This window comes from Hetaerina americana, unplaced genomic scaffold (genome assembly GCF_022747635.1).
Source record: "Hetaerina americana unplaced genomic scaffold, ioHetAmer1.1.p SCAF_9, whole genome shotgun sequence".
Taxonomy (NCBI): domain Eukaryota; kingdom Metazoa; phylum Arthropoda; class Insecta; order Odonata; family Calopterygidae; genus Hetaerina; species Hetaerina americana.
This window is the reverse complement of record NW_027287538.1, coordinates 27,967,989-28,040,077: the sequence shown is the minus strand read 5'-3', so window position 1 is coordinate 28,040,077 and position 72,089 is coordinate 27,967,989. Positions and strand designations below refer to the sequence as shown.

At 38.4% G+C, this 72,089-nt stretch overlaps 5 non-coding genes across 5 annotated transcripts; 3 read left to right on the top strand and 2 right to left on the bottom strand.

Moving 5' to 3' along the window:
* The first annotated feature begins 24,889 nt into the window (after positions 1-24,889).
* On the top strand, positions 24,890-24,971 carry TRNAL-AAG (transfer RNA leucine (anticodon AAG)). Its single transcript has one exon. It is a non-coding gene; the product is annotated as a tRNA-Leu (tRNA).
* Positions 24,972-25,680: 709 nt separating this feature from the next.
* TRNAL-AAG (transfer RNA leucine (anticodon AAG)) lies at positions 25,681-25,762 on the top strand. Its single transcript has one exon. It is a non-coding gene; the product is annotated as a tRNA-Leu (tRNA).
* Positions 25,763-27,098: 1,336 nt separating this feature from the next.
* Positions 27,099-27,180, bottom strand: TRNAL-AAG (transfer RNA leucine (anticodon AAG)). The gene has a single exon. It is a non-coding gene; the product is annotated as a tRNA-Leu (tRNA).
* Positions 27,181-28,013: 833 nt separating this feature from the next.
* TRNAL-AAG (transfer RNA leucine (anticodon AAG)) lies at positions 28,014-28,095 on the bottom strand. Its single transcript has one exon. It is a non-coding gene; the product is annotated as a tRNA-Leu (tRNA).
* A 2,204-nt stretch (positions 28,096-30,299) lies between these two features.
* On the top strand, positions 30,300-30,381 carry TRNAL-AAG (transfer RNA leucine (anticodon AAG)). Its single transcript has one exon. It is a non-coding gene; the product is annotated as a tRNA-Leu (tRNA).
* The last annotated feature ends 41,708 nt before the right edge of the window (positions 30,382-72,089 follow it).

The following is a 72,089-nucleotide window of genomic DNA, read 5'->3' as shown; positions in this document are numbered from 1 at the left end:
GTTGAATCTACAAATATAATTTGGTGCCATAATAAATCTGTCAGTGTCTCAAGAAAATCGAGGTGCCCAGTACCTATCTAAAAGCCTACGTCTTAACTGCTCTCTTCAAGAACCAAGGCCCTCGTAATCTAAATTCTCCAACGTACTCCATCGCGCTTATTGCCTTCTTCTAGTAATGTTTAACAAAGCTAGTGGATTTTCTTATTCCTTGAATAATTGCCTCCCATGGATCACAGTTATTTTCCACGTGTTCCAAATGTAGCCCAACTGAAGCGGAGTAATACCTCTCTCTCTCGCTTCTCTTCATTATTTTTCCTTCCTGATAAAAACTAGTTTCTTTAAACCTGGCACAAATATCCTTCGGATTTAAATATAAAGTCAGTATGATAGTATTTAGAATCATTTTCCACCTTTGTCCTGTTTTTTGAACTTTAGAATATATATATATATATATATATATATATATATATATATATATATATATTTATTTATTTATTTATTTATTTATTTATTTATTTATTTATTTATTTATTTGCATGGTTCACGGCAGTTCAGGGGTAGAGTGTTGGATTACTGACCGAAGGACCTGGGTTCGATTCCCGGGCAATCCTCTCTGGGCACCTTCAGCTCCACCCAAGCTATTTGATTTTTCGGGTACCAGATCTTCCGGGGAAACAATAACTGGCACAGGGAAAGGAACTGGCCCCCCTACCCTGATGTGTGAATTTCACATGCCGTCGGGATTAGTACTGAGTGAACTCGATCATCACCTACTAAACCTACCTTCAGGGTGATTATCGTGCTGTGTTTATACAAAAATGTATACATATATTTTCAACTGCAAGTGCTCTAACACCACACGCCCATTTGATGGCTTTCGGGGTATTATGTAGATGCATCTAATATAGAGTTTGATCTCCAAAATCCATCGTATTTTAGTTCCGACCATGATAGGCAGGTAGAAGTGTAGTAGTGCAGTGGGTGAGGTGTTTAGCTACTGACCGGGAAGCCTGGATACGATTTCTATAGATGCCTTTGAGCACCTCAGCTTCAGCCAAGTTGTAGGTGTATCTTGCTTGGGTACCAGCTTTTTCTGAGAAACCGCAGCCAAAAAAATAAAATCATGGGCCTTATCACCTTTGTCATTTTGATTAAATAGCCGCACCTTATCCGAGTGCACGGTGGAAAAACGTTTTGAGCCCATAGAGCAGATGCGTTTATCACCCGTATAAATTAAGAAGCAGTACTTTGATACTTATTATAACATTTATGGCACATCGCTGTTTGCATGTTCTTCTTCTGGATATTTTTAAAAATCTAATTACTATTTATTGTGTAAAATTCTCTTTCGGCTGAATAAAAAATACAAATATTTAATCTTGCCTCGAGAAATACATTAAAAAATCATTCAACAAGAGTTTTCCAAGTTTTAAAAACAATGAACATTCCATGGTATTTTACGATGGTGATCACTACGATATTCTGATTCTTGCTTGAAATAAAACCCTCCAAAATGGGTAGGTTTTTTTTATACTGTCATAATTTTGCCACATTGATGATAATCTTGCATTGGCAAAAACAATGACAGTAAAACTTAACGATGACTGAAGTAATTGGAATGGACATGCCACGAGATAACGTTGAAGGCAAGCAGACAGACGGCATAATTAGCGAAGTGAATGTGAAAATGCAGGAAGAAGAAGAAATGCCGCACTGAGAAAGAGAAGGTAATTTAATTGAGCATGTTATGAAATAAAATGACTTAATTGGACAGAAGCAGAACGTGAGACGGAAGGGAATATTTGGGTGTAGGCAGATATGAAAGAGCACGTAAATAGAAGAACTATTAACAATTACTGGAAGACATAAATGCGAGGAACCAGAAGATAGGGGGCGATGTGGAAAGTAGAAACGGTGCTAAGTGAACACGAATGAAGACAAGGAATTTTTACTTAAAATGATGATTATTGAGTCTGTTTCTTGAGCTCCAAAGAGAGCATTAACTCCGATGAAAATGAAAGAAATGCATCGGTAGACTTAATTAAAAATTCTTATTCCGGGCTTCTTTTGTGAAGTACTGAAAGTTAAATGAATCCTAATGCTTCCGCAACGTCTATCTGATGAAGGTTCCATGCTGCTTCCGGGAATTACCTTCAGGCGGGTTGATTGTTAGACAACTGTTTCGCCCCCAGTCCTGGAGGCATCTTCAGGTCGAAGTGGTCTGCGTCAACCCGAACTCATTGACACTCTTTGATGTTTAAGGGCACATATTGAACCGTTTCGGTGAATAAGACTCACCCTTACCGGTCAATTTACAAAACATGGATAAAAACAATGGCATTCCTGTGGCATGGCTGGTGTTTATTATTATTATTATTTGGGATACATTGCTGTTAGGCGATAAGCCGGGTGGCAATGACATGATATAACAAACAGTAGTCATTCTTAAAACATATCACAGTGTCATTAAATAGTCGTATAGTAGACTTACAAAATAAAAAAATGAGAAAAAACAATATATTTTGATACAGCCATACACCTTCTGCCGTATTGCATTTAACAATCCCATCATGTATACCTTTTGCATTCACGCCTAAATGATTTAATGCTTTTGGGTAAGGGCTTAAAGAGTTCATCAGGCAGCTGGTTCCACTCTTTGATTCCCATATTTAGGAACGAAAACTTGGCGGTGTTTGTCCTTTGGGGCATGTATTTGATTTTAAGCGGGTGATCATTCCTGCCGAGATAACATGGCTTATTTACACTCTCGTTCAGTTCTTTCCAGCCTCCGTCAGCTTTCAATATTTTAAAAATGGCACACAGTCTATTCAGCTTCCGTCTGTTCTTTAGGGACCCCCATCCTAGTGAGCCTAGCATGTCGCTTACACTGTCAGTCTGCCTATGTCGCCCTAAAACGTACCTGGCAGCCTTCCTTTGCACTGCTTCTAATTTTTTCACATGCCCTATTTCAAAGGGATCCCATACTGTGGTCGCATATTCGACAATAGGCCTTACAATTGTTTTGAAGGCCAATTCTTTAGTTGATTTAGTGCTTCCTTTGAGGCTCCGCATGACCCAGTGGAGCGATTTAAAGGCCTTGCCTACCACATAATCTGTGTGAAGTCCCCACCCTAAGTCTTTACTTAGGTGTACCCCTAGATATTTACAATTATCTTTTGTTACAATCGTTTCTCCCATTATTTTATATACCCTTCCCTCACCTGCCTTCCTTTTGGAGAATGAGATGTGGATAGTTTTTGCAATGTTTATCTCCATTTTGTTGATTTTGATCCAATTAGCCACGTTATCTATGTCACCCTGCAGAACGTCGCGATCACTGCTGCTGCTGATTTCCCTATAGAGTATACAGTCATCAGCGAACAATCGTATTTTGGAATTGACACATTCAGCAAGGTCATTCACGTAACAAAGAACCAGAGGAGGACCAAGCACGCTACCCTGAGGTACTCCGGATGTGACGCGGGTTTCTTCTGAGATTTTGTGCCCAACACGAACCTGCTGGGTTCTATCTTGTAGGAAGGCCTTCGTCCATAGTAGTACTCTTTTATCAATATTTAGTTTTCCAATTTTATCTAACAATCTGTCATGGGGAACCCTGTCGAAGGCTTTTGAGAAGTCGAGTATAACTGCATCTATTTCTTTACCTTTGTCTAAGCAGTCTGATATTTCCTGGCAGAGTCCAAGTAGTTGGGTTTCGCATGAGTACCCTTTGCGAAAGCCATGTTGGTATTTAAATAGCCAGTCCTTATCCTCCCAGTGGTCACGTAGATATTTTGCGACCTTCTTCTCCATTAGTTTACAGGTTACAGACGTTAGGCTAATGGGGCGATAGTTCACTACACTGCTATTGGTCCCTCCCTTAAAAATTGGTATTACATAAGCCTTCCTCCAATCATCGGGGATTTGATGATTATTTAACGTGATGTTAAAAATGGTGCGCAGATACGGTATCATTGCCTCTGACCCTAATTTGAGTGCGTCTCCAGAGATGTTGTCAGGGCCAATCGATTTGTTGACTTTAAGCTTTTTTACTTTGTCCATGACTTCACGGTCACAGATTTTCATATACTTAGGAATAACAATATTACCCTTTGAAGGTGTGATGACTAGTTCACCCGGACATAATACGTTCTCCCCTTCACAAACATGAAAAACACGTGGGGGGAGGTTTCCACTGACATCCTTGCTAAAAACACTTCCATACCACTTGTTGAGCTCATTTGCTTTTCCTTCATCGTCTGTTATAATGTCCCCCCTTTCGGTTTGGATCACGCCTACCTTCACCTGGCTGTTTTTTCGTCTTCTTAAGTATTTGTAAAATTTATTTGTATCGTTTTTAGTGAGAATGTTCACTAAGTATTCTTCTTTTGCTACCCTCTTTTCCCTATTCAGTTCTTTTACTATCGATTTATATTTGCACAGATATGGGTTCCCATACTTGATCATAGAGTGACTCCTCCTAGCCTTTCTCTTTAGTTTTTTTTATTGCGCAGTTATAGTACTCGGGGTCGGTGTTACTTTTGAGAGTAATTTTTGGAACGAATTTTTCCAGCCCTTCGTTGACAATGTCTTTGAAACTGTTCCAGATGTCGTTTACAGTTCCCCCTGTACAAGCCCAGTCCTGAAAACGTTCCTTCAACAAGGTATGGAACCCATTGCTATCTCCTTTGCTGTATCTCCACACCGAATTTCTTACTACCCTATTCTCGGGTACCCGGAATTCCCATTGAATATTGATACATACCGCTGAGTGGTCGCTTATACCAGGAATTACCTCTCCTTCCGAGAACATATTGTATGGTCTAGCTAGAAACACATCAAGGATGTTCCCCTCCCTTGTGGGCTTGTTTACAACTTGGGTAAAACCCTCTCTTTGAATGAGACGATTACCGAGCTCTTGGGCTTTGCCACCTCTTGCCGTGGGGCCACTCCAATGAACGTTGGGGAGGTTAAGGTCCCCCGCTATTAGGGTTCGACTACCTGGGTTTTCCGCGCACGACGCGGCAAGGGCCTCTATTACCTGGAGGCCATCGGTGGGTTTTCTATAAACGGCAATGATGTTTAAGAAGTTTTTGTTATTCTCGCTTAATAATTTTACGCAGATCATTTCATGGTCCTTATCGGACCATTCTAGTACATTACGAAGGCCTTCCTTAACGCAGATAAAAACACCCCCTCCTCTCGTATCTCGGTCTCGGCGGTATATTGTAAAGCCTTTCGGAAAGATTTCATTCGAGAAGACGTCACTACTCAACCAAGATTCCGTTCCTATTACAATGTCAGCCTCGCTGACCTCAACCAAGGTCTGAAATTCATCCCGCTTATTGATTATGCTGCGACAGTTGACCTGAAGAACTTTCAAGCCCTTACCTTGCATGAACCCATTACTGGCTGGTATGTCACTTCCTGGATCGGCATTTGGCTCAACTCCGCTCTCTTTGCAGGTCCGGTGAACATCTCTGGTTTCCTTTAGTAGTTTCCCCGTTTGGTGATCTTCTCTACAACTTCGTTTAACAATTCCGTTTATGTACTATGTGTACTCTTTTTCGGTCCAATGTTCCAAAAATACCCCAAGAAAGAAAAGGAGCTGCCGGAAAACAGGATTCTGACAAAGAAACAGAGCGAGGAGAGGCCTGAAAAGGAAAACCCGGCTACATACAGGTGTATGTCGTATTATTATCATTATTAACATTTACATGTGCAGATAGACAGTGTCAGGTAACACACAAGTCCCTAGTAATCATGAGAGATAATAGATAAAATCAGTCAGTAAAACAAAAGTACACCTAAAGGAAACTTCCAAACACAAATCTCTTTCACAAAACAAGAAAATACCCATCTCAGTATGCCACCATCCTGTACGTCACCGGAACGGCTGAAAAGATAAGTAAGCTCCCGCGGAAGCATTATGTACGTAATAAGTAGATTCTCTACCGCGAGAAAAATCAGCGACATTGTCTCTAAGCCAAAGGACCGAATCCCAGATCTCACGAACGAGTATATGAGATCAAGTTTACATGTGGGAAGTCCTATATCGGCCAAAAAGGAAGGTCCATTAGATGGAGAATCAAGGAGCACCAAAGGGCTACAGACAAAAAACAGTTCCGACTCTCGGCAATTGCCAAACATGCGTGGTTGAAACCTGGATACACGATTGATTTCGATCAAGCAAAAGTGCTGGCAAGAAGAAATATTATTTTCCGAGACTCATAAGAGAAGCGGTAGAAATAATTAAAAATCCTTATGATTTCAACCGCGAGGACGGCTGCACCCTGACCTCCACGAGGAAAAGGGTGATTCCTATTCGCAACCAAGAAAGAGCCAATCAGAGCACTCCGAGCCTGTCAGTGTCTCCTATATATAGCGGCCAAAGCTCCCGTCGAAAAGAGAACAAAGGTTTTTTCCATAACCGTTACCATATATCTTTGCCTTCCTTCTGTTATTTTCCACCCCGAAGAGGAGTCAATCCTAAAACGGGGTTTCCGTATTGTCTCGTTAAGTTTCTTATTATATGCTACACATTTCTTGTATTCTATGCCTTTACGGAAATAAAAACCTTTTAAATGCAAACGAAACGACCCAGATCACTTCGATCTGAAGACGTCCCCAGGACGGGGGGCGAAACAGTTGTCAAACTTTCAACCTACGCGACGGTAATCCCCGGAAGCAGCATGGATCCTTTACTGAAAAGTGTTTGGGAACTTTTCATTTTCACCATGCAATTCACTGTTAGGACGTGTTGCAAGATCATCATTTATCAGGGCAATCGTGATTTCAATAAATGAACAGGTAAATATATGTTTCCTTCTTCTGTAATTGCGAATTACATGTATCTGAGAGGAAGATGGTTCCATATATGTGCTTGTTTTGATGTCAATTTTTGCCGTCAGTTGGCTTCGCGATGCGGTGGGAGAAAGGTACGACGCCGGTATTAAAAAGGTCCTTACAAGGATGCAAAAAGTGGTTGATCGTCAAGACAACTATGTAGAAAAATAGCTAAATCCTCAGCCTTTACAACGATGTACGCAAAGTTGAGAATAAATTTGATTTTTAATGAAAAAAATAGGAGACCTTACTTTTCGAATCGCCCTCGTATCATACTTATAGTGGCTTAAAAATCAGGATTTTTGATTACTCTTTATGCAACAATTTCTATTGTTTACAAGGTTTTTCTAAGAAACTGGTTGTATTCCTCGGCATTCTTCAATTTTAAATTTAGATCCTCCTCAGGACGCCGACTGTTTCCGAAGAGTAGCGTAGCCAAAGCGGAATAATAACTCTTCCTAACGTTTTAACTCGAATGTTTCCACATTATTCATTTGATGAACACAAGCTATAATAGAATTAAAATTTTAGTAACAATAATTTTTTTCGAATTTTGTTGATATCATCTGGAATGAATTACACCACTCCGTACCATAGTAATGAAATTGGGTGTTGTCAGATGAGGGTGAATCTCACTTCGCTTAAATCACCACGGCGTTTGAAATTCACACATGAAGGTGGGCATACCATTTCTTCCCATGTCGCAATCCCAATCTCAATCCCAAATGCTCCCTTATCCAGAAAATTGCACCACTTGGGTATTGCACCACCAGATGCCCACGGGCATCACACGTATGTGGACCCGCTGTTGGATAGGCGAACTACCTACCCACTGACCACTCTCGTTCACGAAATAAACCCCAAGGAACGGGATTGCAAAACTTTTTCCGGCTCTTAGACCCGAATTATCAATCCAAACCCAGTTCTACCGTACACTAGCGATGATTACGAACGATATCAACGAACGAAACCGAAAAAAGTTTTCCGACCCTCGGAATCGAGTCGTGATTACGGCGAGAAGTTTCACCAAAGTTAAAGTGATGGAATTTTCGGGCCTTAGTGTGGCCGACCTTTGACCAAAACCCGATTTCGGAGTGGCGATCGAATATCGAGAGCTCCGCCGGACAAAGGGAAACGAATCCCGACAAATCTCGTTTTAATGCCCGAAAGGAAATTTCCTTAATGCCGTTAGCCCGTTTCGGCGTCGGCGGCACCATTAACTCTCAGTGACTTCTCTCCTCCCCCTCCTTCGACAACGACGGCAGTTAAATGGGCACTTAATCGAGACACCCAATCCCGAGACTCTGACGTAACCGTCTCTACCGGTCGCCTTGAGGGTGGCGCCGGGCACGCGCTCGCCCTTACTCCCTCGCTCACCACTCTCTCCATTTCTTCTCACCCTCTCTCCTCCATTTTCTTCTTGCTTCTCGCCATTAGTCCTCCTCTCTTCGCGTCTCCTCCTAGCGACATGATATCGACAAATACAAAAAAACCCATTAGGACTACTAAAAGTATTTGATGACTTTTGTATGTGTTCATATGTGCCCATATTACTTCTCATCTTTCATCCTAACAGTCATTTACTTCGGTTTTTATTATTGTCCAAATTTACCGGAATTCAATTTTGGATCTGAAGATTTTCCTGTTTTGTATCTCTTCTTGCGATATAATTGCCAGCCAGTTACATTTAATTTGCAATTATTTCATTTATTTTGCTTTTTATTATGTATATTTTTTCCTTTTATAATGCCTTATTTTATGATCAGCTCTTTAAATGTTTTTCTTTAAAGTAGGGTCGAATTTCCCATCAAGCACTGTAGGCGCAGTGACTAGGGTCTAGGAAGGAGGTAAGCAAAGAAAAAACAGAAGAAATAAATAAAAAAGAAAATAGTGCGAAGTAGGAATGGCATGTATCAAATTGAAAATTATATCGTAAAAGTAGCTATTCAAGATTACTAGGCATCTCTTTTCAACACTTCTTTACAGAAAAGTTTTTGAAGATTTTCTCATGTCCGTATTACGAGTAATATCACTTTCACTAGGCAGAGGATTCAGAAAATGATAGGTGGATCTAAGTAATAGTTGAGCTCATACAGATATTTAACTGCTTGAGTTTAAAAAAATTTCTTTTATTCCCATTTCACCCAACTATTGAACTCTACATCGAAAACATGCCCTCCAAGCCACCTCAAGGGCGCGTGGTGGGGTTAATTAGTGCTTGAGCCATACTTGCCAAAGCATTAGCACATTCATGCATTTAAACGTATATTTGCTTATATACATATAAATAATCGTACACATACATACATGCCCATATACATTATGTGACAATTGGAGTGTCTGACTGAATCATAAAACTTTGGTCTTCAAGTGTCTTCGTGTGTCTTACATTAGAGTGCTTGGTTTGATTTTCTTGTGATTGCCTATCGATCGAGGGACAAATGAATATTTGAATCTAATTATGATGGTGTCTACCTCTCTTACTTTTAACGGTAATCGATTCAATCAGTATAATTCTGGAGCACAATAATTCCATCGGTGCCGCCAGAAAGCCTGTCTGCACCCGCACTGTCGAAAGAAAACTATCCTAATAGCCTATCTTGCCTGCTCTATTCAGGAATCAAGGGATTTCTAACCTAATTCCGCCAAAATATACGAGCAAGGGATATGTTGCTTTATGTCAGAATAAAAATATTATTTTTATGCAAATCTTATCATATAATCTCACGCATTGATTCAATTCGCCCAAAAACCCGTCAATGGAGCAAGGATGTAGTGTAGTTATCTGTTGGCTGTGAAAGCCAGAGGTATCAAAGTTTCCGCCTGATGATCGGAGACTGTCGGGTTCAGTAAACCGTATCGGGATAAGTAAGGATTTGAATCTAAGTGGCCTACTTTGTACAGTTTGGTCTAAAAATCTGAGTGGTGCAATTCTATATTATCTAGAACTTCTTGTGGAACAGAATGGTAGAACGGGGTAAGGAACTGTTCTCTTCATTGCCCCGAATGTGCTGACTAGAAGGACTAGAGGGCTTTAGTTTAAATTGTGCTATTTTAACCAACCTTATGTTGTATTACTGTGACATTGCTGTCTGTCATGATAATCCGGATCAATTGGCAAAAATTATTTCAATGGAAATGGTTTAATGATTTCCCCTTTCGCGTCACACATGCAATGACAAATCAACAGAAACATTTAGTACAACGAAATGCAAACGTGGCTCAATGGTCATTGGAGATTTTGCGGATCATAAAAAAATTACGGCTTCGGTCACATTTTAATGAAGTTACAAATTTGACTTTTTATTTATGTAATCTGGTAAATTGAATTACATTGATGAAATTAATGCGGTTCAATTATGATCATTAACGCATTACAACTTAAGCGTTACGATCAGAATCCTTTTCAATTATTTTGAACTTAACAAATTAATACGTAATCAGCTCACCCACATACAGGTAACATCATATTTACACCATCCATGCATTAAGTGTTTAAGTTCAAGTAGCTTTCAATTCAGACAATACGTTTCGAGTGGGAATAGTTTCTGTTTTGAGGAAGAATAAAAGGATATGACTAGACGCAGTGGAGAAATGTTGAAATAAACACACTTTGTAGCATTGTCACTCGCATTTGTGGTGTCTGTCTGTGGGAATTGGTCGGAGGAAACAATGATTGTAAGGAAAACAGAGAGTTAGTGAATTAATTTGAATCCTGTGAAAGGAAACAGTATTTCCTGTGGAACAGTATTCTCGGAGAAGTCGTTATATGTTGTTTTGTGTTGCCCGCCAAGTTAGAAACTTTGTTACCCAATCACTATTCGCCGGTGAAGATTTTTTCTGTTTCATGGTTGATGAAAACATGATGCTACCAGTTAGTGGATGAACTGATAACGTATCAATTTGCTAAGTTCAAAATCATTGAAAAGGATAAAAAACTTCAATTTAGTGACTGCATATGTGAATTGAAAATGTACAAACTACGTGTATACGCGATGGCATATGGAGTTGGATATAGAATTTAGGTTTTCATTTAATTGATTTTCCAATGATGAAATTAAATGATGGAAGCTTTCCCCTCACTCTTTGTGAGGCAAAATGGTCCATCGTTATCTTCTCTGCATATGGCAGTTTCCAATGATAAGGATATTAGTGCCATTATTTTAGCTGAATAGTTAATATAACCTGGGAACGGAACCATAATCCTTATAACTTATATTAAAATATGAAACTACTTGGGTATTATCTACCTTTTACTTTTAATATCACTTGGCTCCTTATTAAACATGTCTATCCTATTAATTGTCTGATTGTATTCGTTTTTCTTGCAAAAAATATTCCAATTATTATGGCATATTCATAATCTTACTGGTGAAATTAAGCGAATATCAATACCACTGTGTGAGGAAGCATTTTCGACTTTCGATTGCAGACTTCGAGATGTGGGGTATGGAGAAGGGTGGCATGGAGGTGGAAGAAAGAAAACAGTTGCGATAAATACAAAGGAGGTGGACCAAGAGCATTTTGATTGGTAAGTGGAATGCGAAAGCCTGCGATGTAGAGGGGAGAACGTTAGACAAGTGCGGTAGGAATAGAAATAGGATAGGCATGTTTGACGGAATGAAGTGAAGAAGGAAGTATGTGATTTTGAAGAATGGCTTTCTTTTAATTTTGTGTCAGGGATTGCCTTGCTAGAGTAAGATAGGACGTTTTTAGTCTGTATCTATCCAAACCCTACCTCAAACGATACCATATTAATTAATTAATATCATACACAACCAAAAACAGAAATCAACCCGAGAGTTGGTGTGATATGTAAGGGTAGAGCTCAGCTATTACTAAATACAATGCCGTATGAACTTAACCCTTCATATTTGATGGGCCAGTTGCTTTTATTTAGCCATCTGTGGTTTCCCAGGAAGATCTGCTGCCTGAAAAACCACACACTTTGGTGGAGTTGAAGGTGTCCAGAGGCATTCCCGGGAATCGAACCAGGGGTCTCTGGTCAGTAGCTCAGCACTCTATCAACTGGACTACGACGTTCCTCATGATTACTCTACCTCTGAAAATGGGAAGTTTTGTTTTTCCATTTCATCCTGTTCTCCTTATCGAATTCATCCTTCAAGTTCACTCCTGCGCTCAATATCCGCTTGTTCGTCTTACGTTTCAAATCAAGGCCAACTCTTTCCCATTACTTGTCGCCATTCTTTCCTCGACCTCAGTAAGTCAACTATTCCTCGCCGTCTCGCCCAACCTCTCTGTTCCCATCCCCGCACACGCACCCTCCTCACTTGCCCTCTCCGCGCGTCACCTCCCCGGCATCGTTCGCGAGGACCCGCCGTCGCCACAACCGTTAGGAGCCAATGAGGACGTTAGGGTGGAGAGAAAGGTCCATTGTTGACAGCGCGAACTCGTAAAAACCCGCACTCTCCGACAAATCTAATATAAGGCCGCACGCTGGCCAAAGTTCAACCCTTCGCCTTTGCGGAGTGTGGTTATATTGCTCCGAACCAATAAAATTTTAGGGCGCCGTCTCGCTCTCGGGTGTATGTGATTAATTTACTGAAAAATTTTTTGGTGTCTCGTGTAGAAGGGTTTTTGAGAGCATGTTAAAGCACTTGTTGGTCCTTTCCATTTGTATGAAATTTGGTCGAATGTGAAGTTTAGTAATATATTATGAAAGCCAACAGTACAGTAAACGATCTTCCGGGTTAGTGCCTCCAGGCACGTCGTTGAGCAGTATTATACTATAATTGGGACAGCGTGTTAATTAGCAAAAGGGTTAAATATAATTAATCCCTCATGGGAATTTCAATGACTCTGTAATTCGTTCATTTTTCTATTATTTTCTACTTATTCCAATTTCTCCTTCATTGACTTTTATATCTATTTTCTATAATGCGTGACTTGCAAGGTCATTTTTTAACATTTTTAACTCAAATAAATGTCATCACAATTTCCATCCGAAGGCTTTTTCGACTAAACAAGTTTCTCTTTCGAGTGCATAACTCCCTGCCTCTCGTCTATTTATTTAGGCAAAAGATTCGTGCGATATTCACAGATATTTTATCCTTAGCAAAGTCGTTTTGCCTCCAGGTGGTCCATCTGGTTCCTCTCCTTATCGTGCTCTATAAAATCGTTCTCTTCTTCACTTTTCTGCAAATTTTTTCTTCATATCTTATTTTTAATAATGAATAAAATAATTCTTTCATGTTAAGTCTGATTTGATAGCGATATTTTCAACAACATTTCGACATATTATGGGAGAGGAATATGTTTTTTACGTGTACAAGTATGAATATTACAAGACAAAATGGATGCATAATTGGTACAATTATTTATAAAAAATGTTCAAGTACTGAATTTAGTCGTCATTTAATTTCATACTAAGTCCATTCGGAAAAAGAGTTCAGATTTAGATGAATCCTACAACTTGCAACTCTAAAAGTGGAAATATCGCTTCCAATAACAACTTTTGAGGCCAATTTCTGAAACTGGCTCTGCTCAATTCCAATAAAAAACTAACCCATTCATCATGCACATTTTATTTACGTTAAACAAGTTATACCAAGGCAAAATAGTTTAGAATTATGTTGTTTCTTCTTCGAGATATTTGGGAAACCTCATTCCTCAAAGCACAATAGTTGCTAAACTTGTCACGTTTGTACTCCCACTCTTATGGACTAATTTTGATTGATCTAAAACTTCAATATTCCAGAGACCTTACTTTTTTGGATTGTTACATGGCTTCAGGAACAATGCCAATTATTTTGTTTTATTTTGAAGTTATCACTGCAAAATAATATAATAACTTAGCGAAACAAATATTTTGTAGGTATTATAATGCAATATCGTCCTTGCTGGCAATCAATGTCTTAGGGTCCCTTCTTTAAGCCAGAGAAATAAGCTAGGTGAGGTGCGATTGTTTCTCAGAAATTAGTGGACGTAATTTGCTCCGGGGAAAGAACTATTATACTATGCCATTTAATATTAACGAGTTAGCCAGCAATGGCCGAATAGTGGTGAAGAAATACTTTTGATGTGTTTTAATCCTATTGAAAAATGAGAGATATTCAATCTGTGGTATACATTTGTATATATATTTATTTAGTTATTACTTTCCTTGAAACAATCGGACGATAATGTAAAATTTCAGACCATAAAGCCAACCGGGTGAGAAAACTGCTATTGATGACACAAAGAAGGTTTGACACAGGGGCTGCTCATTTATTGAAATTATTTTTATTGTTAAGTGTATTATGATAGTTGCGTAGCGTCTAATTGAAGGTTACCTAGCAGCTTTCCTCGGTTCGCATCCCAAAGGAATACCTTAGGATGAGCCCATCTGAAATGTAGTTTACGATTTTCTGGTCATTGAGACTTGTAGGAAACTAAATGGTGTCAACGGGGAAGGAGCCGGCCTTAACTATGAATGTGGGAACTTCATACGCTTCAAAGCTACTCTAGGGGATAACTGTACCCTTATCTATCAAAATCGACCAGCAGGTTGCTTACCGAGATGATGACTTTGAATGATGGTCGAATGCTGAAGAACCCATATAAGACATCATGAGAAGGACTGAATCATTTACGTTGTATCCGAACTCATATAAATTTAGAGTGGGTGGGTGATATTTATATTTATTATTTAAAAAAATGTTCCTGATACCGGAAATTTACCAAGTTACAGTGGCACACATATAAAGTATAGAGTCAGAGACGCCATTGAAAACATAAGGAAGAATAATTAATATTTGCTGTTTTACTGATGCAAGATTGCGGTGACATCTTCGCGGGTTTTTCACCGGGTCAGATGCTTCAGCTGCCAATGTGTTGATGACTAATCAATTCTGTCACCGAGGGTGTTGATAGTGGTCATCATTTTTGCAAGTATTAATAAAGCGGTGAAGTAAAGGGCTCTAATCACTTTTTGTAGAGACTAGGGTTGGGAAGTAAACGTGTTTGAGTCTAGGGAAAACGATTCAATGCGGTCAGGAATTGGATTTGGGAGAGAAGAGAAGCGGAAGTTTAGCGAGCCTTTAGTGGGTGACAATCTAGGGACGAGCGTGAGGATTAAGACGTGATTACGGGTAGGTCCGAATAGTATTATCAAAAAGATCAGAAAAAGAAATTAGGGTTATTAATGACTTGAGTTAATAATGTTATACATGAATTTTAAATCTGATTCAAACCTTTGTTTTAGAAAATTACAGATGTTGAGTGAAAATATAATGGCATGGTTGGTAATATTGCAAAAATAGGGAACTCTGTGTTTAACTATATTTTTAAAAAATGAGTCACACTGTAAATAATTGTGAGATTAAATGGAGATGTGCATTGACCGTAAGAGAGAGCAGTTTAAATAGTTGGAAGAGCAACAGCGGAAAAGTATGTTTGCAGTAAATGGACTCTTATTTTCGATAAGTAATCAGTATTTGAGACCTAAGAGAAATATGGCCTCATTTATATTTCCCATTAATCGGTACAGTGTGACATGGAATTAATAATGTAGTTCAGGTTTAGAGAGAATTTTTGATATGATGTGGAATCAATGTTAGTCAAATTTATTTCCATGGCAAACGAATAATTTTAATAATTTTATAAAAATAGAATTCAAAACTAAAACATTTAATGTTTTATTTCTCCGGTTAAACATAAAAATAAAGCTACAGCTTAAAATCCACCTACGCTAAATCCATTCATTGACATTTTCAAAATTTCCCTGTACATTGGCGCTTGTATTTCCGGCATTAACCCACACTTTCCCTGAGAGAAAGTTAATATGGATTCATAAAATTTTAAAAATATACTATTTTTTATCATTGTTTCACAGAAGGGATGGATGCGAAGTGTTGGAGATTAGGAAGAGAGGGTTATAATTTTAGAAGCCATGGCCCATTAGAGGAAGTAGTGCAACGAAAAGAGAGAAGATTTACTATGTACGTGTTTATACATATATATATATATATATATATATATATATATATATATTTAAGGAAAGTCTCCCGTACGTTAATAATAATTTAAAGGGGAAGGGAGTTAGCGCTAGCGGGCGAAAACCCAGAGAACACACACACAAATGAAACTCATGTGTATTTCGTATTTTTGCCAACCTAACCACCTTTCTCTGAGGAAAAAAGGAATTGAAGAGCTAATAAATAGGTATATTATGTATATATAATATATATATTATATATATATTTATATTATATATGTATGTATGTATATATATGTATATATATATATATATATATATATATATATATATATATATATATATATATATATATATATATAACGATTGTACGGAAAAACTCACACGAGCGGCACAATAATGGGCTGACACAATATAACACAAATAGAAAAGAATAGACACATTTAAAAGAACACTCACACGGTAAATTGTTCGAGCTTTCGGCCCGTGAGCTTACCGTGTGAGTGTTCTTTTAAATGTGTCTATTCTTTTCTATTTGTGTTATATTGTGTCAGCCCATTATATATCTATATATATATATATATATATATATATATATATATATATATATATATATATATATATATAATATAAATAGGTGGTTCGGTCGGAAAAAATAAATTCAAATTTTAATATTTATAGTGACGAAAAATCATGAAGGCCTGTTTAATGCAATTTCGATGTTGAATATTCCCTTTCCGCGGCACATCCAGTGGATCTAAAACCGTCATGTCTTCCAGTTCGTACTGTGCTTAATTTCGCTCCCGGGTTCCGGATAGACGTCATGAAAGGACAACAGTCTCTCCCCTCCCGTACCCATTTGCCCGCATTACTCCCGCTCCCATTGCTTTTGCAGTCCCTTTCTCTCCGAACAATGTGGGTACCGACTGCTACGTTCCGACCCACATTTTGATTCAAATACCAGTGGAGAGGAGGGAGAGGGTAGTTTCATTTTTGGAACGTTTAATCACTTGATGCCGCGTCAGGCCTCTTCTTCCTGTTCCTCTGACCGATGGAATGTGGCACAGCAGTCGCCTATCCTTTTGTGTCGACGCAGTCTGATTGGTGCTGGATCCGACTTCCTTTTGCTACCCCGAATCTGCATAACAATGGTTGGTGCAGTGTAACGGACAAGACTTACCAAGGTGAAGCCTTTCCGAATACACCCGAAGCATGGAACTTGCTCTGAACTCGTAACCCCGATTGTAATCGGCCACAACCTCGGGAATATGAACTCATCAAAGTGATCTTATGTGATGACGAACGTAAAGTTGGTAGGGGTTTGGGAAATATCGCAAACACGTTCCTTGCAAGGTCGCGAAAATTGCTGCTCAGAGAGTGATCTAATCGTTAACCAAAGTCAGAGAGGCTTCCCGACAAAATTGATTTCATTGGCATTTCGGTGCAGGGATTAAAAAATATCCATGGATGTTTTCGATTTTTTCCGCGAAAAAATCTCCTGTAATTGAAAAAAAAACAATTCTGTGTTTTCCCCTCATTTATCATAAATGCGCGTTCTCAATTGAGCAAATCCAATTCGGTAATTTTTAATTTGACTCTGGGTCTGAATTAAGCATTCCAACCGTTTTACGTTTTTGCGAGGATGGGGATATGTTGATCCATCGAATGTATTATTTTGCAAGTGAGATTTCATGAATATATTTCCTCTCACGGGACTATAGGTTTAATTAAATTAGGATACCGTGTGTTCGGTATAAAATCAAAGGGAAGTATTTTCTATTTTCGGAAATTAATGATTAAGACTAAAGTTTCGAATCATGCATCCGGCATCAAATGGGCTTGGCATACACACACCATAATACACACAAACAATAAGATGCTGCAAATATGGGAAAATTAATTTCCATTGCAGACAGCATTATGCTACGGAGAAATTTTTCATTTTAATGACAATAACTTCAAAACTCTCTCATAAGAAATAGCCAGTAAAAAGATGTACATTGCATGGCATTAGGAGAAAAACCCAACTTATAGCCATAGATTTCGACATAATTTTTGGATTGATATACTTGGACAGAGCTCAACTATTGAGCCTAATTTACGTAAAAGGTATTATTTTAGTCTGTGCTCAATTTGTTGGAGCAGAAATTGCATTGTTTTCCAGTATAATAGCTTCTGTTTTAGATCCTATCGGTCGAGGATTTCGTTATTATAAAAAAATGTCACTGGGAAAATGTGTGCACTTCTTCAAATAATTTTTGAGACCGATTTCCCAATTTATATCTTAGTTAACTTAAATAGTAACTTTACCTCCTCCATCTTGCAGGCAATAAGAATATAAGACTTGTATAAGGCTTTACTTGGTGGTAGTGAAATAGATACCGAGGCCCACTACCAGATTTTTCCTCCTGTCAGGGAATAATGAAAATTTAACTTGTGATTTTAATCATCATCATCGTGCGCGTCATTTTTTCGCTCTCGTTTAATCAGTATGAGCGTAAAAAAATCGCCAGCAAGTGTTCCCTGGTACTATTTCTTACGTTTGAGGGTTTACTGAGTTCATTCTGATTCCTTTCGTGGTTGCTGACTCAAGGCGCGGTAAGCACCCCAGGAAATCGTCGCGAAGGGCATTGGAAAACTACGTGTATACTCATAGCAGAGAGGAAACTGATTCCGGCGTCGTATTTCCCTCAACCGCTCTTCTATTCAAGTCCCAACCCTGCTGCACGCCCCCATTCCATGCACTGCATATGAAATTTTGGGTGACATGAAGAGATAGATCGATTAGAATACAGGCTACTCAAAATTCCAGACCGTCATCTTGAAATAAACTGGCGGTCATAAATTCTACATTTCCGGACATCCTTTGGCCACGTACTTGCCTCAATAAAACCCGAGATTCAATGATATTTGGATGCTATGAATAGCCATGTCACAAAGCATTACCTGACACAGAGCAAAAACATTTAAAGATGAAATCTTACCGCGTTTTCTCGTGATTTTCGGATGCTCGTAAACTTTTAGGGGCATGTTGGCAGGCATTCCTTCAGCGCTCGGATTTTTCATCCCGGACAATTTCGTAGACGAGCCGAAAAAAAACCTGTGCCGAGAACGGTCACTTAAGCTAAAATATAATTAAATAAACATTTGAAAAATGAGTCTGTATCTCATAGGACAACTTCCAAGCGGAAAATACAGCACGACATGGAAAAAGTTTCGTTTCCCCCGGCACAACTTTAAAAATTTCCTTGGCGTATAAAAATTTGTCTTCTTCTTTAGATAAATGCTTCGCTTGGCTTCTTCCCTCGACAGTAATGAACCCAGTGTCATCACAGGTTACTTTCTCCTGCGAGCACACGCCATTCGCAGTTTTCGGAAGTTCCTCCCTGGTCTTCTTGCGGTGCATTTTCGCGACTTGAATGGAGGAAAATGTGTCGCCGGGGGAGAATTTTCCTAACCAATTCTCGGCTCCCCAAAAGTTTTGGAGTATAGTTTTTTTTCGGGCAATTTAACTTTCCCGTTCTTCTAGAATCAACCGGGAGCTCACTTCCCCTCTTGTCATTGAGGGGAAGGGTTCCTAGCAACAAAAGTCTGATTGAAAACGTAAATAAATGATAAGGATAGTGTACGCAACCAGTAAATTTCTTATAAGAACCCTGAGAGCAAACTTCCGGGGCCGAACACGATCCCGGTTAACTCGAGGCAACCATGGGGGAGTCTGACACAAACTTCAAAGGATCCTTGAATGACATGGATGAAAAGAAATGTTTTTCCACGTTATACTCCCCAGATTAAAGTATAAGATTACAGAGGTGACCTTTTCAAATATGTGCATTGACTCATTTGATTTTGCTTGTTTATTTTCCGTGAATGAATAACTAAAGATGTTCATTTGTAGACATTTGAAACAATAATTCTCTGTCACCAGAAATGTGGCATTACTTCAGAGATTTACTGGCAACCTGATAGATTTTTGATGTAATTGTTCCATGAGCAATAACTGAGCAGAATAACAGTAAGCGACCGCGTCAGGGGGGAATATATTTATGTTTTTCAGTCCAAGTGGTCAAGTATAATGCCATTATTTCATCTTACCTTAGTCTATTGTCTCCTTTGTCAATATTATCAACTCTCGCAGTGAGGTAATCCCTAAATAAAGTATTACTAAATAATTAAAACACAAACGCATGCATCAAAACCTAAAAATCAATTGCAACAATATACTATTCAGCTATCCTCATATTTTGGCGAGTAACATCCTAGTCTGTTCAGCCAGGGGTCGAGGGTTCAATACACCCTTAAGTTGTATTTTCTCTCCCTCCCAGGATTTCGATGTTGATGATTACCTCTTTAGTTTAAATAGCAAAGTCTTTAACGAAAGCCGCTGAATAGAAGAGAGGGTCTCGCTAATTTTGCCTTTTATAAGGTCATTACCTCATACCGAAGCATATTGTTGTACAAACCGAACACATAAGAGGATGAACAAAAGGTGTTTAAGGTAGCAATGAGCTCAACCAAACCAGTGGAAGCGGAAAACTAAATGATTTAGGCGGCCGGCTGAGCGAGACCCTTATTTCTCCTAAGAGATTTTTATGCAGTTATAATTTTTATCGTAATCGAAGACTTTATCCGTCTTGTTCAAGTTAGCAAAATACATCAATTTTGAAAAATTAGCATGATCTAAAGGAGATTTTTACGTTAGATTAGTGAAATGAGTGATTCATATTGACCAAATGAGGTAAGGTACGATTTTAATTTGAATAATTCAATCAGCAGATGAATGTACCAGGGAATTTGGCTGATTTGGATAATAATCTTATTAATTTCTCTTATCTATGATAAGTTTGTGTGGTAAAACTTTTGAGAAACATATTTTCATTGCAATTAGTTCACTCCCGATGAAGGTGGTCATAGGGAAACCGTCGAGTGCAGTCCAAAACCCAATTGAAAGAACAAGTGAGAAATGAATTCTCATTGTGAGCCAAAGGCGGAACTTGATTGTAACAGATACCAAAAAAATTGCCTCCCGCAGGAATTCCACTGCAAAATGTTGACGTTGGAAGACAAAAAAACTAGCCTGAATTTGATGAAGTTATTTTCACACAAAATCCTTTAATAATTTTCATAAATCTACTTTTTAACTCATTTATACTTACAGATATGAAACTTGGAGATTACGCGTAAAAAATGAGATGCGAACGATGTATGTCTTCAGCGTTGGTAAACCAAGCGTTTCGGTTTCTATGAATTTTTAGCCAGATATAAAAACTTTTTCGTCGAGATAATTAGGCTGAAGTTTTGCAGAGTTTTCCAATTCTTCCGGAAGAAAAAATGCGACAAGAATCTCCTTCGGCAACGAAACAGTGGGAAGAATGGCAGGCCCTCTTCCTGTTTCCTTCTCCTATAAGAACCGGCTTTTGTAATATCCCAGAGCCCTCAAAAACATATGCACGTTAATTCCAGAGGCACTCTGTTCGTCTGTCGGAAATATTATAGACTCATTACGAGAGTAAACTCCGTAAAGTCCTGCAATAGAGATTCCCTTTTTACCCTCGACGGAGCATGTCAGCCAATTCTGTGTTCCTGGGGAAACCTTATAATTACGCAGCCAATATTAAATCTTGAGGCCTTTCGTAGCTCCAAGTATTTGTCTTGGGCCGCAAGATTGTACAATATTTTAGTTTATTTGCGGAAAAGGTGTAAATTATTTAAATTTAATAAAAACGCAGTAATATGCGCCGAATTGTAGTGGAAAACCAGTAGAAAAAATCACTTTAAGGAGTGCTCAATACTTAAGGTAATATTTCCTCATAGGAAAAGTTCGATTAAACTATGTCCGTTCGCAGGTTTCCGCGGCGATGAGTAGGTGATTTCCACATTTTTCGGGCTGCGTCCGCGTATGTCGTTCAAATTCACAACAGTTTCGCCAGCTATCCTCCTGGCGTCCTCAGGTCAAGGATGAAAAGAAGCTCGTTGTCCTGTCTTATATAATTTTTTTCCCGCGCCGGAATTTTCCCTATGTAAGACGGGACAACGAGCTTCTTTTCATCCTTGACCTGAGGACACCAGCAGGATAGCTGGCGAAACTGTTGTGAATTTGAACGACATACGCGGACGCAGCCCGACAAATGTGGAAATCACGATTAAAGTATTTTTAAGCTGGATTGTATGTATGTATGAGTGTGATCATTCGTATAATACTTGCGCGAGGATTCTCTTTTTGTGCATTCCACATTTGAAGAATGCTTTTTTTATTCAAATGTTTTGGCGCTCTTTAGTGCTAGGTCCTCAAACATGAGGCTTAGCTTTAAGTCTTTGAGCGCGGCCACCAAGTCAGACGTGGTGAGTCAGTCTCTAGATACAGAGTTAAAGGGCATTAAAAGACCGTGTACTCGATAAAAAAGGAATCTAGGATAATTTTAAGCGGTACTCGGGAGACGTATAAATCATTTCTGGTTAAGATTGCCTCAACATTCTAGGAAATTTTATGAATGTCCTGTGGCAAAACGAGTAGCTGCTCACAAACAATTGGTCAGTAATTACGCAGATATGGAGACAGCAGCCCTCTTAATGCTTATGAGTAAAGATGGAGACCAATGCAAACGGTAGAGTGGCACTGGACTTACCGAAGGCGTGGGAAAATTACTTTAACCGTTGCAGCTCTGTGATGAGGAATAGAACGAGAAACCAACGCATTACCATCCCGAGGAGCAGTAGCTCACTAATTTTCTCTTTTTGCCAATTAATTAAATACTAAAGGTGGTATAATCCTCCGGAGTAAAATATTTTGGGTTCCTAATTGGTTTCTCCCGGAGAGAACAACTGAAGAGAGTCAAATATGTCAATACATTTAAAGTAGGAACTTGGAATTTCCAGTCACCCCCGGCAAATGGGAGATTGGCGAATATTAAGATAGATATGTTTAGGAAGGGATTAGACGGCTTGAGTGTAAGTGAAATGAACTGGCCCAAAGGTAACATTTAGGATCATTCAATAATTCTCCATGAATGGAAATGCTGGAGCTAGAGTATTGCCACTAAGTCCTGCAATGAGGATGAAGAGCTTCCTACAGCAAAAACAAATGGTCGTTTCGTTGAAGTTTACGCACACTCCTACAACAGACTACAGCGATAACAAAGAGGAAAAGGTGTATGATGATACCATTGAAGTAATGAAAAATGTGAGGCCAGAAGAAAATCTAAATGTACTTGGAGATGAATGTCATTTTTGGAGAAAGGAAAGAAAGGGAGCATTATAAAGATACAATCTAGGTTAGCGAATTGAAAGAAGGAAATGGCTTTTCAAATTCTTCGAATAGTGATGGCAAAACATTCTTTCAGAACCGCCCATGAAGGCTACGAGCCTTTCACGTGCAGACGAGTACTCGTATGCAAGTGAAAGATGCGAGGGTATGTAAGAAGATATCAACATAACTCAATACTCGTTACGGATTTAGGAATCCAATAAGGCATTGCAAAAGTAGATGGTGACTTCGACCACAATTTAATTCTAATGAAGTCTCATCTGAAATTTAAGAGGCTAAAGAAAAAATGGATTGGAACCACGACTGCATTTCCAGAAGAAATTTGGAAAGAATATGAAATATGAGACAACACATTATTGATCGAAGGAAAGTGGTGAGAAATTCAGACTGAAGTGCTAGTGGTCTCGAATATAACTAGAGGCCGAAGGAAACCAATGATCATCGACAAATTACTGGTCCTAATAAAATCCATAAGTGCACAAATTTAAGGAAGGGTTGATATGCCATAGGACGAATGATAGATGAAATCAGTAGAAAAACGAAAAGAGTTGACTGGATGAAGGTATTGAAGAACCGTAAGGTAACACCTCAATGAAACCAGAACAACAAATCAATACGAGTGTTGCCATTTATATTTTTAGTCTAATAATGCAAAGGCAGTAATTTATTGCTGAAAATGGCTTTATTGTTTTACGAAGTATTCTCCATCGCGCCCTATATACTAGTAAGGTGAAGGAACCATCAGCATCAAATAAAGGATGATCCATTATTTTAACCGCCAAAGCGTCACCGAAATGCTCATGGCGTTGGGGTGGAAATCATTATAAGAGAGACGATTCAATGCAAGATTGAAATTATTAAATAAATTCAGATCCGCATGTTTCAGCAACGAGGTCTCGCAAATTATTCGTACTCCTACATACATTGGTCGCTTGGATCATGCACATAAAATTCGTGAAATAGATGCCAGAACTAGCCGACTCAAGGACTCCTTCTTCCCACGGACAATACGGGATAGCAACTGCAGGGTTATAGATAGCAAAAATTCCACTTGTTACCCTCAGCATCTAAAAATAATTAGTTCTACTTAAATGTATGCTCTTCCACTAACCTTATGTGTTTTGTAATAATAACCCATTCTTTCGGAATGACCTCATTCGTGTTCTGTTCATCTGTTTTTAAGTCTCCCTTTCAATCCCTCGTCCCTCACCGCAGGGGCAAAATCCTGCTAACTGCAACGTTGGGTCGCATTCCCTGCCTTTTAGAGTCTCCTCGGGGGGTAACGTGTTTTGTGGTGCATGTTCATGTGGTAGTGGTGTTTCACATTCTTGCTTGTTGTGTCCTGGATTGCGTGTTGTAGGATGGCTTTCGTGGTGCATCCCGGGGTGCAGTTTTTTGTTGGTTTGCGGTATGTGTTCGCATGAGTGTTGGATGAAGGGGTTGTTGCATGAGTGTTTGCGCTGCTGTGGGTGTAATTTTCCACGTTGTTGTTTTGCATGTGGTATTGTTCCATTTTACGGTTGGTGGCCTAACACCCCCCGCCACAAGCCCTTGCAGCGGCTTGCGGGGTATTATGTAGATGTAACCGACATACCATGGCTAAAATATTAATTAAAAAGAAGGTCCAGACAGGAGAAAAAGAATACATTGAGCAACTATGTGGTAGAGAGAGGAGTCACTGAGTTTAGAAATAGAAAGGGAATAATTAGAAATACAATTTAACTAGGATAACTATTACCAGCTTAGCTCATTATCATCATCTCGGGCTATTAATGCGAGGATTGGTTAGTAGTAGCTCTCTCCTCAACGACCTATTCATTCTTAGAATTATATCTCTCATAGACGGTAGCGTGGCCGAGCGGTCTAAGGCGCTGGTTTAAGGCACCAGTCTCTTCGGAGGCGTGGGTTCGAATCCCACCGCTGCCATACATTTTACAGTAATCATGTCATTTCCATATGTTCCTCGCAAGGCTTGATTAACACGTAAAACGCATCCGGTTAACCTTTCGGTGAATTCTTATTTTGTGAATATAAAACAAAGTTACATGGAACGCTACCTATAAAAGAGCCTTGAAGAGTCCCCGTGTTATATATAGGATCTCACGAAAAAAGGTAACATCCGGGGCATTGAGAGGGCTCATCGTATGACGGTCCGATTCGGTGAAAACGATTACGACAAAATGAAAATCTTCACAGAGATACTTGTAGAATTTAGTTGTTAATCATTCAAACAAAGATGATTCCAAGTTAGGTAGATCTTATTAAATAACTAATAAGTTCAAAAGGTGCTTGTTTAGGTTCCGGAGTCTCGTCAGGCATTCGCATTCCACAATTTATTGGTCGTTTGGGTCATCAATATACAACTAGAAAAATATATACCCCAGAACCAGCAAACTCAAAGAATCCTTCCAAGGTAGAATTCGGGGCAGTAATCGTAGGTTAGGAGCCAATAAGAATGATACAAGCCTCCCACAAAGTCTGTGAAATAATTAGTTTTACGTATATTCATGCGTTTTACAATAGTCTCGTGTGTTTTGTAGGCAAATCCCTTCCCACAGGAGCGCGTAGGATTTGTTAGGAGCAACTCTCTCTCTTCTACGTGCTATCGATTGTTAGAATTATGCTGTTCAGAGACGGTAGCGTGGCCGAGCGGTCTAAGGCGCTGGTTTAAGGCACCAGTCTCTTCGGAGGCGTGGGTTCGAATCCCACCGCTGCCATACATTTTACAGTAATCGTGTCACTTTGATATGTTTCTCGCAAGACTTGATTAATATATGCAACGCATCCGGTTACTCTTTCGGTGAATTCTTATTTTGTGAATATAAGGTAAAGTTACATGACACGCTACCTAAAACTACCTTAGAAGAGTCTTCATGTGGTGTATAAGATCTCACGAAAAAAGGCGACACTGGGTAAATTGAGAGGGCTCATCGTATGACGGTCCGATTCGTTGAAAACTATTGCGACAAAACGAAAATCTTCATAGGGATGCTTTTAGAATTTATTTGGGAATCATTCAAACAAAGACGATTTAACGATAGGTTGATCTTTTTGGACCGAAGTTACTTTAGAAATATTAAAAACATTTCATTTACAAGTTGGAACAAAATTAAACATTGCAAAGGCATCAGATATATTTAAGATGGATATATGTATGTTAGTTGGTAGTTTGGGGGTTTGCATGTGTGTGAATTGTAAGGGTTTTTTCATGAATGTATACGATGTTTTTTTTCTGGATTGTATAAATTTGTGGCTTTTGCATGAGTTTATTTCAAAATTATATTTGTTACCCTAGCACCCCGCGCCACACTCCCTTGCCGCGGCTTGCAGGGTAATAAGTAGATGTAGGATGAACTACGAAAAACAGACTATGGAAAATGGCGCCAGAAGCTATGTGGGAACGAAGATTATACGACAACTACACAAATTCCCTGCGACCCACCAAAAAGGTGTGTGGTAGGGGATGCAAGCACCAGGTACAAAGGGTACGTGAGAAGAAAGGGGATTAAAGAGTTACGAAAAGGGGAACAATAGCCACTCAATATCCTTGAAAAGACGCGTATGTTGGTATCAATCTATGCAAATGTTAGCAGAAAGCTTAGTTCCAAACAAAATTTGATGTCACCAACGAGAGAAGCTCTCAGGTATACTAAATGGGAGGAAATAAAAATATACCACATCCACCATACTAAGATAGGTCATGCTGAAATAGAAAGCAAGAAGGTTAACATTCCATTAATCCTTGGGCATGCAATCATGGCCTCCACCACTGACGTTACAGGTAGAAATTGTGGCACCTATATGTTGGCAGCGGACGGCGTGAGCATCAACACCATATAGGGGAACGAGGAATTGAAGGGAGAGATAGTAATGCAACTAATGATGGCTAGGGAGTTCCGTAATGTTGAGGCTCTTCTACGACATTTTTAGGTAGCTTCTCATGTAACTTTACCTCAAAAAATAAGAATTCACCGAAATGTTAACTGGATGCGTTCAATATATTAATCAAGCCTTGCAAGAAACATCAAAGTGACACGATTACTGTAAAATGTATGGCAGCGGTGGGATTCGAACCCACGCCTCCGAAGAGACTGGTGCCTTAAACCAGCGCCTTAGACCGCTCGGCCACGCTACCGTCTCTGAGCAGGATAATTCTAACAATCGATAGCACGTAGAGGAGAGAGTTGCTCCTAACAAATCCTACGCGCTCATGTGGGAAGGGATTTGCCAACAAAACACACGAGACTATTGTAAAAGGCATGAATATAAGTACAACTAATTATTTCTCAGATTTTTTGGGAGGCTAGTATCATTCTTTTTAGCTCCTAACCTACGGTTACTGCCCCATGCTCTACATTGGAAGCAGTCCTTGAGTCGGCTAATTCTGGCGTATATATTTTTCTACTTTTATATTGATGACCCAAGCCATCAATATATTGTGAGGTACGAATGACTGGCGAGACCTCGGCACTAAAACAAGCGCCTATGAATTTATTTTATTATTATTAGGTAATCTACCGGTTAAGGTAGGTTTTTGGATGGACATAATTACTAATTAAATAAATAATTTGTGGCCCCCTGCAAAACACAACATCCTACTTTGCCTCTGAATTTATTACTTATTGAATAAGATCAACCTAGCGTGAAATCGTCTTTGTTTGTATGACTCCCAAATAAATTCTAGCAGCATCTCTGCGAAGATTTTCGTTTTGTCGCAATATTTTTCCACGAGTCCGGCGTTGAACCCTGTCAATTCCCCGAATGTCGCCTTTTTTGTGAGATCCTATAAACCACATGGTGACTCGTCTAGGGCATTTTTAGCTAGCGTTTCATATAACTTCACCTTATATTCACAAAATAAGAATTCACCGAAAGGGTAACATATTAATATACATATATATTAATCAACATATTTTAATCAAGCCTTGCGAGAAACGTATGAAAATGACATGATTACTGTAAAATGTATGGCAGCGGTGGGATTCGAACCCACGCCTCCGAAGAGACTGGTGCCTTAAACCAGCGCCTTAGACCGCTCGGCCACGCTACCGTCTATGAGAGATATAATTCTAAGAATGAATAGGTCGTTGAGGAGAGAGCTACTACTAACCAATCCTCGCATTAATAGCCCGAGATGATGATAATGAGCTAAGCTGGTAATAGTTATCCTCGTTAAAATGTATTTTCTTTCTATTTCCGAACCCAGGAACCTATCTCTCTGCCACATAGTATTCTTTCTCTACTGTCAGGACCTTCTTTTTAATAAATATTTTAGCCTTTGTATGTCGGTTAAATAATGGATTATCCTTTATTTGATCCCGATGGTTCCTTCACCTTACTAGTATATAGGTACCCCAATTCTGGAAAACTCCACATCCTTGCACTGATCTTTTATTCACTTCACTTTTGCTCCATTATTGTATCATCAAATCTCATTGGTTACCTCTTTGCGCTGCATTCTCTTAAGTTCTGAGTCCATTTTCTTCTATTTCCTTCGCTCAATCATTTTATTAGTCGTATCTTATGTAATTCCTAGCTTTCTACACCTTTTATATTTACTTTTTCTATTGTCCAGTTTGCCTCTTTCTTTATCTCTTGTTTGAGAAATCGACATTTTTTTGTCTGCTATACTAGTTTCTTATTTTCACTAAAAATGTTATCAATGGCCCCTGTAACTCACTTTTTGTTTCTTTTCTACTTTCCACTTTCTTATAATCCCTCCCAGTTGCTATTGATATTCCTCGAATATGTTCGTCAATTCAAAGTGACACTAGTTCAAGAGTATGTGTATATGCATACACCAGATGTCACTATACAAAAAATGCAATAATTTGGCAGTCATTAATTGAGTCATATAATATTCGTGGAACACTTTTATGATTGAAAAAAATTCCATAATTTCATGAATTCAAAGTCGAAAACTATGTTATCGCACTTTCTAAAACTTGAAAAGTTTTAGCGCGTTACTTGAAGATATACTGAGTAGAAGTATAAATGGAAAGGAGGTTTCCCCTGCTAATTGACCCATTTTATGTTAAGTTGGTTTTGGAGCTTGTAAATGCCTAAATTAATTGCGGAGAAGTAATATTTCTGTAAATTTGTTTCAATGTGCGCGTGATAATTGCATTTCTGAGAAAAGTTTTTATTAGGAAATTTTTAAACATTTTTATTGATAAAAATAGGGTTCCGTATTTTATTAAAAAAGCGAGCCCCTTCTGGGCTCATCAAATAAAATGAGGGTAGAAACGAAAGTTGATTAATCATCTGTTCTCTTCAGCTAGCTATTTTTAATTAAATCATTTTCATGCATTAAAATGGTATTCCTTATATACGTTTAATAATGGTCATCCTTAGGTTTAATAAAAGGAGAGCCAATTAATATCGTGTAGTAAGTAAAAAATGAAATATTACTACCTTTGTGATTAATTATAAATGTTATGTAAAGATGTCAATTCAAATATTAATTTCAAAATAAGTATTTGAAACTATTTAAACTGCTGTTTGCTCAAATATATCATGAATAAAAGTGCATAATAAACTGGAATTACGTTGAATTAAATCTAAGTAAGTATCTATATATCCATAGTACTTTGTAACCTCAACTTTGTTGTGTGGTAGGAGTTGATTTCACATCAGGCATGCAGCATAAAAATTAAGTTTTGCTTAAATGTTAGTCAAAAGTAAATATGAAAAATATTTCAAATAATGTTAACTACAATATATATACGCATATACGACGTAATAAAAATGAAAATACTTCTCTATACATGCAATATCAGCTGCTACTAGCAATAAAAAAGGATCAAATGAAACAATGACAATATTCAGGAGTATTTAGAGTTTAAGAAATAATTTTCCCCACTAGCATGATCGTTCGCAGTTATTCCAAACGCCTAACGTTCGCGGGAAAAGCGAAATATTAAAATTGTCAACGATACTTTTAATTTCTTCAAGCCTATTACGATTGGCCAAATATTACTATTTCTAATTTTAGCACTAAATCAACCACTTCCAATGTAGTGCAAGAGCTTCCAATTGCAATTGTATAAATTTACATTTGCTCTTTGAGTGGTTTCAAACCTAGCTCAAGAGATAATTTAGATAAGATACTAAGTTTTACGTATATTCATGCATTTTACAATAGTCTCGTGTGTTTTGTTGGCAAATCCCTTCCCACATGAGCGAGTAGGATTTGTTAGGAGCAACTCTCGCCTCTACGTCCTATCGATTGTTACAATTATCTTATTCAGAGACGGTAGCGTGGCCGAGCGGTCTAAGGCGCTGGTTTAAGGCATCAGTCTCTTCGGAGGCGTGGGTTCGAATCCCACCGCTGCCATACATTTTACAGTAATCGTGTCACTTTGATATGTTTCTTGCAAGCCTTGATTAATATTTACAATGCATCCGGTTACCCTTACGGTGAATTCTACTACTTTATCATAAAAAAGTTTTACGAATCCACCTAATCTTTACTGAAGACTGTCAATTTGGCAATTAGACCAACTTGCACGGATCCCATTCACTCGCAGAATATATATCATCTCTGCCAAGATTCGTTAATTATTTTGAAATCTTTGACTTATCTTTGGAGGAGTACCAATCATATTTTGTAAGCCATAGAAACCGTACTGTGATAATTATGTTTACTCACCTCCTTTGGTGAATTATTCATGCTTGGGTCCAACTTTCTTTGGATCTTTTAGACCATTAATTCCGCTTCCACTTGAACATCGCGACTTCGGGTTTCGTTGCAATATCGGTTCGTCGGGAAAAAGGGTCGGGGAGTGTATAAAAAAAATGAAAGGAGATCATGACATCTCTCACCTTTATCGAACCTTTGACCTCATCCTCTCAATGACCAAAGCATTGGCTTCAACCATCTCCCTTTTCCTCCGCCCTATTCCCGCTTTTTCTGACTCCCGTCAATTACAGGAATCGACGGCGACGCGTGCGAATTTCGCCCACCGACGGCCACGGGTCGCGGCGAGCCCTCGTCGTGCCTGTCACCGTAAAAATGTCGTGGTAGAACCGTGATATTCGCGCAATTGAAAAAGAAATTGGCGAGATTTCCGCAGGATGTGAGTGTTGGGTGGTGGTGGTTTAGGATGAGGAAGGATATCGGGAGACTGGGGACGGGATAAAAATGGAATAAATCAAGAGGAATCGCGAAGTGTGGTACCCCCTTCCTCGCCTGTCGACCATGCCTCTCTCTCTCTCTCTCTCTCTCTCTTTCTCTCTTACCTCCCTCCTACGGAATGAGAGATGGCCACGATGAGTCAGCTGGCAGACTTTGACAAATAGATACTAATGAAAAAATAAATTATGAGGATGGGGAGGGCGAGGGTTGGGAGTTGGATGGAGGGACAACGCGAACCGTAAACAGTAACGGCATCCCTGGTAAGCAAACACGGGGATCACACGCATTCTCCCATCACTGTGGACATGCTCTGTGCTTCGCATCGCTTTGCTTTTTTTTCGTATTTCGACTTTTGTCCTTTCTCCGCTCAATTGTTTTTTCTTTATTTCTGGCCATTCCGGATGGACAGCTGACGCCATGTGAATGAGACGATCCACACACTTCCGATCCCTCACCGTGAAACAGTTTTTTTTCGGTTTCCATTCCACCTTGCACGTCCATTTTATTTTTCTCCTTTAAGCTCGACCCTTATCTGTCTTCGCTCACCTCTTCTTTGCCACCCCTCCCACTTTTCTTTCCTCCCCCTTTGTCCCGCAAATTCGTCGCCCTTTTGTCCTTTTGTTTCCCGGCGTTTTTTTGCACATTACCGACTGCCCAAACCCCCACCCCCCTCATCCTCGCCAGACACCAAACCTCATTCCCCTCCTCAGTTTACGTTAGGTCACTACTTCCGCCGTCCTAGGACGCGTAATTCAATTGAAAACCCACGGCCGGGTCTCAAAAGTACAGACGACGATTCGCTTCCGTTTCTTTTTATTCTTTCCCCCTCACTCACGCTGTCACCTTTACTTTCCTGTTCTCTTTTCCCTAACCCCTTCTCCGTCTAGCCTTCGCCCCTTCGAAATCTCGTGGCGCGAATCGAATGCGGAGCTATAACTTGGTGGTTACGTACGGCGAGGCGGATCATCTCCCGCTGTCGGAGCGACCGTATCACGGGAATCGCTCGCGGGTGATTTGCCTGCAGGCGTTTATTTTTTTTCAGAGGAAGCGGAGAGGCTGGGAGGGAAGAGCAATGGGCAGTTTCTGTAACGCTACCCGGTCTAACACTCCCGACGCTTGAAATATATGTGTATGTATACTGAAAACCGACAGGTCAAGCTTATATATATATATATATATATATATATATATATATATATATATATATATATATATATATATATATATATATATACTCATATATACAGAAACATATATAAGGAAAAGGGATAGGAACACGTATAAAGGACGAACACAATAGAGGTGGGGAAGGCGGAATCGAACGGATCACAAGAGTAAAAATATTTCCTCAACCGGGACTCGAACACCGGTTCTTTCGCACTGTTCTTTTCCTGTATGATGTTGTATGAATTCTAACCACTGTCCTTTCCTCTTGTGTATAGTATCGTCTATTTCTCCTTTGGTGGGTGAAACAGCCCCCTGACGCCATCTCTTGGCTAAAGAATCGGGGCGCTTGGCGACATATAAGACCCACGGATCTCAGGGTAAATTACATATCCTCGATAGCTCAAGTGGTTAAGAGCATCCGCCCGGCAAGTGGAAAGATCCGGTGTTCGAGTCCCGGTTGAGGAAATATTTTTACTCTTGTGATCCGTTCGATTCCGCCTTCCCCACCTCTATTGTGTTCGTCCTTTATACGTGTTCCTATCCCTTTTCCTTATATATGTTTCTGTATATATGAGTATTTATTCGCCGTTTGGCGGGATTTCGTGTTTGAATATATATATATATATATATATATATATAGAACACAAATAGAATAGCAAGAAGGCCTCTGAGAGGGCCGAAAGCTCGAACAATTTACCGTGTGAGTGTCCTTTTAAATGTTGCTATTCTATTTGTGTTCTTTAGTGCTGTCCCATTATTGTGCCGCTCGTGTGAGTTTTTCCGTACAATCGTTATATATATATATATATATATATATATATATATATACTCGTAGAGTTGAACTTTGGGTTTTGTTGAGTTAGGAGAGACAAGATAATTATTTGGTAGTTGTGTTCATCCAAAACCTACCTTAACCGAGATTACTTATAGTAATAGCATTATTATAGTTGGTATTTCAACGTTCAAGGTGATTGGTTGAGGTGAATGGACACAACGGTACATCGATACATTACTTTTTCTCTCCTAACATAACAAAGACTGGAATCTGATAGTTCAAAGAGCCTTTCTTCAATTCCTCAATACTTCCCGCTTGTATAACGTTCAACGTGCCTATTTATTGCCTACCTCTCGTTAGCGTATCCCCCTCTATCACAGTCTTCAATCTTCCCCCTCTATCATAGTATTGATCGCAGTTTTCACAGAGGTATACATATATGTATTATATATATATATATATATTAATAGATACCATTAATCTTCAATAAGATGGGAGTTAACTTAAGGGTGACTGTGACTCCGTGAACCAAAAAAATGGCTTATTTTTGAGTTTGATCCAGGCCAGGTGCATCGGGGTAACTCCAAATAGCTCGCCATCTGGTGAAACTAATGGCATGCCAGAAGTGGTATGGATTTGCAGGTGATATGAAGACCAGAAGAGATTTCTTGTTAGTTAAATTAAATAATAACAAAGAATATATTTTTCCTTTTCGGTTTTTCCTCAGACACCACGTGTGGATGATGTTGATGGCCTCCCGAAAACCCCTCTCGATTTTGAAAAGAAGAATTCGTTATCTTTCGATTTGCAATTTATGCTCCCCCTCCATTTTCGGCCTCTCACCCTGCCACCATCACGTTTCACCCCACCTCGATTCGTAACCGTATGGCGCTGATGATAATGAATGGATACCCTTCGCAGGGGAGCCTCTTCTTTTAATTGGGAATCAATGGCGTCGGATTTCTATCGGATGGGCTGAATCTTTGTGGCACGTGCCAATTAATCGTGTTTTCGATTCGCCTTCTGTTTGGGGAATCATTGATCTTATATCGTTACCCTCCCAAATCCGGCTTTTCTAAACCAATCCAAGGAAATCAAACTGATATCCGAACGTAAATTGCTTCAATCTACTCCATTTATAATGCCTTTTGAGACTTTGTAGGTTTTATCTAGGTCGATAATTTATGCTTGTTCATATGAAATAAACGACAGGGACTATTTTCATTGCATTAAATATTTAGATTTTTAAGAGTATGGTTTAAGTATGTGACTATCCATGATTATATAAGGGTCCGCAGCTGAATTTTTAAATATGATACATTTTTCAAGGAAATTAACTGATTTGTATATCTATAATTATTCATCTGGAAATTTACAGTATATTGTGACCCATTGTAATGATATTTGTTTTTTTTTCATTCCCCTTATGTGTAATGAATAATTAATTTTTTTCTACCTCATTAAAAAAGAGGTTGATTGCATCGATATATGCAAGATAAATCAAAATTGAAACCTATACACTCTTTTAGATGCACATTGAAATATAAATAGTTAAATCGGGTTCATAGAAATATTTTTTTAGCTAAAAATCATTATAAAAATACATGCGCGCACTTGAATCTCGTGATAATGTAAAAATGTTCAACGTTTCTCTGCCAAAGGCTTTATGGGTATTGTTCAACCGTTGACCATAATCTGTGTTCAACAGAGTATGCTGTCATTAGAAAAATGCTCATACTATTAGGTGTTATCTATAAAATTAAAATGTAATATATTATTCATATGTTTAAAAATCAATCAAATGATTTCTACAGTTTTCTATCCGGGACAGTAAATTTTATTAAAATGGCTATGAAATTTCTTGCATTTGGTCCTATTGAGTAACAGGGACGGAAGCAAACTTTCCACAATGTCGTAGACTGAAGATGAAGTGGTTCCTGAACTTCAATCCTGGTTAAATGAAAAATATAAATGATATTAACTGCAAATTGGCACTGATTTTTGTTGGTATTAATAGCTTTATCTTTATAAATATACACTTTTAAATTTGTAACAATGCATTTACATAAAAGAAGAAACCAGTTGGAATTTGAAATCTAAAAGTCTGACCTCAAGTATGTAGATATAAAGCAAGGAGAACCAGTGCCATTAAATAGTCTCTCATCTCCTTTCCTGATTTATCTGTGGAATATATTTCTACTATATACATGTGCATTTTATCCGTTGGGGCAGTGATTGTGATAGTGCTTGTGTACTAGATTCCCACCTCAAGAGTGGCGCGGGTTCAAATACTGACGCTGGAAGAATAATTTAGAGGTATCCTGATCCCTACTTGGCTACCAAGTGGAGAGCACCTCAAGTGAAGTTTACCGTCCGCAGGATGGAACGTTTTACTGAGTGATCCTTGGGTGCCTTAGAGAAGGCCTTTCCCGACTAGTTGGGGGAGGAGAGCAGGGTGGGGCAATAGGGGAAAGTATATAGGTGGAGGGGCTGACGTAGAGTCGTAAAAAGGAAAGGGGAGACAAAAGTAGAACGAATGTGTGAAAGAGAAGTGAGCAAGGAATGAGAAAACGTAAAAGACTATGATGTATCTTGGGGAAGTCGTAAGCCGGGTGAGGGAAGCGGGAGAAAAATAATAAAAGTCAGCGAGGAGGGGGCGTGGGGATAAGAAACATGGATGGCTAAGAAAGATACGATTGCTCTTCAGGGGAAAGGAGCAGGAATGGGGCGGAGTCGTTGGCAAAGGATCAGGCAATAAGCAGAACAGAAGCATAGCTCAATGCAGGGTGTGAAGGCCTAAAACCAGACTTGAATCACCAGTTGGTTTGAGGGCACATGAGAGAACGGGGATGTTTTTGGAACTGTGAAAAGGGTGCTGCAATGTCGGATGGAAGTACAGAAGGCTGAAAGGGTGGAGAGAAAGAATGTGGCTAAGATGGGAGAAGGAATTAATGGAGTAATAAGTGGTAGTAGTTGTTCGAGGAGGCGACCGACAGCTGAGATTATTTACACCATGATGGTATGATGATCTGAGAATGGAGGGAAAAGGGTGGAGAGAGAAACCTGGCGTCGACTTTAGCCCACTCTGATAACAAAAGGCGCCCAGAAGTCAAAAATGTAACGTCCCATCCAACGGGCGGCATTTTTGCACATGGCACTCAAAGCAAGGATCTGGATGCCTCTGAAAAATTCTGTCACCCCCGGGATTTGACCCCAAACTTTCCAAATGTGAAGCCAGTAAGAACTAGCGACCAAACCAACCCCGATCCACATACATCATGGAAAGGGAGGCGAGAACATACGTTCAACTTTAATGCATAACATTTTCTGCTTGAAAAATTTAATTAACAATCAACTGCATAGGTGCGTTCAACTTCCGAGCTATTAGATAACGCTTGCACACTTGCCCAATTTATATTCTGCTTTTTGAACTCGATTAATTCACGTGATTCATTGTGGCGACTAATTTTTTCTGGCGAAAATCCTTCTGTTTATTACAATACTGTCGTTCACAGAGGATTGAAACAATAAAAAATAATTCACCAGGCACAATTTGAATCTAATATATGGACCGAACATCTTGAATTTGAAATGCACAAATTCCTCCTGTTGCTATCCTGAACCCCGATTCTGGGAAGGTAGACAAGATAGTTAATGAGAGACGTGTTTCTACCCCTTGGGCCCGGTACGCAAACAAAAAGCTAGCCATTCACTTTCCACGATATCTGCGCAGCGGAATCCCACGAGGTTAAGTTTCCAGGAAAGGAAAGAGTTTAAGACCACCACGTTGAGGTTGGCCATCCTAATCTACACCTACCACCCCCTCGCATGGAGGAAGTCTTGGCTTATCCCGCCTCAATGGGAAAAACTGGGGAATTTAGGAGGAGGAGGTGTGAGGTGCTTTGAGGAACGGGAAGGGGAAGAAGTTAGGAGTCCAGACGAGCGAGAACTTTCTGGAAGGGGTGAGAGACTTCATTGAAGGAGGAGAGGACCAAGAGAAAATATGAGATACGGAAGCTGTTTGCCATGCAAGGAATGGAAAGAACAGCGGGTGCCTTGTAACAAGTGTACTTTCACTATCGCACGGAGAAACGGGCAAGTAGTAATCTTCTTGAGAGTCGTAAATGGTAAATTATTGAAAGAAGCTCTGCAAAATGACTAAAAGCTGTAAATATATTTTTAGCAGCAGAACAAGGTGCTTATTCGTAGAAATTGCGAAAAAAACAGAGCCCGTTACAGTAACACTGAGCTTTTACCTATTTTTTCAATTTAATGGTGTTTAAAACGATGCATGATTTATAGTGTATAGAATGTATGTTTGTAAGGGAACAAAATTTTCAGCATATGAATATGAGTGCAAAAATATATGTTCAAAATGACGAACTAATATTGATTCAGGCATATTCGGTGCCCTGACAACCCCCGCCATACGCTTTTACGACGATTTGCAATGTAATTTGTAGATGTAAATGTGTACCTAGACATTGTCTACAAGTAATAATAAATAATTATCCAAATTTATAAGTGTTCAATTTCGAAAAGATATCTTGCGTACATTCATTTTGTAATTCAAAGGTAAATTTTAGCAAGAGACTGTCGAAGTCGTTGTAATGTTTTTTATAGGCACGTTTTCATTTACTGGAAAACTATTTAGGATATCACCGGAACATAAAGATCACTTTAAAAATAGCAAGTCATGTATCATCCCCGATCTCTCAGCAACTAAACAGTCCGAAATGATGGACCAGGATGTACGTAAAACGACGGTGACAAATAATCAACTTCTACCATCAACATAATCGTAAGGTAACATAATATAAAACCAAAGGGAATGGTGTGTTTCTTCCTATAAAATGGATTTTAACGAACTTGGGAGTCTCCGAGGAGCCATTTGCCTTTTTTCATATCAAAGAGGTGTAACGTAAGTCCTCGCAGAACGTCGAAATCGTTCCTAGAAATAATGACACACGGAATCGATGAGCTTATTGGCCACAAAAGCTTTACCTCCGCACCGTACCGTAGAAATATGACATCATACATCACGTTGAATAATGAGCGCCTTGACACAGCCGAGAAAAATGTATTCAATATAAAAAGAATGTATAAAATCCAGTGAAAGCTTCATGAATGTTAGGGAAATATTTAAATGGAAAAGTCAGTGGGAGGTTTTCGCATTCTCGCGCTTGTCAGACCACACCTTGAATACGGGTCGAGTTTTGGGGACTCTGCACAGGATGGAAAATTTTCGGAACTAAGCATAACACAGAAAATAGCTCTTCGTTTCATAAAAAATCTCTTTGAACATAAGTGACACAATATTGTTGAAAATCCTTGGTTGGGAGTCACAAGGTATACCTGCTAGAGCAAAACTAATCTACACATATAAATCCTATGAGTTTAACACAAATATAGAAAAATTAAAACACTCATTATTACGTTACTTGTCGGGGGATTCTAACGGGAAGTCAAAATTAATTGACTTCCAAAAGAGCTATTGCATAAATCTGTTTTTTCCCCTCGCATCTTTCGTGGCAACAGTAATAAAACGTCATATTTATGCTTGCGATTCAAGATATGTTAATAAAAGGATGCCAAATCGCACAATGACACTAATGGCTGGAGGCCGACTGCCCTTAATACCCTCTTCCCCAGACCCTCGTAGAGCTTTCAGGGTAAGATGTAGACGTATACGACATTATTCTCAGGTAAAGCATACTTAAATATCTAAAATCACACAAGTTTAAGAAATACGAGCTCAAATCACCGTGAAATCATCCTAAGAAACTTTAAAATGTCAACTTTCTACGAACTAACTTGGCAAAAATGATGAAATGGGTTTCTCATCTAACGATAAGAAATTTCAGAACTAATTGAGCGCTAAAAATATTGAGTCCACGTAAAAAGGATCGTAAGAGTGGTGTTCACAGAAAGTAACATTTTAAAAACTTCTTCCAAGTTAATTCCAATTCCAAGTTAATGTCTCCATGCACCTCCTACAAATGATTGATGTCATCAAAATGTTTATAAAGATTAGTCCACAAATTCTTTGTATTCAAGCAAAACATATCCAGCAAAGGAAGTCTAGAGCACACAACAGAACAATATACTAGTCAACCATAAGGAAATTAGGTTTCAACAAATAGGTTGTGGGGAGATGTAATGAAAAGATAAAAGAGATGAGCTAGTTCGCTTTGAATAGGCTGCAGTTTGAAAGCGGAAAGTAATAGGAACCCATGGGACAAAAAGTCAATTAGGGAAATGGACAAAGTTCAGGGAAAATCTAATTCTAGGTCCCTCAAGGTCTTCTCTCAAGGAGTAGGCTTGACCTTTAAATCTACTCAGAACCCCATAAGACTCCGTCAAGGCGTGTAGTTGGGAACTGTAGGGCCGTTGACATAACAGCAGAAATATTTATTTCACGTAAGCTATTAAATTTTTACATATATTAGTTAACATATAAAAGGAAACCGAAACGGAGCGGGATTTATACGGCCCAGAAACTTGGTAATTGAAGGAAGGATACAGTGGTATATTGGAGGCCTTTGAGATGCGCGTATGGTGTAGGATGGAAAAAGTAGAATGGAAAAAAGGGAATTAACAAAGAGGTATTAGAAATAGGGAGGAGAGGACGTTATAGGGAGAAATCCAAAGGGCACTATTGTGTTGTCTTTATAGTTCCCACGGCAACGGGAGAAAAGTCAAGCGCCCCGTACCTTTCCAAAAGTCTTTCCTACTCCCTTCGTGAATCCAGAGGGCCCAAACCTAAATCCTCTCACCTACTCTCATCTTGTAACAATTTTTTCACAGATATGTCGGAAAAAGATTTAGTACTTTCTCATACTGTTCGAGAAGTCTGTTCGGGTTCTCCACCGACTCAAACTGCCTTTCTGCCGGCCTCATTAATCGTCCTCAGGACTGGATGCCGTGAAATGTCAGTTTATGTGTGTGTGTATATATGTATACATACTTGTTATATATTTGTGTGTGTGTATATATATATTTATCTTCGAAATGGAACGCTCTTCGGCGACGCACAAATATATAGGATAGGAACACATAAAAAGGACGAACAAAGGAGAGGTGGAGAAGGCGGAATCAATATATATATATATATATATATATATATATATATATATATATATATTTATATATATAAGATATATTGTCTATATAATTATATATATGTGTGTATATACGTACATATAATAAAGTATATATATATATACATATATATAATATTTATGAATGAGTTTATGGCCCTATTGCACCAGTCACCACTCGTCTAAAGCGTCAATTTGCGGGATAATATATATGAATACCTATGCATTTTACCAGAATCGTAAGATAGCTAGAGTCATTGTCATATTTGAGGGCAAAAATAAACGATATTAGTAGCATTACCGACCACTCTCAATAGCCTCCGGGCCCTGAAAAAGACAGGAAATGTCGTCGTGAGAACGTAATATCCTTGTGACAGTTTATCCTTTTCCCTCTCTGCGGATATTTAGAAATAATGAGAAAGGAGAGTAACACCGCATACATTTACTGATAGAGATAGAGAGCATTTCATTGGGAGCGCTTGGAAAATTCACCGTGTAGTCTCGACTTAGCCCGCAGTGATAGAGCGCAAAATATTTCTTTGCTGACGATTATTTAAACTTGTATAGAAATGGGATGCATGTAAAAGTGTGAATGTACGGATGAATATATAGAAAAGAGAAATAAATGACCAGAAGCTACTTTGATTTTTATTGTCTGAATCCAGTTTTGCAAGTTATGTATTGACTTAGCCTCGTATAATGAAAGGGTTTAGATTAACTTAATAGGTAATGGGCTAGATTCATAGCATTTTTTTCATCCGAAAGGGATGGTGATAGTTAGTTTGATTTACCATTGCATACTACTTAGTTATTTTCAGCATTTACCCATAATATATACTTAACATTGTCCTAGGAAAATCTCCAGTTAAAATGCAATGATTGTAAACAATTTTATATGGATAACCGTTAATCGTACCATTTATATGTGAATCTGTGTAACTCACTAAACTGGGCCGGTGCAATTCGAGTGCTGTCAAACGATTCAACAGATTATTCTACTAGATCCTATTTGTATTCAACGAGAGTCATACCGTAGGTTATCAGCGTTTCATTTCCTTTTAGCAAGCAGTGGCACGCACGATTACTCAGAGGAAATAGATGAGCGCCCTATTAAGACACTTACTCGTACTTGCATTTTTGTCTCTAATTTGCCCTCTCATTTCGTTGATCTTATTCAGTAACACATTTACAGGTGTGCGTTCCACTAATCAACCCTTAGATCAAGAATGCAAATTTGATTTTCCCTTAGATAAAAACCATCTGCTAACACAATCTACAGGCAGCAACGAGGTGTGTTCAAAAGGTAACGGGAATGTTGTAATATCGCATAGTGCACGGGCATAGCGCTCCACAATTTCTTGCCACAGGGTCAATCGATCAATAAAGAGTTCTACTTGCATGTTCAATGCCGTTTGCGAGAAGAAATTCGAAAAAAAACTCCCGAAAAAAATAATTTGTGGCGAAACAATTCACAGCTTTTGCACCACGAGATAATGCACCAGCTCACATTGCTCGCTGCCTTTTTTCGTAAACCTTTGGCCAAAATTAGCACCGTAATGATGTCCCAGCCTCCATATTTGCCAGACATGGCCCAGTAAAACTAATTTCTGTCCCCAAATATAAAGATATCCTTAAAGGGCCGTCGTTTTATAAGCATAAAAGAGGTAAAGCACGCATCGCTGAGAGAGCTAAACGTTATACCAAAGATCGAGTTCCAGAAGTGTTTCTAGGTTTGAGAAAAACGCTAGCATAAGTGAATGGTGATTACTTCGAAGGGAATATCATTGATGTAGGATCCGTTGTTTTCCCTCCATGCCATCGTAAATGATTATTTCAGTTTCTAATCTCTTTCTCGAGTAGTCCCACTAAATCATTTGAAATGGGACGATGAAACTTAGGATAATTTTCCTTTAGAATTGCCTAATTTTGGCACCCAGTTTCCTTTCGGAATAGTACTTGAGTAATATAATTATTTTGATAACCTATTTCCTGGAGCTGTCTTCACCTAAAAGAAAACGCCGGAGTGTTATGGAGCCTCTTAAAATGAGAACAGCCATAGATCATTATGCACATTTCATCGTTTCTTTGCGGTTTTCGTCAACGTATTTCCTATTATTTGTGTTATTTTACATGCTTGCGTTCAAATAATATCAAAGCGGTGAGAAGAATATGTAAAGTATTCATTTAAGAGCATCCAACAAAATGAAAGGGGAAGCAACCAAGTTGGTTATTCTGATAAGATTTCCTATCCTGATACTCGACTCAGGAATATTTTCCTATTTCATCAATCAAGAGTTTGACAATGTTTCTTTACGTCCAATATTGAAATTAGGTTTCTCAAGGCTGGTCCGAAGCAAATATTTTCAAGTGTTTCTTTATCCTTTAAGTAAAGAAAATGTCAAAAATCTTTCTAACTTGTTTTTCGATCTTCGTCGTTAAGTGGTTACGTCAAATCCTTCGTGTTCCTATCATATTAATTTCTATTCAAACTCGAAATTTTGCATAAGCCATATTTTTATTTAACTTCAAGCTGTGGCGTAGGCATATTTGAATGCAATAGTTAAGGAAGTTTGATTGCTTAAGGCGAAATTTTCATCTAAGAGTTTTTACTTTCACGTATTTATGACAGTTATTTAATCATATTTAAAACTACGTCGAGCTGTTTTGGTTGAGTTCTTGGGAAATCTGACCTTAGTATACTCACTCACTTCACCATTTTTAATCTCGAAAAATAAACAAAAGTTGAATGTTCATTTATTTAATTTTAACAAAAATGAACAGAGTTTTTCTCAATTACAGTCCCTTTTTGTTCATTTCTATCCGGTCTCGAACGATTTGTAAAATCATTATACATTTTTAGGATATACGATGCATATACTGGTATAAATAAATGGCATTAGTAAATATTTTTTAAGTTGCTAATGATTAGAATAATCTAATGTTTTGAAATACCATTGTATAATTTAAAATTTTGTATACTCCGTAACAGGATTAGAGTATACTGGTATCTATCTATTTAAGAGTGATGCTACATGAAAGTAATGAAGGTTAACTGGACAACTCACAAAATATTCTCGATTCTGTGAAGAGCAAAGAAGGAAAACGGCCAAGGTGATAGAATACGGATTATATAAGGCGTGAGATTGAACCAAGGGCAACAGTTTACAGATAAGTGAAGGACAGAATCCTTATGGGCTAGGTACATCGAACAGATTAAGATAAAGAGATGAAAGGTTATCAGGTGATAGGCATGCCACAAACCAATGCTATGAATAAGAATTATTGCTAATAATGAAAATATAGTTTCGTTCGCATGAAAAAATAGTTATTCAAACTTACAATGTCGTGAGTTTCTTTTGAATTAATTCTTAATTTTCAGCAATGCATTCATAAGTGTAAGGTAAAACACTATTTGATCCAATAATTTATGAATAAAGCATATCCCGAACTGATAAATCTAGTATTTGTAGCTAAATTTTTATTTGTGTGTTTTTTAGATGAAAAAAGAAATATTATTCTTGTCATTAAATATTTTCTCTCTTGAGGTAGGTGATAAGTCGGTAATTTTCGATTCTTGGAGTGAATTAACACTACTGCCAAATTTACAGCTTAAGTTTGAGGCTACGTCACTTTCATCGTCTTACTAGCTTCATTGTTATCCCCAAAACTTCTCTCGTAAAAACATAAAACATAGCCGTGAGTCCTCTTTAGCTGATGAGCTCTCTGAAAGATGTAATAATTTAAAGGAAATAGATCAAGCTGCTCAAGTTTCCCGTGGAAATTCTTTCCCGAAGCGCAAAGTTTGCGCTGAAATATTCATGAATTAGGGTTTCAACTTCGCACGTAAATCGCACATCCTTTTATTTTATACGATATATAACTCACACACTGCATCAGAGAAGAATCAAATCATATGTCTTTCGTTGATCTTCGTGAATGCTCTCCAATGCGATTGGAAATAGCTTTGTGGGGTTAAGTGCTTATTTTTGATATATTATAACTGGTTTATCTATGCTGTACATCATAAAAGTCTTGGGTATAGTAATTGAAGTGGTTCCCCTTCGCCTTCCACAATTGTGTTTTCAACGTGGCACCATCACTCAATGACCGCCTACTAGGATCAGATGCCTTTGCAGCCGCCTCACTGAAGTAGAGACGCTGCGCGGACCACCTTTTGTCTAGATCCTAACCTAAATGGGGATTACTGGAGTCACGGAGTAATATTCAGCGGAGGTGACGAGACCCAACCAGTGGTTGCCGTAATATTGAATTAAACGATAGGAAGAATCTTTACAGATTAAATCTTTTGCGTAAATTGGAAGAAAGTCTCTTGAGCAGTGATGTTGAAAATGTTACATTACCTCCATTGTACTATGATAGGAGAGATCATGTCAATAAAATTAGAGAGATGAAGTGTAGAACAAATAGATTTAAGGTGTTATTTTTCCAGGAACGTTAAGGGATCAGGATATCATTGTCCGACCACGGTAGACTCGTATTCGGGTCAAAATTAGTCTGATGTGTATTGACTCTCTACCACACACCCTAATGGTGGCTTGCAGAGCATATAAATAAATAAAGAAAAATTTAGAAGGAGAAAGGCTAAGCTGAACATTAAAATAGGATGCCAAAACTAAAGCAGGTTGAGCAGTTTATGTACGTCGGAAGTGTATTGGACCAAAATGGTCAAAGGGGTAGGAACGTAAGGAGAATAATTGTACTAGGCAAAGAGGCTTTCGCAAGAAGAAGGGAATTGATGACAGGGATGTTGTGTAAGGATGTTAGGGAAAGGCTCGTCGTAACTTTGATATGAAACGTAGTTATGCATGACGCGGAAATGTGGTCACTGATGCAGGAGGATTAACGTAGGTGGGAGGCTTTTGAAATGTAGGTGTAGAGCACGTGGAGAAGTTTGAAATAGACCGAAAGGAAAGCAAATGAGGGAGTGCTAGGTATAGTGGGTGAGGAGAGAGGGTAGTTGGGAGAAATCATAAGGAGGCAGGAATAATTTATGATCGGCAGTAGGATGTTAGAGTTTATGATAGAGGGGAGAATGTTAGACAAACGAGGAAGGGGCAGGAATAGGATAGGGTTGTTGGACGTGATTAAGGGAGGAAAGAAGTTCATAATGAAGAGGGGCTTGTTGTAGAGTAGGATGTTGGGTTGTGTGTTGTTAGGAGAAGCGACATATTAAATTAGTAGTTGAGTCAATCCAAAACCTACCTTAACCTAAAGATAACCTAATAGTAATAACTGCGTTCTTAAACTGATGCTGGAAAGTAACGGGGATTTTCCGTTTCACAGAAATTATATGTATTGGTCAACTTGTCTCACTACATTGTCGGATATTCAACAGAATTCTGGTTTATATCTGAAGATACCAGTGTTGTGAAACTAGTTGACTAGTTATATGGCATTCTCTGCGAGCGCAAAGTCTATATACTTTCCTTTCTTCATAATGGGATTTCACAAAGTTACGGCCTAAATTATCTCTAATATTTCACATTTACTATGCAGATTATTTAACGTTGACGGAGGTTGCCCATTACTTACGGTGTAACTTTTCACATAAAAGAGACTGTCATGCGATTGATCCATTTATTTAAAAATAATTATATTACTGTTGTTGACGCAATTGGGGAAGGTGACAAATTTCTAGACAACCTTAAAAGAAAATTTGATGTGAAATAAGAATAATTTCATCTGATTTCATTGTTGAAAGGTATTAAAGGAGAATGTAATGACCCAATGATATCAGGTTAAAGTGTAATTCAAATTTTAAGGCTATGGGGAGGTTGCAGTACAGCGAGGAAAATTATTTGTGAGGAGAAAACGATTTTTTGAAATTAAAGATCATCAATAGAATAGAAAACCCACGCTAACCGTGAATTCACAAAAGAAATCGTGCATTTCCATTGTCATTGTTTTATTCTTCTGTGATACCTTAAAAGTTCTTATGGAAAATTGTTCATCAGCTAAAAGTTTATCGATCAATATTTTTCTTTATGACTCGGCAGAGCTCACAATAAATGTAGTGGTATGAACGTGACAATAAAAACCGAGTTCAAGTCAAGAAGATGGTTTGGTAGCAGGATACTTTAATTTACATTGTCATCTTCTGTATAACCTTTAAGGTCCTCAGAAAAGATACAATTGAATATTTTTAGTTTATTCATTTGATGACAATTTCCAGGATTTGAATAATATAATCGAACTTTTGGAATGTGTGAATTCTGATAATTCTGATGGAAAGCATAGAAAAGAAACAGTTGACAAAAATTGACCCTTGTAAATATCTCTCATCTTAACATCTTATATTACGTACTCACCTTACACTTCCTACGTTTTCCCACTGGCACAAGTTCTTATATACTAACCGAAGTTTAAATTCTGCTTGCTTTGTCAAATTGTAACAATGAATAGATAGATATTTAAGTACTTTGGAAGCCACCGCTAGGGTGTATGGCATAGTATGAACACACACTAGCCAGGTTTTGACCCTACCACGGTCGGACAATGTTATTCTGATCCCTTATCTTTCGCGGAAAGAATGACATCTTTAATCTATCTATCCTACACTTAATCGTAGGACGATGGGGGTAATAATACAGTTTCAAAATCACTGCTAAAGATACATCTTTCATTTTTGTGCAAGAGATTTAATCTGTGATTTAACCGTCTCTTCTAATAGTTTTGATATGCTATTCAGTTAATCAAAGCAACCTTTTACAAATCTAGCTCCTCTACGCTGCATGCGATCCGATTCGGCAATCAATCCAACTTCGTGACGATCCCATATACTAGAAGCATATTCTAAATGAGGCCTAACCAGTGAAATAAAACTCTTTGACATTTTCATCAATTTTACCCAGTACTTTTCTAATAAATACTAATTTTTTTTAGTTTGTCGACATATTCCCTGTGAATGTTTCAGCCAAGAGAGATCGTGAATGAGGGTAACGTCTAGGTATTTAATTGAGTCTATACATTCCATTTCGGTGTACCCGATACAGTCGGCGTTCTTGAGTGAATTTCCCCTTTTTACAAAAATGTATTACAATGCATTTTTTTAAGTTTAATTCTAATTTCAAAGGGTTACACCAACATTTTATAGCATTTAGGTCATCAGATAAAGCTTTTGTGCTCTCAGGATTATAGATATCACAGTAAACCACTACATCGTTGGCTAATAAGCGTACCTTACTAGTGACTATGGTGTCAATTTTGCTAACGTTAAGTAGGAATAAAAGAGGTCCGATTGCACTTCCTTGGGGAACACCTGAAAATATTGCATCTGCTTTTAGCCAACTTTTTCTATAACTACTTTTGGTAGTTAGAGTACTCAGTTAACTAAGAGGTGCTTTTTCGAAGGCTTTCTTTAAATGTAGAAAAATCGCGTTCACTAGAACATTCTATCTCCCGAAATAAGAACATTATAAAGAAAAAGCGCAGGTTGTGTCTCACAAGATCAACCCTTTAGGAAACTGAGCTGATTTTTAATCAGTAACTCCCGATTATCTAGGTGCCTGTCAATTTAACTAGCAATATATTATATGACCGTGTATTACATAGATGTGAGGGAAATAGGTATGTAACTTCTCGGTTCCTCCTTGCCTCCGTTTTTAAATACTGGTGTTACATTAGCCGTTTTTCAATCTCTGGGAACCTTGTGCTCTGATTGTGACTTCTTGAATATGATTTCTAGATGCGGTGCAATTTTCGACGCTAGTAACTTAAATATACGAGCGTTTATTTGATCGGGTCAGGAGGGTTTGTTAGACTTAATATTTTTCAGTAAACGTTCTATTCCATTTTATGACATTCAATTGTGTGTATCGGTTGGTCGACTCGATTTCGTAGGCTTTCGGAGGCATTCGGTGAGACAGTGGTGAATACGCTTTGAAAGAAGACATTTTATAAGTTAGCCTTTTCCAAACTGCTGGTTTACCCTTTCGTTTTTATCATTTTTGACTGTATTAACTGTTGACTTATTTCCCTAAACCTCTCTTACGAACGACCAAAATGCTTTCAGATTCTCTTTCAATTTGCCATTAACCTTTTTCTTTTAAATTCCCTTAATGATTTCCAAAATTCCTTCTTGGCATTCGCCCTAGATATCTTGTAATCATAGGTAAGCCGAGAAGTTAAGAAATCGAAACGTATAAGAAAAAATAAGAGAACTTGCTGTGATACAACTCGCATAAATGTATTATATCGATCAAGCATGGATTACCAGAGGAATTCGACCATCTAAATATCACCCTGTCATTACGAGGGCTTTTGACAAGGGATATTTAGTCACACACCATAATGAAAATCTATGATTTTAGCATTCCGGATGATTTGATTCTTGTTTAGTTTGAATTGATATAGTATAAGTTTCCTACTGTTCTTATCTCGAATTGTATGAGAGAAAATTCCTTATTTTGATCTCTTTTTCATTCGGTATGCTTTCAAAACTGTGTTGTTTTGCTTAGTAATGTAATGAAGTCAATTATTAGTATGTCTCTCGTGTGTAAGCATTCAACTCATATGGTTCATCTTGAATATAATATATTCTAATGGAAATGGAAGGCCACGACAAGAAATAAGAAAAAGAAAAATATGTAATCAAGAGAAAAAAATAATTTCACCAATTAAAAGAGTTTTTTAAAGAAAAATCTGAGGTTGAGAATTCAGGATTCGGATGCGATTGGAAATAATGCGAAGCTGCAGTCACTCATATCTAGAATGAAAATAATCGACGAAAATTGGTCATTATAAATTTCAATAACTTTACAACTCCTTATTTTTCTCTTTTGACAATTCTACCGATGCTTATGCAGCTATGTGTATTCCAAAGAAACTGCGGGAGATACCGCAACAGTAACTTTTAACGGAGTCATCCGCTAATGTGCATTTCAATGCAACAATTTCAGAGCGTAAAAATCATTCGCCATCCCAGTCAAGGCGAATGATTTTTACGCTCTGAAATTGTTGCAGCTATGTGTATGTTAAAATACGTTGAAATTCTAGTTTTTAATAAATGAGCAACTTATCAACTGCCACCTTCTGTGGGAAAGCTATAGTTTGGTCCTTATGAAAGGAGGAATCATAGCTATTTGACGAGGGGAGTTCACCATCCGTCCACGAGATCTCTTCTCGCCCCATCGAAAAGAATTCACAGGAGGCCATTTATTATAACCAAACCGCGCTTTCCCGCGGGCAAGAAAACGCGAAGGAAAAAAATTTGTGTTAGAGAGAGAGAGAGAGAGAGAGAGAGAGAGAAAGGGATGGGGAGACAAAAAAATGACAAGTGAACAGGTGAGAGGATAAGACGAATGAAGAGGGGAGGCAAAAAAGAAGGAAAATAAAACCTTTACACCATGCATTTCACCTTTTCACAAATAGGATGCGCATTTATTTTTGCCAACGTGAATACATCCCGAGCCGCAGGAGGAGGAGAGGGAGGAGGGTGGGGGGCGGGTTGGAGGAGAGTAGGAGTCAGCGCGGCTCTTTCCGGCGTGACATTATGCATAAAAGAAATGAAAGAAACGGTATCGGATGCCCTGAGGGCGGGACTCCCCACCCTTTCCTTTCTCTCTCTTTCTCTCCCTCCCTCTCTCGCGCACCCTTTTTTTCCCTTCCACGAGATGAAAAGGGGCTTCATCCTGCAAAATGGGATGGAGCCGGGAGGTTTTGAGTTGCGAGAGCGGCTGGGGCGAGGGGGGAGGAGAGAGGGTGAGGGAGTACGGGCGAGCGAATGAGAGTTTTGAGTGGAGGGGAAGAAGATTGAAGGGTTTTAAGACCAGAGAGAGAAAGAGAGAGGGAGAGAGAGGCTCCCTTGCTTGCTTGCTTTCTCTGCCCGGATCGACTCGTACCCCCACCGAGGAGGTCTCCCCAACCCTCTCTATCCCTTCCTCCGTACCCTTCCCCTCTTTCGCTCCCTCGCGCCCCCAGCTTCAAGCTTCCTAAACATACATTTATCCGAGAGCTTCGCCGTTTAAAGTTCCGCCGTTGCTGCTCTCCGAGAGACCTTCTCCCCCTCTCCATTAGACTCTAGAGGGATGCAGGGAGAGGAGTGAATTTCCTTCATCCCTCCTTTTCGTCTCATTCCCTCCCTCCCTTCGTCTCTCCCCCCCCTTCCTCCTTTGGTTCCCCTTCAGCTAACCTCTCCCTATAACGTTCCCTCAATCTTCCACCCCCGACCTCCTCCACTTTTACCCTCCACTAATCCCCTTTTTCTTTCCTTCCCCCTCACTCACCTCTTCCGTCAGCCTTCCACTCGACCGACCCGTTCCCAAGCCTCCTCTGCAGGCATTACGGGGGCGCTCGCGCGGGGGTAGGTGTCGTCGTCTCTCCCCCTCAAGGAGGATATTCCCAACCCTCCCCTTGACTTCCTCCCCACCGAGTCGCGTCCTGGGCTCTTCCCTAACCCCATTCCAGCACACACACACACAACCCCCCCTCCCAGCTCCGTTTCGCGCCCCGACGCCCTTTGAAAACGTTACCGCGAGGGTGTGCTTCGAGAGGTGTGTGCGTGAGAGTGGGAAAAGAGAGAAAATGTGTGGATGGATTGCGACCGCCTCTTACTCCTCTTTCCCGGTACTCTTCTTGTCGGTTGATGAAAGGGAAAGAGAGGAGGGAGGAAGTCTTGAGGTAAGGGAATCCGGATTAGAGATGGTGTATCCTGGAATCAATGCCTCTCTTGCGATCCCGAAGAGGATATCCACTCGCTGTCCACGCAGTTATTTTTTTTTCGACGAGCGCTGATTTTTCATTATATATGTGCATTAATTGTTCTAACGTTCTCCCATTTAAGCTAAGTCTGTGACGTAAGATATCTGCAACGTGATTCTTGACACATTCTGAGCCATTCATCTGTGCATTTGCTTAGGATAATTTTGTCCAGGCTTGGGTCCGAAAAATCCTGGGATAAGTCACGGTGTTCCGGGAGAATAAGCCTTCTCCCCGTCCCGAGGTCAACTTAAGTAAAATGCTTTTTGCTGCAATTGGTTATTTTCAAAATAGAAAACGGATACATCAGAGGAAGAGCGTTTCAGTTAATACATTTTGTGTGGTATTACAGGAGTTTTCGGAAATAAATTTTGAAATGATCTTAAAATTAAGATTTGAATCAATATGCCGTCGATTTTTGTTTTATGCTAGTGAGGTATGTTCCAAGGATTAAGATTTCGTTAAATGATTTTAGGTCTGTTTTGATTCTATGAGAGGACTAATAGTAATCAGTATTAAAGCTCCTTTATGTTTGAACATCAGTCGTGTGAAGGATTGCGAAATGAAGATATCAAAGTGGGTTGGAATATTTGATTATAAGCTAGCAAAGAGATATCTCGTTATAATAGTACCATACATATGAGGGTGTTACTGGGTTCGTGCGAATTTGCTGGAGGCCATCATTGAGTAGCGAGGGATATTTTGCGATTGAATACGTGGTAATTTGGTAAAAGAAAACCTAAGAGCAGAATGGATCAGTTTATCTTTCATTACAATAGCCTGCTTCGTTAATGTGGGTTGTAACGCACACGTGTCTAAAGTCAAGGATCGAGGGGTCGTGTATCTTAACATGCATGGGCGTTTTGTGAACCCTTGCTCTTCCTCCACTCGGAAACCTGATGGCACGAAAGGATTTATGGGCTTATGAGGAAGCAAGCGAGTTCCCAGAAACGTTCCTGAATAAAATATAAAAGTGGTGACGTTAATTTTCCCCTCTCCTGCTTCGCTGCTCTTTTTAAGGTGTTCCTTTCTCTTTACACCATTTTCCTTACTCTCTTCTAGGTTAACATTTTCACCATTAAATTATTTTTGAAGCTTATTTTTAATACTAATTAATGCTTAGGGTGGAGGATCATCTCAATTTTTTCTTAAATGGAGAATGAAAGGGAAGGATATACCCTTGTTTGCGATCATTCCTTGTGCCGCTGTTAGCCAGTTTTGTAATTTTAATGACGTAATTTTGTTTTAATATAATGAAAGAGACGTGTGAAGTAACTTAAAAAAATAAGGTGAACGGTTATGAGAACCGAAAGGCTAAAGAAATACGCAAACGGGATAACATGGTTCATTTGTTTATTTTAGTTATTTGTTCACTCATCATTTGCATTATTCTTCACCGGGGTTTGTGGTAACAGAGTGAATCTCGCACTTCTGCTCTTCTTATATGCCTTCTTTTGTATTTGACGGCATATAATACACACGCTCATATCAGGATGGCACCCACAGCAAAATAAAGATTTAACAGTCCGCGAAAGAGCGCGAAACCCCTCATCTTAAGTTATAGTTTTTTATAGCTCTTAAATTTTAGAAAAGCCAAACAGATGGCACAATTTTTTATTTAACTGCCAAAAAATGTTTTAAAAAAATTAATAAGCTGTAAGTTATTACGACTGCAGTTGAATATAATGCTGCTGCTGCTCTGTTTCCATATTTCTAAGGGTAGTATAAATCTCTTAGTTTAAGTTGAATTGTGCGGCTCTTGTCAGGGTAATATTTTTAAGATAAATAATTCCCCCCAGTAAGAACAGTAGACGCTGATTGACACTTCTGATAAAATACGATCAAGTTTGTTCGGTATCTCACTTGAATCTATTTCGACATCACAAAAGTGGCCGACACAATACCCAAGTCACATAATAACGATGAACTTAATCAACACAATCCTAACTACAACATTCTTAAATGGAGTGATACATATTAAAATATACACGTATGTAAGTAAGCAAAATGATTTAAATATAATGGAGTCAAAGTAGGTAGTACTGGCCATCTGAAAGCACATCTAGTATTGAGGTCAGTGGAGTTCAACCCTTCGCATGAAAGACGCGAGTAATCGTTAATCCATAATTGCAGAAACATTTGCGTCTTATATGCCGTCAAATACAGCAATTTTAGAACCGCAGATTCGATCCCTATGCAAATTTTTTATTCATCAGAAGAAAATATTTTTATGATCGCCCCTGTTTTCATATCGTAATGATATTCATTTAAATTTATACATTTGGGACCTATGGGTGTTCAATAAATAATACCTATAACTACTGTTTAAGCAATTAAAGTAAATTTTTGCGACTGATAGCATTGAAAGAAAAAAAACGAGTCCCAAAATCATTTTTACTTAACCTCGAGTCTCTATTGAGATAATGAGGCAGTATTTATTCTGTCGGCGCTAATGTTTTATTAAATTTTGCATTCAGTTATTTTTCTTCCGCAAATATAGTTTGCGTGTAATTGAGGGATGGGCCAAGGGTATTCTTTGAAATCAAATTTCTTCGCAGACGCAGCTTCCCTTCACTTTTGTTTATCAGTTATCGATTAAGCGGTGTAGTTAAGACTATTAAAATGCAATTTCAATCGATGAATAAAAATGAAAAATCATACGTAGAATGCAAAATATCTTTCTCATTAATCGTTATAACCCAATGAAATGCGGCTTAGAGACTACATAGTCATGCAGCCTTTTATCTGTAATACTTTGGACCATATGCTTGTCATATATCAATTTTAAATGTTTGGACAAACCCATACAATATTTAAAAGCCATTTAGCTCATATTTATGCTGATATTTTATATTAGTAACATTAAAACCAATTTAAGGTTTTCGAGACGAAATACTTAGCACATATTGAACATTATCAATCAATAATATATTTTGAATACTCTTGAGTGGACAAAACCCTCACCTGTTATCTTATTTACTAATCATATTCCAATCGAAAAATTAGTCCACTTAAAGCTCTCACTGAAGTACACTTATTTGAGAGAGAAGATTATAATATTAATGGTGATTACCACAGTGTAAATATGTTACGTAATGTCTCAATCTCAACAGGGGTAGCTCTTAAGTCTTCCTTGCCAAAGGAAATCGCCGTTGTATCGAAGAAATATGACTCACGATGAAACCTCACTTTCCGGAGCGTATTGTTTTCAGGGGACGGCGATGAATCAATTTCAGGGTACGTTTCAGAGCCCTGAAAATTTGATAATGGGACGGCAAATCCCCTTAACAAACAAACCTCGAGGCAATGACAACATCGTGGATATCGCGATTAGGTACGTCGACGCGGGACGTGTGTTTGCTTGGAAAATGAGATGTAATAATATGTTTGTGCCCTTCCTGCGAGCGGTTTTCTTCGACAACAAAGTTTAATAGTCGCTCAGCGGTTGAGTTCCGGGATATATACCAACCTTGATCAGGCATAATGGATTCAGTCCTACATTTTCCTTGTTGAAATAAAGCAAAACATATTTTTTATGATATGCTTGCCTTATTGTATCGCCCGATACCGTGTGATTCTTTTCTCAAGAACTTTAACGGACAAAATAAGATGTATTGGTGAATGCGAAAAACCCAATCAAGGTAAAATATTTAAAGTAATATGTTATGCCGCAGATGAATGCTGCAAATAATTTTATTAATCCAAAATCAAAATTCCAATTTAGCTTTTTCATTGTGGAATTATCCTTATTTATTTTTTATTTATTTATTTATTAAAATCCACGTGTGCTGATAGACATTGTCAGGTCGCACACAAGTCTCAAGTAATCACGAAAGATAATAGGTAAACTCAGTCAGTAAAACAAAAGTACATTTAAAGGGAACTTCAAAACACAAATCTCTTTCACAAAGCAAGAAAATTCCCATCTCATTAACATCAATCAATCAGCAAGAAAAAAAGATAAATTAAAAAAAATAAGCTGTTACATATAATTTTACACCACACATCAATCAAATTATTACATATACTCCTTGTATCTTTTCTTGAAAGTATGCACTCTGTTAGGAAAGGGCTCGAGTGGTTTTGCAGGTAAGGTGTTACAATCAACAATTGTTACAATGCAATTGTTGTATGCAAAAGCTATGTCGGAGATTGGTGATTTCCCATTTGGAGAATATTTATGATGGAGCGCTAAACTCATTGACAAAAAAGCAGGTTTACCTAATAAACATGTTGAGATATTAAAATATTTTCACAGGATTGGGTAAGTAAACAAGAAGATGGAGATATGGGAAGTTGTAAAGGGAGTGTAAAAGATTGGATGGGAAAAAAATAGTGGTTATTATTTGCTGCGGGGTCTTTTTTATAACACGGGCATTTAGATTGCTGGGATAAATTTGTATGCCCTTACCTGACTTCCAGTATCCTGCAAGCCACTGTTAGGGTGCGTGGCAGGGGATGACACACACCAGGCTTATTTTGACCCGAATATGACCCCACCGCGGTCGGTCAATGTTATTCTCACCTCGTTCCTGCTTGCGAATTCGGGGAATATTTTCAAACACCAAACCGAAAAGAGGTAGTGGAAAGGGATGTTTTTTTGTATTGCGTTTTATTAAGGCGGGGGATTACATGAATCAAGGGTGTTAATTACTCCGGAGAGAAAGGCGATAGTGCATTCTAGTGTAGTGGAGGATGGTGCAGATGTTGCATGAGAGATGGTGTATACGTCAAACGTTTGTAGTTTTGCATATGGCTTGGGAGTGGCTTTGATGTTTGACTAGCGACTTAATTTTGGGTGAGGAGCCTCAAAGAAGGCAATATGTGCACCTCGGCGGTTACATGGGGTGAGCACCGAGGTAGAAAGTAATCATAAGGGTGAGTAAGATAATTAGGACGTCGTCGATTTCCGAACCCGGCACTAGTTTGTCGGTCGTTTGAAAGAGGCGAAGGGGAATCTTTACGTTTTAAGAGAGTTCTTGTGGTCAGTTACATGGATGAAGTTGATGTTTAGGATCATCATTTAAAGTTGTCGAGGCAAAGAAGTCACAATAATTTTAATATACTTTGAGTAGATATGTTCAGTTCTACTGGGCGTTGATTTTTGTGAAGGTATCTCCCACTGTCAATATGAATATTGTAAAGTATTATACTGTCCGCAAAGGTAATTATCATATGATTAGTCTCTATTTCACTCCCTCAACATCCTTGAATTTTTTGGAAGGTGGTCTCGTCTTCTCGATCCATTTTTTTAAATCCATTTATTCAGTTTTTCCACGAGCTGAATTTTTATAATTTTTTCTGAACGCTCAAATACTAATTTATTCGTTTCGTGCCAATAGCGCACTTTTTAATTTTTTATCAATTTAAAGCTATGCGTGAAATAAGTGGAATTACCAATCTCTGATGGCATAATTTTGTTCAAAAAGCTTAAATATAAAAACTTAAGTAAAAACTTAAAGCATTCAACGTGCCTCCTAATGGCATCGAGCATTTATTATAGCCATATCTCAATGTTTACACAGAGTTCATGTCCTGCAAAAATATGAAATTTTGCAAGCATGCATGTAAATATGATTTATGCTGTGTAGCTTTTGACAGAGTTACGGAAACGTGCTGGTGGCCTTGTAGATCACCAGACCGGTATTTATTCGGTGTTGTAATTGTGTAGAATGTTCGGAACAATTTATTCTTTATATTTTTACTGATAAGAAAGGAAGGATGGTATATAACTAGCAACACTTACAGGGTTCGTCCGGAAAATAAGTGTACTGAGCTCAGGAAAAAAAATTTATTACACTTTTCCATATCTTAAGCTAATATTCCTCAAAATAGGACCCTTGTGAGTCGATACACTTGTTCCAGCGGCGTTCCCATTCCTGGAACGCTCCCGCGAAGGCATCATCGGGAACCTCTCGAAGACTCGTCGTCGACCTCTTCTCTGCCCTCCACGAATATCTTGTGCCACCGAAAGATCATGTTTCTGGACATGGCTGACTCCCCGTAAGCCTGGTTAATCATACCGACAGTTTCGGTAGACGATTTCCCAAGCTTTACCGCAAATTTGATGGAATAACGCTGCTCCAAAAACTTCGGCATCGCGTTCCGTGACGTGGGTCGAGCGTGGAGGTTCGCGTTAACAGAGCTCCTCACTACACCACAGCTCAGAGCCGACTGCCTTTTTCAGCGTCGCTTGCCAACATACCCCCCTCCAATCGCAGCCCGTCAGAGCGGTGCTGGGCGCGCCTGGAGCGGCGCGCCCAGCCCAGGAGTCAGTACACTTATTTTCCGGACGAACCCTGTATGTATTACTCGTATTATGTTAATTTACTCACAATACATATTAATCACCTACATTAACGGCCAATGGGATCACGGTAATTTTATTTATTTTAATATATCTGACATTTAAAAATACAGAAGATTGTAAATTAGTTTATTTTCTTATTCTGACCGTGATATGTCTGCTAAAATACAGGAACCCACCTGTTAGTATTTTTTCGGGGAGTTAACCAATTTTCGAGATAATATTCATCACTATCATTATGTGGGTCGAAAGTTAGATGGTGGGGTAGATGGGGATCTCCATATGCAGGCATACTCTTAATTAGTGGATCCACAGGTCAACGTCCTATTTGACGGAAAATGTCTCTTGAAATGCCCATTCGGCGGCCAAATAGGCAACGAAATACCGCGCCACTCTGCCCTTTGGGAGCAAGATAAGGGTAAGCGAAACATCTAAAAATCCATTCGCAAGCAATTTTTTGTTTCTATTGTAAAAAAAATCCAAATATTCTCTTACGTAACCTTAAAAGTTTATTGGGTGGAAATTTTAAACTTTAAAAAAAAAAGTTTTGACTCAATATGGACAATTTAAGATACCTAAATATTATGACTAATTTCTAAATTAGGTTTTATTTCGTTCAGTGCGCCTGAATTTTTTTTCGATTTACATCATAATAATCCTATATTATATCTGCATATTGGAGCATCAAGGTAATATGAAAACAATAGACTTTTTAACACTGACTAAAATGCTATTATTATTAGTGCGTGTATATCGTACAATCGCAGAAAATAAGTGGCAAATCCAAATGCGCGCTTTTTGTACTGTCTAAAGCACCGTTTATCCGACGTCCGGTTATCCAATGGCTAATTTAACAGTCGGATCCTCCAACAGACAAGCTCTATCGTTCCACACACTCCATTTCCTAATCATCTTCCCTCAAAGTTAGCGATTATTCAATAATTTGCATACATTTTTCTTACCCCACGACTGTAATTTACTCACGTAAATTATTGGCATACTCTGGTACAAAGATGAGTTTTCTAACCTCTACCAAAATGTACTACCCGAGCAATCGGTTGCGTACGCGGCTTAAACCAACATGTGAGCAGTCTAATTTACGTTGCGTTTAGAAAGATGTTCGAAAAAGGAGTATTTGCCTAACTATTGGCTACAAAAATATTTATTTACCATTGCTTAATTTTCTTTTTTTAAATGGAATGCTTTGTGTAAAGAAGTAAGTAAATAGGAGCTGACTGAGTTCTTCGGCGAATATTTCGGAGTTGAGGGTAGCGATGCGTTGGATTTCTTAGTCCTGCATGAAGTGGGATGGTCTTGGTAAGGAGGATCAGAGACTGATCCTGCTCGAACCTCTGAACGATCTCCTCAAGGTTGACCTAACCCAAATGCCTGTCATATATGGAGGGCGTTGCTCCTCCCGGATAGGGTGTTCTCTGTTGATTATCTGATTACTGGAGAGGGAGAAACGGGCGTTGGCTGATTTCACCGTGAAGATAATTTCGCTGAAAACACGCGCAAACGTAAAAAAGGCCTCTAACCAGTCTGGGATGAAAGTCACGTAATCAGTAGAGGTATTTTCTCCGAGTTATTTATGGAAAATGCATAATGAGTGCAATTATTTGGGATAAATACTGGTTTGAAAATTTTAATGCAATACTGTGATGATTGCCAAGGCTTCTTTGTCCCGATGTGGCATCAAAGATAAGTCATACTATATCACTGAAATGTTCCTCCCCATGCCAAGGATCTTCCATTTTCTCGATCCCCACCTAAAAGAGTCATTGACACCACCAGTCACGCACCCATGGTGACCCGGCGGCCGGGGGATAAGTAAGTCGTGGGTGGAGGTATCGGACGGAGCGTACCGCAGCTGGGAAATCCCTGGTATTTTTTTTTCATCCTTTCGGGATCTTCCGCCCCTTCACCTTATCTCTCCTTTCCCACCCCCTCCCACCTGCTACCTTCCTGCGTTCAAAGGGACGAAGATCCGCGCACACTTGTCAGGGTCGCAGGGCCGCGAGAGGGTTAGGAGATGGCGAGGGTTGAGAGTGATTTTTTCCGGGGGCAAAGGCATGTTCAGCTTGCTCGATGCGAGCAGGCCAGGGTTTTTGGAGGGAGACAGCCCGGAGTGTGTGGGATGTGTGGGACAGAAGGGAGGGTAGGAAGGGGACCCGGGGGAATGGGTGGGGGGTCAAGGGTTGGACCGGGAGCGGTGAGGATGCGGGGCTAGAGTCGAGGAGTGAAGGAGGCGTAGGTAGAGGTCGGGGAAAATCCCGGAGTCGCACCGGCTTGCGCGGGGCTGGATGCGCGGAGAGCCGATCTAACCACTTGAGGTCTTGTTTGAGTTGAAGAGGACGTACGATGCTTACGTACTAGAAATATTTGAGGAGCTTCCACCCCAATAATGGGCGGATGGTCACGTTGGTGTGGTTGCAAAGCAAAACATTCGTGGCATCTCCCCTACCCCCGTGATGAAAAGTCTTTCTCAGTATTTTCCCCTCACTTTTCCTAAAGGATCCTAAGGCTCTGTCTCACCTCCCCTACGATGTAGCACGCCTTCCGGAAAGTAAGCTCACACCCCGGCAATTAGTGAACGTGATACTTATCGGATAATTCTTTCGGATTCAGATAATATGCTCGATGTTTGCATGAAGTATGTAACAATATTCGATCAAAATTCGTAGGGTGTCAGTATTGATTTGGCCAGCCTTGTCTTTTAGTCCAAATTATTTTGTATCAATATTTTTATACATCATCTTACGCAGGTTTTTGTTCTATTTTCGTGTGTCGGTATTAAATGAGATTTATTTCCCCATAACTGGGAAGGATTTTTAACTTAGTGATGGGGTAGCACTATTTACCCAAGTGTATGTTGTTTAGTTCAAGTACAATCACGTATAACATGGAATTGATAAAGATATATTTTGGAAATAATAATTTTTCCTTTCCTGTCCTTTGCAGTTTAATTTGAGCTATTGCTTTTTTACATTACCTGCGGCGAAGAGCTGGGCAATGTCCCGATATTGCCGTAACTTCATGTGTCTAGACCACTGAAGTGTGTCTAACATCGGGCGATCACGTAGCAACGTCCGCTTAAGTGCTAATCGGGTTCTTTCTTTTAATGCCCAGGTATATACACATTTTTATCGGGGTGGCATAGAGGATATCATATGATTTGGCCCTAATAAACTTTGTGAAGTGTCGAAACAAATAACTCCTTAAGATAGTGGCTCTGTGAACTTAAGAGGTGGCTAAGATTTGATGAAAAAGACTTTAAGACCTGTTATCAAAACTACGACTTGCATATTTTTTTTAAAATTTCGCTTTGCCACAAATGTCTGTTAACTTCCCAAGATCTTCTTGCCAAACAATTTATGTCTGACATAGATATGTTTCCAATTACGATATAATTAGGCTTTGGACATACCCTGTGACCTATCAAAGTAATATGGAATACTGACGTGCTTCTGCTCCAAATAACTCTTATAGTACTTTTTCTTCAGTTTCTCATACGTTTTATTCCTTTAATGGTACCTGATATGCACATTTTCCCCTACTTTTCCTAAGTACACCTAAAATCATTACGCTTCCATCAGAGTTTTAGCATCCGATTACCTCTCAATAACTCTTCCATCCACTTTCCCTGCCTTCGAATTTCCCCCATCAACATCCTCTTTTCTTTAACCATATCTAAAACTTCGGCCTTTTTTTTCTACTCTGTCCATCTTATTTTCTCCATTCTCCTCCGTCCCCATATCTCAAAGGCCTCCATTATAAGTTCATCCACTCTCCTCAGACTTCATCAGGTTTTGAGAGCATGCAACTTTATGCACCACATCAAAGCCAATCTCTTCTTACTTCAAAATACCTGGTCATCCGTTTATTTGTCTCTTCAAAGCCATCGTTTCCCTACGTTATTATTAATTTTTTAGAGAGTTAAATGCAATTTAATTAATTAATTTAAAAAACGGCAATTTTCCATTAAATAAAATTTATTGACCGGTTTCAATGTTACCACATCATCATCAGCTGATCCCATCATCACATCCTGGTGAATATATAGTTATATTGGAACCGGTCCAAATAAATTTTATTTTGTGGAAAATTGGCCAATTATCCATGATATTCCACCATATAACGCCTCAGACGTCTCTTTTCATTTGTAAAATTCACGGTTTTGGTCCAGTATACGAAAATTAAACTCTAAGAAATGATTAATTAAAGTATAAAACATGATATTATATCTGTCCTATTTCTTTCTTGCTAAAGATATAATTTTTGTTTCATGAGAATCTCACTTTTTTCGTTTTTTATGAATAATCTTCATACCATTGTGGAGATTTATCAGTCCGCTAGTGAGAAAGCTTTTGAATCTTAACCCAAAAGAACGACGGCCCCGTCCCACATTCTTTTTATCCTCTCTTGAAATGCAAATTAATGTCATAGGTTCATTATAAAAGATGATTGCCTTTCCGTTTTGTAAATGGGTTGGAAGTACCTTGTGCACAAGGGACTGCTACGAATAAATAAATAAATTATATACTATATATATACTTGTCTATATACATATATTAATATTCTAACATTAAATAGCTACTTTTACAAATCGTATCCATTTCTCTCTCATCAGGTGTTCTTTCTTATTTCGACATTACTTGTGGTTCCCTATGCATAATGGTACAAGGTTTAAACCCAACTTGGTTCCTTGCTTCCTTCAATTGGTTAAAAAATCAATTATTATTCATGTAATCAACGCTTCTCAGGTAATCAAAACTTACGACGTTTCAGATTTGCACATTCAGGGTAGGGGAAAACTTCCCTTCCCTGTGCCACCTGCGGTTTCCCATGACAATATGCTATTCCGAAAATCGCACCTCTTGATTTAGATGATGTTGCAACATGGGAATCAAGGTTTCAATGACGTACTTTCAGTAGGGATACTGCAAATAATAAGCTGAAAGATTATAGATTCTTAGATCCCTTTCAGATTTCCGTACGGAATTTTTGTTAGTTTTTTGACTTGTCTCTTATCAAACTCTCGCTGAGGATAATTATATTGTGAGCTTATTTAAAATAATTTGTAATGTATTAAAAATTTGGGTGCTACATAACTTGAAAGAATTAGGCGAGTATAGGATTAGATAAAATAAGTGCACAGCTATTGTTGCAATCAATTGGATAATATAGCAAATGCAGATTCAATACATGTGTATGAAATTTTGTTTTCTTTTTCGGCTCAAGAAAATTATGAATAACTCTTAGATCATTAGCCTTACATCATACCTTATGTAAATAATATATGTATATACTCATGTATGTACACCTGTATATACTCTTATATTGGTCTGCTACGTATAAGAGAAAATACATACATTCCAGTATAACGTTGATTAATGTTCTACTGCTTCATGCTTTTAAATTCTTGTAACTCTTCTTGCAGACTAATGTAGTCAGAGGTGTAACGTTTCCGATTCCTTAGCCACGCGAGATTGAGTCCCGCCCAGGGTGGGGACTTTTTTACTCTCTAGAGGTTTGACCCCTCGGAAATACGTTAAACTAGGACAGCCTCAAAGGGTTCCCAGGGACGCATGGACCCCCATGGATGGTGCTCGGAGATCGACAAATAATATCCGATGCTCCCTTCTAAATGATGCTTATGAGTGTGTCAAAATTATGGGAACCTTACAGTACATGTGTGCAAAAATGTATGCAAGTATCGCATCTCAATAGCGTAATGTGAACATTAAGCTAAAATAAGAGCGGAGCAATAAACGATTGTGGGATCTTGAAAAAGAACATTTTGTGAAAGGTTTCATAAGGAAACTGCTTGCGAACTTTGAGACATTTTATTCTTTCAGTCATTTCGGGGACCAAATCATCTGAGCGGTGCCGATAGGCTTACGCATTTTTGTATTAAGTTACACTTTCATGAACAACATGTTTCAATTCATATTTTCCCTTTCATACATAATGTTTATTTAAAATAAAATAAACTTAAGAGTAAATGAATTCACATAAGCAGATAAAATTATTGATTTCCCTCGAAGCATCTTCAACACGTAAAGATAACTCATTGAATGGCAGTTAATAGATGAAATGGCGGGTAACTCAAGCTTCGAAAGCAAAATTACCTGTGGCGTAAGTCGTTTGAAATTTTATTGTGGTCTAAAATTTTCTCATTTGTCACATTCCGAAAAAAATGTGCGTTCTTTCTCGAATTAGTGACTTGCCGTAATGGATTCTCATCGCGCGTGCGCGGTCCACGTGGAAAATGTTTAATCGTTCATTCCATTACTATGGTTGATTCGAGTGTTCCGACTATGTGTTTGCTCTCTCTCTCATTTATTTGTGAATATCCGCCGGACCCATCACGGATGTGTCGGCGCACCTGGTGATTCGGTATATTCGAGCCTGCATCCGCAGTTTGCCACTCGTTGGCGGATATAAATCAGCGGAAACGGAGGGGAGGGAGGAGAGAAGGAAGAGAATTAAATTCCCACCGACCCACCCCGCAACTCCCCTAAAAAAAATGGGGGAAAGCTCCGCGAATACCTTCCTCCCCTTTTTCTCCGGAAGAGAATAAATTGAATCTTTCATTATGCCGACTTGTTTTCAAATCGATTTCATCCTGATTTATTTAAGCCTTTCTGCTCCGTCGCTAAGAGACGATCGTCATCATTATTTTGAGGCTCGGCTGTGCCAACTGACGTTACGTTTCCGCCTCCCGAGCTCCTGAAATTTCTACCTTCCCCTCTCAACTCTTTTCCCCTTGAATTTTGTCCTGCCGCATCCACTTTATGCTCTGTTTCCCTCTCGCCAATCAAATCCTTTACGCTTCGCTCCGCATCTCCACGATTTATTTTTTTGTCAAATTTAGTTAAAATGTTTCCAGGTGGGTTTTTAAAGTACGTGGATTGGATGCAGAGGTTATAGAGCAATACAAACGAAGGGTCCTACGATGGCTGATTACGTGAAGAGAAGAGATGAGAGTCGAATTACCAGTTAGTTACTCTTGGAAGAGTAAAAAATCGATTGATTAAATTCTCAATGAATTGAGGAAGGGGTGGATTGAGAAAATCATTGCTTAATTTTGTCGCAGGAACTCTCGAAGCAAATAATATTTATAGTTTCAAGAACATGTATGAGGTAATGTCTAAACATGACATAAAGAAAAAGTATGCAGAGTATAAGCATGGAATAAATTAGTAAAGGACATTTTTGTCTGAATAATAAAATAACAGGTTTATAGCCTTATTAATCCCAAAATTAAGTTGAATAAAATAGAATGTAAATTCATGTTTTTTTCGCGTCGCAAGAGTGAATTTGGCATTTTAGTTTAAATAGCCAGCACGACAGTATAAATGAGTAATTCTGTGCTATTAAAAGTGAAAAAATGAAATCCGTTACCTTGCGACTCAAATTCACGCCAGTAATTGGGGAATTGAAAAGTGTGTATGTATACGGAAGGCATGTGACCAGGCGTGAATAGAGTGATAGCACCTCGTTTTCCTTTAACCACTACAGTAATCAACCCTAAGGCTTGTTTTGACAAGTGAGGGTAGAGCCCATTAATTTTCCTTACGACGTGTGAAATTCTCAGACCAGGAGAGGATGGCCAGTTCCTATCCCTTTGCCGCCAGTAGTTTCCCAGGTAGAAGTTCTGAGTCAGGTTTAGATTTGTCAATTGTTGCTATGATAAACTTATTTAAACTTATCTAGATCAATGAAGGACCTAGATTGAAAATCACTCACTAGGCGAAGTTTCTATTATTCATTAAATCTCTTTCATAAATTGGTAGCAGGTCCCTTTGGCGATGATGTTGAAAATGTATTAGCTCCTTATCACTACTTTCGGAGAGATTTTGGCAGTAAAATTAGAGATATCAAATGTTGAACCGAAATATTTAAGATATCACTTTTGCTACGAAGAGCAATGGATCAGAATAAATGTGAACGACAGCGCAAGGGAAATTTTTTTTCATTCAAGGTTCTCGTATTTTATGGTGTCATCATTTCACCTTACCCTAGTTTAATGTTATCCTTGTAACGAACGGCTCGTCTTGCATGCGAGGCGTAATTCAAATTTAGATATCGTAGCAAATTTGCCTTTTGTTAATATTATCTAAATTTTTTAAAATTATTTTGCATCTTTATTGGCATTTAATAATTATGATAAATATAAGTTTTGGTTATTTAATCAATCCCTACCTCACACCTTAGCGGTGGCTTTCATGGTTAAATGTACCCAAAAAAATCAATCAGCTAGGGAATGGCAGGGTCGGTTCGTTTCCTCTGTATGAAGATATAAATGAATTAGCAGAAGCATATTCATTTTTTAAAAGATAATTTGCGGTTCTAAACATTTTACATTTATTGAGTCAATTGACATGGAGTGTAGATTGTACGTTTATTCGTACTAACCACCATGTTTTACGTTATTGATCTCTAGTTTGTTCGAAGTTTGTCTCTGGCTTCTTCATTTACGCTTCTGTTTAAGAAATATTTCTAAGAAACCACAAATTTTACACACAAACACACACACACCATATATCTCTGGCCAAAATCCTGATTGACAGTATTTATTTGTGGAAATCTAGGGGAAGCATTCCGACTTAATATCGGTGTAAGCTGACTGGTCTGTTGCCTGAAGCACATGTGTGCACGATGGTGACCTGTAAGTGTTGTTATTTAAGTGTCTCTGAAATCAACCAAACTCACCCAAGTTCGTACCCGAACCATCCAGTCAGTAGCTGCACACTTTACTCACCAGGCAATCATCCACTCGTTTTGCTCTAATTTCGTATCGAGATAAATATTTTCTTCTGCTACTATAATAGTTTCAAATGAATATGAGAACATTTAACCCCAATTTGACTAAACACTTTGGTTTCCATTTTCTGCAATATCCTTATTCAAAACTATTTCCGGAACAGGATTTCATCGTGCACCTCACTGGGGAAAGGTTTATTTTTCGTGGATTCACTCGATAAAAAATATAATTCAAATTTTGCATCAATCCTTTTTTTACCGATGAAATAAATGATTTCCTCAGATTTTATTAACTTGCAAGGCCTTAAAGTAAAATTTTGAAATTAAATTTAAAATACTTCGCCTTTCCACATAAACCAAAAAGTGTATCCACATAAAATAAAAGGTTTAGGTAAAGGCGAAGTATTTTAAATTTAATTTCAATACGAAGAATTTCCACCAAGTGACGCCAGAAACTGTTTCATTTAAAGTAATAAATTTAACAATTTATTCCACGAAAACCTTTACCGTACGGTTGGAAGTCCGCGACGATAGCTTAAGCATCACTTTATTGCAAATATCCGAGATAATTCATCTGAATTCAATGAAATCGGTGGAATGGACGCCAAAGGCATTCGATGCTGTAGATTTAATCGTAAAATTCACTGTTGAGTCAGACCCATTTTGACTAATTAGGTTTTTATTTATTACCATTCACACTTTTTTTTACGCTTTAAATGTCAAGTCTTTGAGCACAAAACTTTATCTAAACCTGTGTAGTTCGCATCACAGAGCCAAGTTTTTGCTAATAGCTGAATGAATGATCTGAGTAAAGCGTAGATAGGAGCTACCCTTTTGAAGTAGGGCATGAAGGGAGACAGTGAAAAACTGCCGTTTGGACTCTTGACTCGGCAGATCTCTGATTCTGCTAGAGTGCTCATTAATGAGGCTTTTTTGCGTCCACTAAGCCACTCGGCAGACGAAGCAAAATTGACGCCGAAAGAAAGCCTTGACGGTCGGCTTTTATCGATTCCAAATACGAAATAATCAACAAAATTTAGCCCTTAAGACATTTATCTTTATCAGGCATGGGAAAAGATCAGAATGATGCTTTACTGTGAGATAAAGGATGTCAAGTGCCACGTAGTGGCTTGTTTGTAAATAAAATGAATTTAAAATGTGAATCAATTGAAAGAGTTAATTAATTTAAAAAATAATTTCCAACGTAAAATATGTTTTTAAAATTTATAAATTGTTTCGGCACAAAGCATCTTTTTCGGGTACATCTTTTAGGCTTGACAAGATGGAATTGCAAAATAATAATGACCAAATGATAACATTTTTCCGCTGGATAATAATTTAATATCGACAAAATTGTAATGTTTAACATAATATTCTGGTCATGACCTGAAGATGATGTAGTACTTCGAAGCCAGATCGTGGTATATTTTTATCTAGCTCTAAAAAGCTATTATTTAGTTATTTACCATATGTACCTAGTGATAATTTCGCCATTTTCTGATGTTCAATTGCGTAAAAGAAGTGAAGGGAATGCTGGGCAATTTTTTAATGAGAGAATAAAGCGGCAATGGACCAAAGTAATGTAATAAAAAAATGAGTGCTATAATATTACCGATGCCGAGAAGGCTAGAATGCTAAGAATCGGTTAGAATGTGAAATGGCTGTCAAATTTATGATCAATCATGAGTATTTACATCTTAACTTTCCCGACTTAGTTTTGCTTCCTAGGGAATATTATGGCTATTTTAAATCACGCCTTTCAGATTTAAATTTCTAAATAAATTGAATGAAATAAATAATGACGAATTTTTGGAATTTTGAAAGTTTAATTTTTGATTTAATATGATTAGTATCCGCGCTTAAAGAAATATCGCGGTTTTAGAGAAAAATGGGAGACAGATTAGAATAGTCTTGATTCTAAGGTTCTAGTTAGGGCTGAAAAAATATCAAGCAGGATTTCAAATCTACTGTCAACATAATCATTGAAATAGAGAACTAAAATAACAATAGCTTCTACTTACTTATGGCACTATAGGCTTTTATATTTCATCGGAAAGTAATAAAAATTACTTTTCAATTCATGTAATAAATTAGATGCTACTTATTTATTCTTTCCTATTATCTTTCTGATGAACGGATACACTCCAAGTTTCCCATGTAGCAGATATAAATAATCTCGATCATTTAAGAAACATCTATGTTTCCTTTTTGAAGATTTGCCGAGTTCCATCATAAAATTTTAAATATTTTGAACCATCGTAGTTTTGTATTTTTAAGATATCAATTGATTGTTTTAATTTAAACAGAGTTTTACATTTTCCAAAAATAATATTCATTGTTTATAATTTTATTCTTACTCCGGCCATAGTCATCATTTCCTTTATAAACGATAAGGATTTATTTTTGTGAGGATTTTAGTGAATTCTTTATTTTCCATGGCAAGAAAATCAATTCAATGTACATATTTCTGGGACGTGCAGTACTAACCCACACCTTTGGTAATTAAAAGTATTGCGTTACTTTAACATATGGTCAGTAACTTTTTTACCATACCACAAAATTCACAGTTATATTCATGATTGCTTTGAGCTTTTTTGATTATAGCAAAATATTTTATATCTTCACTCAATAACGATATTTTAACTTGAGTATCATATACTACAAGGGTTGTGTGAAAAGTATTGTAAAAGACTTCGGGATATTAGATTTATATCAAGACCTTCGGAACGAGTTTAGCGCAGATCCTTTGCATTGCTGAATTTTCAGTGATAATGGCGTGCACTATCATCTTATCAGTGCGAATACGAGGTGCGATGATGCGCACACTTAACCGATGGTATGAATTCAGCACTTCACGCACACGTTGCACGTCGTCATTAGTTCTTGACGCCGACGGCCGTCCCATGAGGGGCTCGTCCTCCACACTCTATCGGCCGTCTTTGAAGAACTTATGCCACTTAAAGACTGTTGTTTGTGACATGCTTTCATCTTTAAACATTGGCAAATCATGGCTGACGTCTCCGTACCAGAATTTCCTGATTCAACACGAAATTTGATGGTGTTAGCTGTTCAATCGTTCGCTGCATTTTGCGTTGCACCGAAACAGCAGACGGGCCCACTAAAAACACGATATAGCTTGAAGCAATGCTTGAAGGCGATTGAAACTTGACGCATGTTGAAGGCAAGACCCCCTACCATTGAGTCTGCCCGGTGCAAGTACGCTGCAATGTACAGTCACGTCAGGAAAAAATTGTTCCCGATACGTTTTATACACAACTTGTATTTTTCTTAATGACGCGTAGTTTTAAATAATTGGAAGCTTGAAAGTATCATTATTCTGAGCTATATTTAATTGCAAAATAGGACATAAGATTTTCCCGGTGAGTAGAATTCCTGAAGATTACTTTGGTTTTGCACCGGGGAGTTTTGAAGAAATTCAACGCTCCAATGGCTATTGCTGTCGTCATCTGCAGAGTTTAGCCGATGACAGAGAAAGCCATTTTAAAATCTTTGTTTTTCACCGTCACATAGGGAAACATCGAAGAAATATTTGTAAATTTGACTATCTTACCTACTAATACCATGTTTGCTTTCCAATAAACGTTATCTTCAAGTCCTTGAGTGTGCCTGCCTACCTTACATCGGTTTCAACGTAAAATAGTTGTATTCACGCAGAATTTAAAAAGCCACATTTGTTAACATGAAATAAATATGCTATGAAATCGAGATTTTTAAAATGACATCAATGAGATCAAATTAGATGGTATCAAGGAAACTAAAAATTCGGCAATATGAAACACTAAAAGAAGCTTATTATTAGCATTATTTTACCCATTAAGATTAATATTTTTAATGGACTATGGCACCGCACAATACTGCGCTCGTAAACTCTGACTGGGATTCTTAAAATCAATACTTTAAATTAAATTCTTTAGTCCCATCCAAAATGCCTATTCTTTATCTCACTTTACCGCGCTTTCCCAACATTTTTCCCTTCACTATCATTTTCTGCATTTCTAAACATCGCAATATCTCTTTTATCCACTCGATTTCCCCACTTATTATTTCTCTCAGCATCCATCTCTCTCTTGCCCTAACACGCTCAGAACTTTATCGCTGGTTTTCATTTTGGTTCATTTTATCATCTACGTCTTTATCCATATATATCTCAAGAGTCTCAAAAATACGCCATTCCACTTGCTCTCAACGGTCAAGTTTCCAATCCATGGGAAAATTCGCTCCATATTAAAGTTTTCAGTAATATTGTTTTAGGTATACTGAAAATAATACGTAAAAATGGGCAAACCTGCCTGGCACTGTACATTGTGAATCTTCGTTCGCTATCCGCACCTATGCAGGTTCCGGATAAGTTGTCTACTACTCCAATTAACCCCTAAAATGTACGTTACCCCAGTATTCTCAGTACTGTTTTCACATGCGTTTCGGCATAATTTACCTGTTAAGATTTCCAAATAATATGCACTGACGTTCATTTTAAAAATTTTTAGGAAAAATGTCATTTTATGCTCACCAAAAGCAGGAAAATAAATTGCCATAGTCAGTGAGACCCTAACGTATCCTACGAAGATTATCGACTCCCTTTGTCAAAAGGATAAGAATTTGATTCCACTGTTTCTACTCCTTTAACAATTACTAGGAAAATATGCATATATATTCCATCATCAAAATATTTTATGATTAATTAGAAGATGTAAATCAAAAGAAATCAGACTAAGATTTGAATTATTATTTTATTTTGTAAAAAGTGAAAAATACGACCACTATGGAATTTGCAACAGCAGCTGCCGTTCAAAACAACGAGACGATCTTAATTTCTCATTTCATCATCTCTTTAAATATTTTCTAAAGAAGCAACCCAAGAAGTTTGTTGAAAAGTTCACATCATCCCTTCATTATATTCTTCCACTCTAGCATAATCAATAGTCTGAATAATGCCCTGAAAATCTTTCGGTTGAGAATAAAGCGATATGTGTCTTCCACCAAATTCTTAATAACTGGCGTTCATTTATTTCTTTTCGTTGACTTTTATCTTTGTAGTTCTTAGTGGAGGGGTGGGGGTGGGGACTTGGGTTTGGATGAGCGGCATATCTGCGCGCAAAGACCGAAAGATAAAGCGATTTCTCGAATTCGTCCCTTCTCCCTCTAACTCCACCGTCGAATCCGCACACTCCCATGCGCGCGCCTCGCCCCTCTGCCAACTTTCGTCGACCGTGCGAGAGTGGAGGAACCTTCTCTCAGTCCTTTCCCAGTTCTAACCACTCTCGTAACTTTTCATTCGGGTCGAGTCAAATCCCCAGCGTTTTCTGTACCACCGCTAATTAACACCCCTTTTCCTCCCAACCTCTACTAAGGTTTTTTTATGCTTCCCCAACTCTACCCAGGGCAGAGGAAACAACCGCTGTTAAAGCCCCAAATGGTAAATGTTAGCGCTTTACTGCCCGCGAGCGTCCTTGTGTCAAAGGGACGGCCAAATTTCTAGTTTTCCGACTCATTCCCGCTTACATTCGATCAATCTTCCTCCCCAATGTGGCTAACATCCGAGTCGCTGACCTTTCCTCGCCAAGGAAGAGACAGGGGAATCGAAAATAAAAATCCACAGAACCAAGTTTTGAAAACCGTTTCATATTTTTTTTCCATCGCTCGAGAAACGGAAAGCACACTCATTTGTAAACGACCGTAATGATGACCTTTTGTCGTGTCGATGGGAGAGAGAGATGAGAAAGGGCAAATGGAACGAGGTTAGTCCGAATGGAAGAAGTCGGTAAATTTCAGAAAATAAATGAACAGGGCGTAGTGAACAGTGAACTCAACGTACTTCACGAATTTGCTCGTTCAAATCAAGGATGGCTATATGAAACGGAAGGAATAAATTCGTTTTGGCTCAGAGTGGAACGAAATACAATACAATAAAACGAAACACAACAGTTTTCCTGTCTGTTCCAGAACAAAAAATATCAGTGTGAGACGTGTTAGTTTTCCTTCTGGTAATTACTTTAACGTAGTGTGCAAACACGTTTCGATAGTCCTACTTCACCGTTTGCAGCCCTTACTT